The 65,566-nt window shown below is 38.2% G+C and overlaps 1 protein-coding gene across 1 annotated transcript; it reads right to left on the reverse strand.

Moving 5' to 3' along the window:
* Positions 1-5,457: 5,457 nt before the first annotated feature.
* Positions 5,458-60,670, reverse strand: BEND2 (BEN domain containing 2). The gene is made up of 18 exons (XM_044937236.1): positions 60,564-60,670; positions 56,011-56,199; positions 46,414-46,556; positions 42,408-42,479; positions 35,065-35,169; positions 34,160-34,565; positions 32,540-32,662; positions 30,917-31,024; positions 29,549-29,725; positions 28,011-28,196; positions 25,381-25,500; positions 23,702-23,809; positions 17,853-18,023; positions 15,329-15,529; positions 13,959-14,074; positions 11,603-11,819; positions 8,822-9,022; positions 5,458-5,711 (listed from the first exon to the last, which is right to left on the reverse strand). Exons 1-18 carry the CDS (start codon positions 60,577-60,579, stop codon positions 5,515-5,517), a joined length of 2,856 nt encoding a protein of 951 aa, XP_044793171.1. The 5' UTR covers positions 60,580-60,670; the 3' UTR covers positions 5,458-5,514.
* Between the last annotated feature and the right edge of the window lie 4,896 nt (positions 60,671-65,566).

Genomic DNA, 65,566 nt, shown 5'->3' on the forward strand with positions numbered 1-65,566 from the left:
AATCATAAGAACACATCAGACAAACTCAAATTGGGGGACATTCTACAAAATGACTGATCAGTACTCTTCATTCAAAAGTATCAAAGTCAGGAAAAACAGGGAAATACTGAGAACTGCCACAGGTGGGAGGAGGCTAAGGACACATGAAAATTAAATAAAACATAGGATCTTGGATTGACTTCTGGAAGTGAAAAAGAACTTTAGCAGAAAACCTGGTGAAATACACATGAAGTTTGGAGTTAACAGAACTGTACCAATGTTAATTTCTGAGTTTTGATAACTGTATCACATTTACAAAAGCTGGGTGAAGGGTATACGGAAACTCTGTACTACTTTTGCAACTCTTTTGTAAGTCCAAAATTATCCCAAAATAAAATGTTAAAAATTAAAACCGTGATATTCTATTTACAATAGCTAGAACATTGAAGCAACTTAGATGTCCATCAACAGACGAATGGATAAAGAAGCTGTGATATGTATATATATAATAGAATATTACTTGGCCATAAAAGGGAACACATTTGAGTCAGTTCTAATGAGGTGGACAACCTAGAGCCTATTATACAGAGTGAAGTAAGTCAGAAAGAGAAAGACAAATATTGTATACTAATACATATATATGGAATTAGAAAGATGGTACTGATGAATTTATTTGCAGGGCAGCAAAGGAGAAGCAGACATAGAGAACAGACTTATGGATGGGGGGGAGAGGAGGAAGGAGAGGGTGAGATGTATGGATACAGTAACATGGAAACTTACAATACCATATGTAAAATAGATAGCCAAAGGGAATTTTCTGTATTACTCAGGGAACTCAAACAGGGGTTCTGTAACAATCTATAGGGGAGAGATAGGGAGGGAGGTTCAAGAGGGAAGGGACATATGTATACCTATGGCTGATTCATGTTGATACTTGGCAGAAAACAACAAAATTCTGTAAAGCAATTATCTTTCAAATAAAAAAACTTTTTAAATAATAAAAAATTAAAACCATGCTATTTAAACAGTATCAAACCTGAATTCATCATTTTGCATGAAAGAAAAAGTGAAAGTGAAGTCGCTCAGTCGTGTCCAACTCTTTGCCACCCTATAGACTGTAGCCTACTAGGCTTCTCTGTCCATGGGATTTTCCAGGCAAGAGTACTGGAGTGGGTTGCCTTTTCCTTCTCCAGGGGATCTTCCTGACCCAGGGATCGAACCCAGGTCTCCTGCATTGAAGGCAGACGCTCTACCCTCTGAGCCACTTAAGTAGTGGGTCCTGCATGGAAGTGTTAACAAGACTCTTGCCACAGAATCATACCTCTGTCCCCCCACCCCCCATCCAGGCAGAGGAGCAGAAAACCAAAACTAACCATATCCTCTAGCTGTGTTCACAGCAAAGAACAGAATCCATCCACAAGAAAACTAGTGAAAGCTTGTTCAGCTTCCAAAGTGGGTCAAAGGTTGCCCTGCATCTCATTACCAACTCATTGTAATAGTAAGATCTCCACCTGTCCTCGCCAGGATGGTTTGACCTGCTTCTGACCCAAATGCCAAAGGACCATACAAGGGCAGAAAAGAGATGGCACTCCATTTCCAGGAAGAACCCCACCTATTCTCAGAAAATCAAAGTACATGACTCCTCCTTATTAACCTTGCCGGTTAAAAATCTTGTCTTATTCGTGACCACATCCCCCACCCCAACTCCCACCCCCACATAGAGAAGTTGACTGGCAAAGTGAGTTCTAACTTTTCCATCCTCTGGCCATTGAATTAAGCTTGCCCTGCTTTGATGTCAGCTTCAGTTTACTTTTTGGCTGCCAGAACCTGAACATAAAAAGAATCTTCACCTCGAGGCAGTGCGGGCCTTGGCCAGGCTAGGGCCCAAGCGGCAGTCTGTTACCTAATTCGGTAACAGAAGTATATGGAAAACGGGATTCCCTGATGGCTCAGTGGTAAATAATCTGCCTGTCAATGCAGGGGAGAACCGATCTTCCCTGGATCAGTTTGACTCCCGATCCAGGAAGATATCACATGCCTTGGAACAACTGAGCCCCTGCACCACAACTACTGAAGCCCCAGTACCCTAGAGCCCTGTGCTCCTCTGCTAGAGAGGCCACGACAAGGAGAAGCCCTGAGCACCACAACTAGAGAGTAGCCCCCACTTGCCGCAACTATAGAAAAGCCCCTGTAGCAACAAAGACCCAGCACAACCAAACATAAATTTTAAAAATTAAATATAAAAAAGAAGTATATGGAAAACTGGATAAAACCCATTTCCCGTGATGCAAAATAATGAAGCGGCAATCAAACAATTCCTATGAGTTCCAGGGGGACCTAGGAGTAGAGATCGGAGCTGCTTCATCTGCATGGGTCCTGTGGACAGAAATAAGGATCGTTCTGGGCCAACGACTAAAGAGCAGACGGGACAACTAGCTATCTCAGCTGACGGCTAAGAAAAATGGCAAGAAACCGATTTTGAAACTTCTCCCCAGCCATAGCACTGTGTAAGACCCCTACAATTACGCATAAAAACTCCCGCCAGTTGGTATTCTCCCCAACCTACTATCTGCATTCACATCCTAGGGGCTCTTCTCGCAGTTGTGGGAAACTCACATGCCTTGAATAACTAATGCTAAGTTTCCACTCCAGCGCGTGGAGGCTGAAACCCGAGCCTAAGAGTGACGTCATCAAGATGGCGTCACACGTCTCTCCGACTTCGCTCACCCTCACAGGAACCACCAATCATTCGTGAAGAGGACACCACTGAGAGGAGCCTAGAACGCGGAGGTGAGGCTGAAGCACCCTCTGCACCGCAGAGCCCCAGATACCGCGTGGAAAGTTCGGGGAAGAGGCTCCACACACCACCCTGCCCCTCCCCCATGCCCGCGCAGCTCCTCACTGCCGTCTCCCCCGAGTCTCTGAGTCCTCAGGTGGGAAAGGGGCTGGGGGCAGGTGGTGGCAGGAAGCCAGTGACAAAGTGGGTCACTTTGTGGGAGCCCCTATTCCAGTGTCGCCCCACAGGGCTTGCCCACTGGGAGTCAGACTGTGACTCAGAAGGGGCCGAGGGACTGGCAACAAACCAGCACTTGTACCGGGGCTGAGACCGTACTTGCAGCGCCCGAGCAGTAGTCCCAAGCAGCCCCTGCGCTCAGCTGCAGCACTTTGACCAGGCCCCTTGGTGGGGCCCTCAAACGAGGATTTCTGCAGGCCCCAGAGCCTGACTTGCCCACTCAGGCAAGCGCTGAGGAAAGCGTCTCCTGCCCGGTCTCCCCAGAGGAGCAGACACCTGGACGCTGGGAGGCCAGCCGTGCGGGAGCTGAGAATGGGTTGGCGGGGCTGAAAACCTCCCGAGAACAGCCGGAACCTCGTGAAGGGGTCCGGTGCTACCGCCCAGGGTGGAGAGGAATTCAGAGCCGAACCCTGCCTGGAAAGTCTGGCATTACCCGACCCGGTCTGCGCAGCCTAGTGAACTAAAACCTAGCCCTGCCCACTGGGGACTCCCGGGGGCGGGGCGGGGCGGGGGTCTTGGCCCAAAGGGGCTGGTGAGATCACCTGAAAGTTGTGAAATCAAAATAGGAATTGTTACATAGAAAAAGTGTCTCTTGCCCATCTGTGTTGGTGTCCTGAGATTTAAACCTGTCACCTGCCAATCTTTCAAATTAATTTCACTGATCATTTGAGATTCCCAATTATTCCATCTCAGAGTGAATGTGCAGGGGATTTTTTAATCATGGTGAAAAAAATTTCATTGCAAATTTAACGTGAGTTAAAATAAATTGGGGTGAAGGAAGGAGTGACAAGCGCTTTACTTCTACACAGGAGTGAATGTGGTTAGATCGCCACTATTGCCTAATGTTGCAAAGATACCACTTCACTAGATGTGGATATGGGCTATAAAGAAAAGTAAAAGCCAGAGTTAAACATTGAAGCCTTGCTGACCAAAATTAAAATATTGGCATATACTTAAATAAATATTAAAAGTATAAAATAATATTATATGCTTTAGTAACACTTGTTTTACCCAGGAAGGACAAAACATTTCCAAAGTTTTCAAGATCCCTACAGTTATACCCACAATGGTAAATTATTGTTACTGGATTAAACTATTCTGTTTGCTTATCAAGCAAGAAAGCAAACATTCTAACTGTGCCACATTAATGAACCTGGCTGCAAATGTTATCATTAAATTAAAAATGCTATGCAGAAAGTGTTAGTTGCTCAGTAGTGTCCACTTTGCCACCCTAAGGACTTTAGCCTGCCAGGCTCCTCTGTCCATGGGATTCTCCAGGCAAAAGTACTGGAGTGGGTTGCTATTTCCTCCTCCAGGGGATCTTCCCAACCCAGGAATCAAACCCAGGTCTCCCACATTGCAGGCATATTCTTTTACGATCTGAGCCACCAGGGAATAGGTATAGATGATATTAGTAAAAATATTCTATAAAATTACATGAAAAAAAAAGCATCTATTAAGAAAACAAGATGTTTATTTATTGTATTTATTTCGAAAACAATACACTAAAGATATACTTATCAAAAACAAGTCTTATGAACAGGCATTTTAAATGTTTAATATTGGACTAATACAATAACAAAACTGACCTGTGAAATTTTGAACATTGTTGTTGTTCTGAATACAAAAGGTCTAATTTAGTTTAAATAAGATCTGAAACACCTTTATGAAACTTATTTTGCTCAATGGGTATGATATTAAAGTTATGTATATATGGAAGTGAAGTGAAAGCTACTCAGCTGCTCTTTTTGACCCCATGAACTGTAGCCCACCTGGCTCCTCTATCCATGGGGATTTCCCAAGAAAGAATAGACTACTGGAGTGGGTTGCTGTTTCCTTCTCCAGTGTGTATATAACTATGACTCAAACTGTGGGGACAATTTTAAACACTTTTTTAAAAAAATGTGCATTCTAATCTGTGCTATCTAATATAATAGCCACTATCCACATGTGACTATTTAAATTTTAATTTTAATTAGCTAAAATGAGATACAATTTAAAAGGTAATTCCTACATCTAAGTAGCCACATCTCAAATACTCAAAAGCCACAGGTGGCTACTACTCAAGCTCTGTACTGCAGAATCACTTGACATATTGAGTGTCAATACCAGCAAGTTCCCATGCTTGGTATTATGGTTTGCCTAACCAAGTATGGCTCTATGTCACTACTTATATCTGCATCACTAACACTCAGATTACATCTGTCATTAAGAACTAAATGTACTATTTTCACTCTACATTAAAACAGCAATAATAACAATCTTTAGGAGTTTACTACCATTCTCTTATTGAGAGGTTCTTATTGGAATACTGCCTATCACTTTACTCATAAAATGAAACATTGCCTATCTTCCTAATGCAATTCTGCCTCCCTTGTGGGCAAAAAAAGAACGTAGGTTATTTCTTTAAGTGTGAATACTGATCTACAATGCTACTACAACAGGCTAATTTTGGGGTTAATAACTTGAGAAACTTACAGGGTGGTACAATAGCAAAAAAGAAAAGGTTGGATGGCTAACATTTAGTCAGCTAAGTCGGTATCTTTTGGCTTGGACTCTGATGAAGGAGTTGTTGGTGGAAGTGACTGTGTTTCATCTGTGGGCCACTCCAGGTCACATTTAAGACTATAGATACAACTATTGATAGCCATCACACAGAATTTCCAGTCGTATCCATTTTCTGATAGATCACAAGTCGGGTAGATGTCCTGGAGAAACTCTGGTGGTAAAGTCCAAAAATATGACAATTAATTAGAAATCACTTCTCAGAGAAATGAATTTATTCAACCTTAGTACTATTTCTCTTTCTGTGAAAAGGTCATTAAGACTTTAATTAAAACACATGGACTGTAACTTTCATTAAATTAGCTGAACAATCTTTTCATCTGAAAGGATAATAATATGAAATAGCACCATTCTTCAATTACACACACACACACACATAAAAACCAATATCCCATCATCTTGCTATATAACCAGGATGGAAACCCTCTGCTCTCTTCAGTACCCAATATAAACTTTCCTTATTCTTAAATTTATCAAACACACATCTAGCATGTTATTCATTGTATCATAGAGACATGCTATTAATAATAAGGCTCTAATACACCAGAGGCTGCAGTCTTTCATAATTTTAGAGGCAAGAAGCTGTGACTGCTAAATTCTTTGCCACTGCTTGGTTTATCTCAGACAAAAGAAATAAGAGTCTTTAGATCTTGCAGTTAAATGAAAACTTCTGTAACAAAATGTTACAGGGCAACATACCTCAAGGAGCACTCTTAGAGAAAGTGGGAGGACAAAGGGAAAGGTGGGGAAGACAGGTGTTAACCAGAAGAACAGAGCTGCTCTTAGATACTTTCTTAGGTAATTTCCTAAGTACCTTTGAGCTCTTAGAAAAAGATCTGGCAATCACTACAGGCCAGCATTACTTGGCTACATGAATGTCATCTGCTTTTCAATAGGATTAATAGGCTGGAAAAAGGGTAAACTATTAGGAGATCCAACCAGTCCATTCTGAAGGAGATCAGCCCTGGGATTTCTTTGGAAGGAATGATGCTAAAGCTGAAAACCCCAGTACTTTGGCCACCTCATGCGAAGAGTTGACTCATTGGAAAAGACTGATGCTGGGAGGGATTGGGGGCAGGAGGAGAAGGGGACAACAGAGGATGAGATGGCTGGATGGCATCACTGACTTGATGGACGTGAGTCTCAGTGAACTCCGGGAGTTGGTGATGGACAGGGAGGCCTGGAGTGCTGCGATTCATGGGGTTGCAAAGAGTCGGACACGACTGAGCAACTGATCTGATCTGATCTGATCTTGTCAGTAAATTTTATATTGATTACATGTTGAAGTGATGATATTTAATATATTCTGGTTAAATAAAATAGATTTTTAAAATTTAAATAACAGGCTGGGAAATCAGGACAATGCCATAAACACAGTGTATGTCCAAATTTTTTAGCACGTCATGTGACAAAGTAAAAAAGCTTTCATATTCAAAGGGCTAACAGATCAGTGGTAGCCTGGAAGGAGGCTTTAGTGGTATGACACTGGATTCAGTATCAAGTTCTATCCTGCTGCACATTTTTATTAACAAAAAAGAAGTTATGGAAAGCAGGCTTGTCCCATCTCCCAAAGACAGCAAAACTGGGACAGATAATAGACTGGAAGACAAGTACCTGCAAAGCTTTCTATTGAAAGCTTTTATTTTATTTTATTATTGACTGCAATGAGGAACCGAAATTGGTTGGTTGTTTTGCAAAATGTATTATCTGAAACATTAGTCATAAAAGTTTCTTAGTGGGGAAAGATTTTGGTTGTGCACATAAGAAATGCTTAACTCCAGAGTTAGTCTCCACTGAAAAATCCCACAGTAAAGAGATATGGTGAATCAAAGGTGACAGATGCCGGTGGGAATGCCTGCTCTGAAAGATTCGCTGTATTAGAGGACCTAATGTACTTCCTATTGCTATAACAGAAATGGAGGGGAGAGGGGCAGGAGTAAGGGTTGTTTGCTCATTACAAATATACAGCCTATTAACTTTCTCCATATGGACCATTCTCTAAAGAGATCTTAAATTATAACTGAGCTCTCAGAGAGCATCACATACTAGTTTCTTATATGACATCAATATCTTTGGCTTCTGGACATATTTATCAGTGACTCCTAATTTTCAGAAGAGTTCCCTCCAAATTATAAAATCTTAGGATAAAAAGTGAAATGAGAATAGAAGAATAATGAGGTTTACCCATTGCTGATACCAATCAGCAATCAGCAGTTAAAACACATTTTTTTAATTAGAAAGATTATTTCTTCTATAAACACCTTCATTTCCAAACTGGTTACAAACTGTTCTTTTTTTTTTACTGTAAGGTAAGAGGAAATGGTTTTGATTTTTTGCCTGGTGGGTTAGTTCAGTGATGTTTAAACTGCAAGTTGTGACCAATTTCTGGGTCGTGAAATCAGTAATAGCAGCACTTTTTTTAATAAAAGTTAATAGAAAATATTGAAACATAACTGTTATAGAAAGAGTAAGTTTTGTTTGTGAAATTTTTGCTTCAGTTTTTTAAAAAATCACACACACACTGAGTCACAATGTAAAACATATTTCTTACTATGGGTTGCAATAAAAAAAAGTTTGAAAACAACTGGATTAGATGAGACAGCAAATGCTTACAAAAGGTGCTGTAAGTCAGATTTCTTTAGTGTAGTGTGAAACACAAGTGTTCTTCAAATCTGATGGATGTGAAACGTGTGATATGAAGGCAGGAACCAGCCAACTGAGATTAGGCCAGGGCTCAGAACTGTATCTTTGCTGGGTACCAGTGACATAAGTAAGAAATATTCTGTTTACTGCTTGGTCTAAATTTAATATTTCACAGATTTGCTGCTGGAAGCTTTATTATTTCATCTATTTATGTCATAGATAAAGACTATACTATGCTCATGTGCACAAGGGAAAACTAGCAAATTAACCTGCTGTACTATTGTTGACACTTCTGCAAACTGATAAAGCCCAGCAGCTTCAATTTTGATCCCCAGTAAATGAAGGTGTTTGAGTTTCCATTCATCTGGCAGTCCATACCAGAAGTCACAGTCGATAATGCCTTTCCTGTTCTAATAATGCTGCTCAAGACAGAGCAATTAGCCCCGAGAACCCAAAGGCAAAAAGAAACACATTCATGAACCTGCTCCTGTCATACCCTAATGGAATTAGTAAAAGAGCAGCCTCTCTCCTCAAAACTTACACAAACTGAATAAATTTTTCTTTATCCTCTCTAACACACTTTGCTTTCATTTATTCTCACATATTCAACATGTAACAAACCTCGAAGAGCATTAATCTTATTGGCGTTCAGGGAGTACACTCCAAACTCCAGACTGCCACGGACACTATTTATCAGGACTTCCTCTGTGAACAGGCTGAGAATGAGGTATCTGGCTGACAGATCTGGGCGAGACTTCTCTTTTGCTGTCATCAGAAGTGATTTTGGCATCTGTATATTTCTACGTGGATCTCCAAGATATTCTAGAAGCAAAAGAGAAAGAAGATGTCGATTTTCATGGCAAATGTTAGGTTCAAGTTTTTTAAAACGTTGTAATAGAAAAGTTGATTTTGCTGAACTTTCAAGGCTCAAGAATTTGAGAGCTTGCATTTCCCCTTGAGTGTGGATTAGTGGATTTAACATTCATTAGCAGGATACACTCAAGGGGATATGCATTCAGCATGCACAATGCACAAACAGCGATCTTGAAGTCACCTCAGAATTCTGCCTATTACACTGTGCTAATGAATTGGAAGATTCAGTATAGTTAAGATGTCAGTTTTACCTAAGCTGATCTATCAATGGAATGAAGTTCAAATAAAAATTTCTACAATTAAAAAAATGAGAAATTGAGAGGCTAAAAAAATTAAAGCTTTAACTTTTTAGTGTATCATGAGACAGCATTAGAAATGAGACAGGAATCACTCCTGATACAATGGTACATGCTCTGATTGTTAAGAGGACAATTCAGTACTCTGCTACCTTTTAGGATACAATCAGTTTTAACATTACATTTGGTAACAAATTCTAAGTAATTATTTAAAGTTAATTTTTATTGCATCAAAAATTCTAAGTAGTTTTCATGAATTGTTTTCCTACTTATAAAAAAGGCTTTTTCAAAATTAAGGATCATGATTCTTACTAAAATATTTATAATTTTTAAATGTAGGGTTTTTTATTTGGTATTGTTTATCATTCAAATATCAACAAACTTATCTTAGAATATTGTATTTTAGATAAGTTACTTGAACTTAAAAATAAATTTTAAGCCTGTTTTTATTTCTCAACTCTATAGCCTATTCATCACCATCTTTCTTCAGTCCATAGTGATTAAATTAACCATACTTAAAAATATTATATTGTACATATAACAAAGAATTACTTGTTCAAGAAAATATATTAGACAAACATATGATTCTTACAATAAACATATTTTTCATCTTGGAAATCCATCATTTAAGGGGTGAGAGTATAAACTGTTGAATCACCCAGATCCAACAATTGGCAAGAGAGATTAAATTATTTTAAAAATTCACTCAGTGGGTCCAAAGACTTAACATCTGTAAGGTTAATCTAGCAATATTTATTGAGTTCAGAAAAAAAGGTAAATAAACCTGGTAATTCAAATTCTGAGGATGTAATTTAAAAGAATCCAAAATATGTACAATTCTTCTTTTTTGGTGGCATGATTTTCATGATTGATGATTTTCTCTAAAAAGTCCTCAAATGAAAATCAAAAAATAACAACAAAAAGAGGGAGGTAGCTAAATAAATTATGTTATACTTACTCAATGAAATGTTATATGCCTGTTAAAATGAAATGATTATGAAGACTGGATATTCTTAAGGAAAAACATATGTTTAAAAGAAGAGTAATTATATGGAGACCATAAGTCTTTAAAATGTTCATAAGAAAAAAAAGCTGGGAGAAAATTAAAACATCCACAATAGTTTGTTAAGGTATCTTGATTGTGGAAACTTTTCTTTCCTCCGAAATATATTCCAGTTTTCAATAAAATGGCATAATAGACTACACATAAATTGTGATGGCTGCCTGGCTCACCATCTGCTTAGCTGCCCTGTCCTCTGATCCTAGCTGAGTCAGGGTCAGAGACCTGTGACCTAAGCTGCCCAAACTGGATTCCCTCTCCTGGGAATCTGAACAATGACAATAGAAAACTAGAACCTAAAAATCATGGAAGATACAGACACAGAGCCCCAGAGATATCAGTGGACCCCAGATGCCACGGTCTCAGGGCTGCTCAGGCTCCTGCCTGTGGCTGTTTGTTCTCTGCTCCTTTTAATCTAGGAACTATTCACCCAGTGATTTTGTTGTGGTGGTATAATTTGACCAGAGTTTGTTTCCATGGTGTACATACAGCCTTATTATAATGGAAAAAACATACTATAAAGATACATTATTTAAATAATTTTGTCTGATCAGATTCATAGGTAATAGTCTACTTAGGGCTGATATGGAGGGCCAGGGAAAGACAGAAAACAGTTTTCCTACCTCAGGTGCCACTAAATTCCAGCATCCTGGGGAAAGGCAATGCAAGGTGTGAGTGCACAGTCACCTACAGAACCCACTCTACTTGACACTAACAAAGCAGGCTATGCCTCCACCACTTAGCTAGCAGTGAGGGCCAGTGTTCTGATGAACGAGATTCATTAATTCATGCAAAAACACTTTATGAAGCATCTACAATGTGCCTGGCACACAGAGAGCAAGACCCCGAACTGCTCCTGGCCCATCCAGCTGTAGCTCCTCTTTTACCTGCAGAGAAAGGTGACTAACCTGAGAGAGTTCACACCAGTCAAAGGAATCATCTGAGAACCACTTTTCAAAGGAAAAATAATAGACTTAGTTTAATGTTAAAAACTATCAGTCTCAGAACTAGGTCTCTATAGTTCATTAATCACAGATATAAGAGATTTAAGTTGTTTAGCTTTCTCATGAAAATTTTCAAACACACATAAAAGTAGACAGAAAAATATAAGCCCCACAAATGTATCACTGAGATTCAACATTTATCAGCAAGAGAACTTATTTTAACACTCACCTAGTGTTTCAGAAGAGACTGCTGCACCATCAGTGGAAGGTTCTTGAATTCCTTCAGGGAAAGCTCTGCTGTCCTGGGGAGAATTCCCATGTTCTCTTGTTTCTGAGACAGCTTCTTGCTGAGAAACCTGGGCACTACTTGCACTGTCATCACCATCTCTTTCATCATTCGAATCTCTTTTGCGTTTGGTAGGCCCTCCATTCTTTTGAACAGTTTTCTGTTGAAACACAAAATTGCATCTATAAACAAAGTCCCATAGTGGGAAAATACAGACATGCTTCATCATCTACCAGGGCCCTCCAGGGTGATGAGGAAGCAACTGTTTCTAATCAGCTGGGCTGAAGCACACGAATCCTGTGTGGCATGAAATAAAACTATAGGTGGATTCCTCCTCCAGCTGCCATGACTCGCTGCTTCTTGGGGGACTTTGTTGTTTTAGTGATTTTAGTCACTCAATCACTGTCTGACTCTTCCTAATCCCACAGACTCCAGCACACCAGGCCTCCCTGTCCTTCACCATCTCCCAGAGTTTGCTCAAACTCATGTCCATTGAGTTGGTGATGCCATCTAACCATCTCATCCTGCCCTCAATATTTTCTAACATCAGGGTCTTTTCCAATGAGTAGGCTCTTGGGGGATTTAGTAGCAGTCTAATGAACTAAATGGGCTTCCCTGGTGGCTCAGTGTAAAGAATCCGCCTGCCAATGCCAGAAACGATTGTTCAATCCCTGGGTCAGGAAGATCTCCTAGAGAAGGAAATGGTAACACACTCCAATATTCTTGCCTGGAGAGTCCCATGGACAGAGGGCTACAGTCCATGGGGTTGCAAAAAGAGTCAAGACACCACAACTTAGTGACTAAACAACAACAACAAACAACAGTTGTTGGCACAAAATAAGTGCTTAATGAACATATCATAAATAAATGAATACATGAGTTTCTCAAAGATGACAACTTTGAGGTTGTTTTTTCTTTTTTTTCTCTTTCCCCAGTGGTCTTCTAATCTGGCTGTACATTTGAGCATTTGAATTACCCTAGAGATCTTGTGTTTTCTTAAAGCAGTGCTGGGGCCCCACTCACGGCAAATTCAACCAGAATCTCTGGTGGAGGGAGTGGGAGAGCTCCAGCATTACTTTTTTTTTTTTAAGTGACTCACATGTTTTTAACATACACCTAGAGTTGACCACTGCTCTAGGTTAGGGCTTCTAGAACTTCAATGTGCACAAAAATCACCTGGGGGTCTGGCTAAAATTCAAATTCTGCTTCAGTTAGTCTGGTATGAAACTCAAGACTGCATTTCTCATAAGCTTTCCAATGCTGCTGCTGGTCTGCGGACCCACTTTGAGTAGTAAGGACCTATCTTTCTCCTAAACAAGGACACAGCAGGCACTGGCAGATGCTGCTTCTCTTCTGATGCCTAAGCAATATTCAAATTACCATTTCCAGGCAGTATCATAATTTTACATTCAAATGTTTAAGGTGTAATTTTTGTAGGATATAAAAGGGAATGTGAAAAATAAGCAGATTTGGTTTCATACAGATGGTGCTTGAGTTATCACTGAAATCAAGCCATTCACCAAGAAAATATAAGCTCAGCTACAAATATTCTTGGCAAACAGTTTCCATCAACTTACTCTAGAGACACAGGAGTGACTAGATATGGTGAGAATAAAATGGAGGCTTTAGAGAGGTGGGTGGAAGTTAGGAATTGTCATTATGTTAAATGCTTCATCAGAAGGCAATAGACATGACTCTCTTCCCTACTAACCTGTTTGTGTTTAAAAAAAAAAAAAAAAAAACCAAAAACCTCAAATGCACTCTGAAGATATGATCGTGAGAAGTCAGATTCCCACTTACCATGTAGCTATACAGATTATAAAATATCTGTGAAAACTTAACCTCATGATATGCATCATTTTCACCAGTTTCTGCCATCACTGAAGGTGAACAAGTAATGAAGTACCTTCCTTTTCTTCTGTGCCATTCCTAACTACCATTAGAACAGCTAAGTAGCACCACAGTCTGCTCTTTTATGTGTTACTCAGTGGGATCCTGAAAAAGACTTGCCAAATATCTTTGTAGTTGAAATCTTTTTCTGGTGTAACCCTTGGCTTGAAATATACTAATTATAACACTGTATTTATTTTATCTTTAGGATATTTTTATGGGGCATAAAATGTCAAAGAGTTAAATAAACAGGCAGGATGCAAGAGAACACACCTTGCCTCTAAATTAAATAAACAAGAATTGGAGCACATGGACTGAAGATCTTGTATGTCATACAATCAGTTCTGGAGTTGTATGCAGTATGTACTTATACAGCAGTGACCATATTTAGATTAAAAAAATCACTTACTAGTGTTCTTCTTGAACATAAATTGCGGATCAGAGAATTGATATTGGAAATACAGGCTTGCCACTCTTCTCCATGTTCACTCAAATCATAGTTGGGAAAAACTGCTGCCAGATGTTCTGCAAATAGCACCAAGAATTCACGAAAATTAACAGGGAAATAACAAAGAAACTGACAAAAAATTTTATTTAAAATACTGAAATTTTCTCTTTTTCATTGTCATTCTTTTCTCTAACTAAGAGTTTAGGAATTCTACTCAAAGAGGATGCTTAGCTGAATATCTCATTTCTTCTAATGTGCAATTCCCTAAAACACTGACCTAAGGAGCCCATGATGAGGTTTTGGTGCTTTAGAGAAAAAAATGTGTTACAAAAAGTCAATTATTTCAGGTGTTAATACCCTTTAATAACCTTATGGATAAATTAGATCTAAACACAGAAGGACACCTGTAAGGAGAAAACAGTATTATTACAAACATTATCACATCATGATCCAGTTACTTGTGCATATTACATGTCTATCTTCCCCACAAGCTACTCCCTCTGCCTAGAATACTCTTCCTGTTTTCTTTATGTAGCTAAGGAATCTTTCTAAATGTCTTGTCCTTAGGAAGTCCTCCCTAATACCCTCAAAGTAGGCGCTCTGCTCTCTGAGTTTCCACATTACCACACTGGAATGGAATTGATCTGTTTCCCCAATGTGCCCCTTTCTAGACTGTGAACTCCTGTGGTCAGAACTACTTATTCATTGTTGTATTCTTAGTGCCTATGAGTTCCAGGACCTCCATACACATTACTGGAAGACAAGAAGGCAGGAGGCCAGAGTGGATTAATTATGAGATGCTATTTCTGTGTTGTCAGTTCCTAGCAATGAAACGTGCTTTATTTTCCCACTTTTTCTTATTTTGGCTTTTTCTTTATTTTTTAGTGCCAAGTTTCAGCACTGAAGAATTGACCTAGTATTAACCATAAGCAACTATAACCAATAAAGTTTAAGAATTGACCTAGTATTAACCATAAGCAACTATAACCAATAAAGTTTACCTTATTTGATCAGTCTATGAACACGTTTTATTCTTTAGAAATTGCTACCCATTATACACTACTAAATTGTAAAAATCTAGGTTAGACAAGGTGAAAAAGTGAACAGTTCTAAGATTTACACACACTTCATTATTTCTTCAACTATCAATAACACCCATCAGATAACTAAATGAGCAAAGATCCTATAATGATTTTACATACATCTTTTTTTTTCCCCCATGCCATGTGACATGTGGGATCTTAGTTCCCTGACCAGGGATCAAGCCCACACCCTCTGCAGTGGAAGCACAGAGTCTTAAGCACTGGACCACCAAGGAAGTCCCTACATACCTCTTATTGCAGCAATTTTGTTTGGATCCAGGGATTGGCAACCTTGGGAACTGATACGTACTGAGCTGGAAGTCAGGATTTCCTTGGAGAACAAAATACGAACCAAGTAGCAGGCTGCATGCCTAGGTATGGCCTTCTTTTGTACAGCCATCAAATGAATAGCAAGCATTATCACATTTCTTCTTGGATCACCAACATATCCTTTAAAAATATAGGGGAAAATTAAAATCCTTGTTTTTTTCATGCAAGGTTACCAATAAAGTATCTAAGAATATTAAACTAATTGATTTTTAATTCACAAATTTTCTACTTGGGCGAATTTTTTTCTATACTTATTTCATCTTTTTCTTAAATGAGTCTATTTGATGCCATCTGCATAACTGTTAGCATGTTTCACCTTTGTTAGTCTTGAATTTGCTGTACTTGAACTAATCAGTTCCTTGTCTTGAATAAATTTAATTCTTAGGCCACAGGTGCATATATAATCATGTTGCTCTGAGATCCCATTGCTCCCTTCTAAATTCTAAAAGTACACTCAGAGGTATATTACTGAGTGAGTATATGGTCCCTGAAGACAATTTAGAAAGTGTGAGTGGATATAATTTGAAAAATTTTTAAATAGCATTTATAAAGTATCTACTATATATCAAGCACTATGCTAAATATTTTACATCTATAAGCTCAGTTTCATCATCCTAACAACCTATTCTCACTTAACAGATGAAGAAACTGAAGCCCAACTGAGTGAGGTAAGTTATTTGAACAAGATCACGCTGCTGGTTATAGAGCTAGTTTTATAAGCTAAGTCTGTCTGGTGTTATGCCAAGTGCCTCAAACCTAATGTTTTCTATTGTTTTTTCTCAACACAAAACTGAAACTATACCTTATATGTAGCTTGGATCCTGCTTTTTTCCAGTTATCATTATACTTTGCATATTTCTCCATTTTCTTTTTTTTCCAAGTCTGTATTCCTATCATCATGATTTTCCTGACAAGTGACATTTATGTTGCACTTATGTTCTGTGCATTGTGTTAAGAGCTTTAAATGAATTATCCCATTTGATCCTCACAATTCTATAAAGTAGGCACTATAATTTTTGTCACTTCACAGATAAAGAAACTAATATTTAGGTCAGAGAATATTAGGTCATATAGTTAGTAAGACACAAAGCCAGGATTTGAACACAGGCAGTCTGACTCAGTAGTCCATGCTTTTAACCGTTATGCTTACTGCCTCATATATCGTGGTATACCAGGAGTCACGTAACTAATTCTCTATGATTGCTTATTGAATTGTTTCCAATTTCTCATGAGTCTATAAAAATTAATTCTTGTACCAAAATTTTAATGCAAATCTTTTTTATTATACCTTTGGATAGAAGTGGGATTACTGAGTCAAGTAAAATAAATACTTTTACGGATTTTTAAACAAATTACCCTTCAGAAAGTTTTCACCAATTTATACTTCTAACAACAGCATATCACAGTGCCTACTTTATACAAAGAACACAATTTTTTAAGTTTCTTCTAGTTTGGGTAATAAAATAATTTAAAGAAAAAGGGTCTCCTCTGGGATGACAGTCACCAAACCACAGTCCACAGGCCAATCCCACCACCAGTTTTGGTAAATACGGTTGGATTGGCACACAGCCACATTGATTCACTTACCTACACCTGTGGCTGCTTTCATACTACAGCAGCAGAGCTGAGTAGGTATGACAGACATTAGACGGCCCACAAAGCCTAAAATAGTTATTATCTAGCCCTTTACCAGAGAAGGCAATGGCACCCCACTCCAGTACTCTTGCCTGGAAAATCCCATGGGCGGAGGAGCCTGGTAGGCTGCAGTCCATGGGGTCAGGAAGAGTCAGACACGACTGAGCGACTTCACTTTCACTTTTCACTTTCATGCATTGGAGAAGGCAATGGCAACCCATTCCAGTGTTCTTGCCTGGAGAATCCCAGGGACGGGGGAGCCTGGTGGGCTGCTGTCTATGGGGTCGCACAGAGTCGGACACAACTGAAGCGACTTAGCAGCAGCAGCAGCAGCCCTTTACAGAAAAAGTCTGTCGAGCCCTACCCATGGATATTAATAATAGATTACCTACTTAGAAGTAGGTACATGTAACTATTAAGTATTAGGAAGACTTGACCTTAGAGGCCACGGAACCTGGAGTGTTCTCATCTCTGCCACTGTGGCTTGATAGGCAACACAAGAGATGTTAAGAAACATGAACTTTAAAGTCAGAGAGAACTGGGTTAGAGTTCCAGAACTGCTACTCACCAGCTCTGTGATTTTGGGAATGTGGGTAATACAAGTAGCTACATCATGAAGTCATTATGAATATTAATAGAGATGAGGCATGTCAGTTGATCAGGACAGTGTCTTGCACATAGTACATACTCAATAAATATTATTCCTTATTACTAATATCATCTAAAACCTGTCCTCAGAATAGGAAAAAAAAAGGTTGTATCAAGTAAGCTGAAGAATATAGGTTAAATAGTGTCATTGCACAGTCACCAAAATTGGAAGGCATGAGGACAGATGATAAGGCAGAAGCTTGGCTATTGTTACCTTCCAATACAATTGGGTGACTCATTGTTTCAGGTCTGTTTTCCATGCTGTTTTCTTCTGTCACCAATATTTTTACAGGTACAAGTGCAAAAAGAAAAGAAGTCTTAATTGCAAATTCTGTATAGAGGAAACTACCCTTCAGGTATGAAAGGGAAATAAACATTCTCAGACAAAAGAAAATTTTAAATGTTTGTCACTAGCAGACCTACTCTTAAATAATGGCAAAAGGAAGATCTTGAAACAGAAAGGTTATGATGACAGAAGGAATCTTGGAGCATCAGGAAGGAAGAAAGAACAACAAAAAGAGCAGGAAAGTGCATGCAGAGAAATTCAATCATTCATACTTTGCTGGGAGAGATGTAAAATGGAACAAACTGGAAAACAATTTGAAAGTTTCTTATAAAACTAAACCTGTAATTACTACATGACACAGCAATTTCTGGGGCATTTAGAAATCATGAGAAATAGAAGCTCATGATGACAAAAATCTGCATGTGAGTGTTCTTAACATCTTTATTCATAATAGCCAAAAACTAAATAACCCAGATGTCTTTCAACAGGTGAATGGTTAAACAAACTCTGGTAAATTCAATATCAGAATATTATTCAATTATAAAAAGGAATAAAGAACAGAAAGAGCAGAAATATGGGCAAATACAATACTATTATGAGTTTTGTAATTCATATGTAATGACTGAAATGAGAATACCATTTGACACTAAGACAATGATAGTTAAAATTGAGAAGGGCAAAGGAAACTAGAGTTAAAGTTTCAACACATCATTCTAAGGAGTAAAGTGTTGATACCAGTAGACTGTGACAAGCCACATACATATATAACAACACCCAGAGTGACCAGAAGGAAAACTATACGAAGCAATATACTCAAAAACAAATAAATCAAGATGAAATACTAGAAAATGTTCAGGTAACCCACAGAAATGCAAAAAATAAAATCAGGAACCAAAGAAAAAATAATAAAACTGCAGACTTAAAACCCTGATATCAATAATTACTTTAAATGTAAATGACTTAACCATATCAATTAAATGGCAGCAATTGATAAAGTGAATAAAAACAAGACCCAACTATATGCCATCTACAAGAAAATCTATAAGTTCAATTACACCAATAAATTGAAAGTAAAATGATAGAAAAATATATACCATGCAAATATTAACAATAAAAAAGAGTAGTTATGTGGATATCAGATAAAATAGACTTCACAGGCTTCCCTGGTGATCTACAGGTTAAGAATCCACCTGCCAATCCAGGGGACACAGTTCAACTACTGAAGCCAGCCCGCCTAGAGCCCCTGCTCCACAACAAGAGAAGCCACTGCAATGAAAAGCCCACACACGGAAACTAGAGAAAACCCAGGCACAGCAATGAAGACCCAGTAGAGCCAAAAATAAAGAAATCTTTCTAAAAAGTAGACTTCAGAGCAAACAAAGTTACTAGAGACAAAAAGGATAAAAGGCTCAATCCCCCAGGAAGACATACCAATCCTTAATATACCAAGCAACAGAGTCTCAAAATACGTGAAGCAAAAAGTGAAAGATTTGAAAGGAGAAATAATCAGATCTACAGTTATATTTGAGGACCTCAACACCCTCCTGTCAGCAACTGGTGGAACAACCAGAAAAAGCAGCAAAGATACAGAAGACCCAAACAATACAATCAACCAACAGGATTCTCATTAGAGAAGGAAATGGCAACCCCCTCCAGTATTCTTGCCTGGAGAATTCCATGGACAAAGGAGCCTGGCAGGCTACAGTCCCTGGGGTCGCCAAGAGTCAGACACGATTGAGTGACTATCACTCACTCCATCCAATAAAAGGAGAATACATATTTTTGTCAAATGCCTGTGCATCATTCACCAAGACAGACCACATTCTGAGCCAGAGAAAAATCTCAACAAATTTAAAAGAAATGAATAATATATGGTATATTGTCTGACCATAATGGAATCAAATTAGACATCAATAATAGAAAGAAGAAGATCTTTAAACACTTAGAAAATAAACAGCATATTTCTAATTAATACATAGAGAGGACATTTTCATGGACATGATAAAATGTATAGGACTTAATAAAAATACAACACATCAAAATATATGGGATGCAACTAAAGTGATACTGAAAGTGAAATTTACAGCACTAAATTCTTACATTAGAAGAGAGGAAAAAGTCCCAAATCTATAATCAAAGTTCCTGCACCAAAAGTGAAGAGAAAAGAAACCCAAAATATACAAAATATAATGAAATAATAAAAAGCAGAAATCAATAAAAATGAAAATAGGAAAAATAGGAAAAGAAGCAAACAGCTGGTACCTCAAAAAAGATTAATAAAGCTAATAAACCTCTAGAAAGACTCACAAAAATAAAAAAGGTGATACAAATCATCAATATCAGGAATGCAATGGGATATTTAGCAGCCATTAAAAAGATAATAGGGAATACTACAATTCAGTTTACGCTCACAGATTTGATAACTTAGAAGAACTGTACCAATTCTCCCAAAATTACAAATACTAAAACTTATCCAAGATTACAGAGACAATCTGCTGCTGCTGCTGCTGCTGCTGCTGCTAAGTCACTTCAGTCGTGTCCGACTCTGTGTGACCCCATAGACAGCACAGCCCACCAGGCTCTCCCGTCCCTGGGATTCTCCAGGCAAGAACACTGGAGTGGGTTGCCACTGCCTTCTCCAATGCATGAAAGTGAAAAGTGAAAGTGAAGTCGCTCAGTCGTGTCCGACCCTCAGCGACCCCATGGACTACAGCCTTCCAGGCTCCTCCGTCCATGGGATTTTCCAGGCAAGAGTACTGGAGTGGGGTGCCATTGCCCTCTCTGACAGAGACTATCTAAATAGTCTTATAACCATCAAGGAAATTAGATTTGCAATTAAAAAGCTCCCCCCAAAAAGGAATCTACAAGCCCAAGTTGATCTGTGGGTTTAACATAATTCCCATCAAAATCCCAGCAATTTTGGGGGGAAACATAAACAAGCTTACTCTAAAATGAGGATGGAAAGGCACAGGACGTAGAATATTTAAAATGATTGTTGAAAAAGAAGAATAAAGTAGGAGGAATCATTCTACCTGATGACGACGTTTACTGTATAACAACAACAATCACAAGGTTGTGGTTTGGCAGAGGGGTAGAAACATAGATCAGTGGAAAACAATAGAGAACCCAGAAATAGATCTAATGGTTTTTTATTACTGAATAAAAGCAATTCAATGGAGGAAAGATTGTGTTGCAGCAACTGGATAGGCATAGGGAAAAAAAAAAAGAAGAACCTCAACCTACATCTTACACCTTATACAAAATTAACTCAAATGTGAACTGTAAAAGATAAAACCTTTAGAAAAAACATAGGAGAAAAAATTGGGGATCAAAGACTAGACAAAGAGTTCATAGACTCTATACTAAAAGTATAAAATCCATAAAAATAAAGTATAAATTGAACCTCAAAAAATTAAAAATTTTCTCTCTGCAAAACAAAACAAAAACACCTGTAGAAAGGATGACAAGGAAAGCTGCAGATAGGAAGAAAATATTTGCAAACCACATAAACAACAAAAGATTAGTATCCCAAATATCTAAACAACTCCCAAAACACAGCAGTAAAAAAAAGAAAAAAATTATAGAACAGACATTTCAGAGAAAGAACATACAGATGGAAAATTAGCACATGTGAAGATGCTGCACACCATTATCCAAGGCAAATGCATATCAAACCCACAACAAAGTATTAATGTATACCTATCAGAATGGATAAAATTTTTCAAAATAGTGAAAATACCAAATGCCAGTGAGGATGCAGAGAGAATGAATTACTTATACATTGCTGGTGGGACTATAAAATCAGTCATTCTGAAAATAGTTTGCCTGTTTCTTATAAAACTTAATATGCAATTATCATACTACCCAGCAACTGTGCTCTTGAGCATTTATCATAGGGAAATGAAAACTATGTTCAGACAAAAACCTGCACAAGAATGTTTACAGCAACTTTACTTTTAATACTTAAAAACTGGAAACAACCCAGATATCCTTCATTAGGTAAACAGATAAACAAATCATGGTACACCAATTCCATGGAATAGAGCTCAGCAACAAAAAAGGAAGAAACCACTAATACATGCAGCAACTTGGATGGATCTAAAGGGAGTCTTTGACTGTATGGATCACAATAAACTGTGGAAAATTCTGAAAGAGATGGGAATACCAGACCACCTGACCTGCCTCCTGAGAAACCCATATGCAGGTCAGGAAGCAAGAGTTAGAACTGGACATGGAACAACAGACTGGTTCCAAATAGGAAAAGGAGTACATCAAGGCTGTATACTGTCACCCTGCTTATTTAATTTATATGCAGAGCACATCATGAGAAATGCTGGGTTGCAAGAAGCACAAGCTGGAATCAAGCTTGCCGGGAGAACTATCAATCACCTCAGATATGCAGATGACACTACCCAGATGGCAGAAAGTGAAGAAGAACTAAAAAGCCTCTTGATGAAAGTGAAAGAGGAGAGTGAAAAAGTTGGCTTAAAGCTCAACATTCAGAAAACTAAGATCATGGTATCCAATCCCATCACTTCATGGCAAATAGATGGGGTCAGTGGAAACAGTGGCTGACTTTCTTTTTCTGGGCTCCCAAATCACTGCAGATGGTGATTGCAGCCATGAAATTAAAAGACGCTTACTCCTTGGAAGGAAAGTTATGACCAACCTAGACAGCATATTAAAAAGCAGAGACATTACTTTGCCAACAAAGGTCCATCTAGTCAAGGCTATGGTTTTTCCAGTAGTCATGTGTGGATCTGAGAGTTGGACTATAAAGAAAGCTGAGTGCAGAAGAATTGATGCTTTTGAACTGTGGTGTTGGAGAAGACTCTTGAGAGTTCCTTGGACTGCAAGATCCAACCAGTCCATCCTTAAGGAAATCAGTCCCGGGTGTTCATTGGAAGGACTAATGTTGAAGCTGAAACTCCAATACTTTGGCCACCTGATGCGAAGAGCTGACTCATTTGAAAAGACCCTGATGTTGAGAAAGATTGAAGGCAGGAGGAGAAGGGAAGGACACAGGATGAGATGGTTGGATGGCATCACCGACTCAATGGACATGAGTTTACATAGGCTCTGGGAGTTGGTGATGGACAGGGAGGCCTGGGGTGCTGCAGTTCATGGGGTCGCAAAGAGTCGGACACGACTGAGGGACTGAACTCCAGTGAACTGAAATATTAAATAATATGAGTCGATTAATAGAACATTGTCTTGCAATGACAAAATTATATAGAGAGAAAACACATATATATTTGGATGGATTGCAGATGAAGCCAGGTAAGGAATGATAAGAAAGATGTGGGTATGTTTATAAAAAGGCAAAAGATGGTTCTTGAGAGTGACAGAACAATTCTGTATCATGACTGGTAGTGGTTAATATCCAAACCTTAACACTTTACAAAAGTGCAGAGGACTAAACACATACACACACACGAATACAAGTAAAACTGAGTACATCTGAAAAGATCTGTGGATCATATCAATCTCAAAATCTTAGTTGTCATATTTTACTATATTATTGCAAAATACTACTATTGGGAGATATTGGGTAAAGGGTACATAAGATCTCTCTGTATTACTTCTTGCAACTACATTTGATTCTGAAATATCTCAAAATGAAAAGTCTAATGTTGGAAAAGCAATCACTAAGAATTAATATTAAGAATGCTGATGAGTCTAAATTAGAGTGCTACTCATAATAGGCGTCACTTCAAACTCACCAAATCCAGGAGTTAGGAAGCAAGGTTCTGAATCAGTTTGTTGGTCACTGTCCATTTCTATTACACTTCCATGATTCTCTGCTTCAGAATTCATTTCTGTGCTGGAGTCTGTTTGAACAACATTTTGATAAGGAAAACATTTTCAAGTACTGAAAGACAAGAAATCTCAACAGTAATTTTTATTTCAGACAAAACTATCATTCAGAAATGAAGGAAAAATAAAGACATCCCTAGACAAAAGAAAACTAAGAAGATGTCATGACTGACTTACCCTTAAAAATGGCTGAAAGAAAATCATCTGACCAAAAGGATATGAAGAAGAAAGGAACTTTGGAGCATGAGGAAGGAAGAAAGAACAATAGAAAGAACAAAGGGACTTCCCTGGTGGTACAGTGGTTAAGACTCAGTGCTTACACTGCAGAAGCCATGAGTTTGATCCCTGGTCGGGGAACTAACATCCCACATGCCATGTGGTGCAGCACCCCCCAAAATTTTTTTTAATAAAAAACTTTTAAAAAATATTAATAATAAAGAAGAAAGTGTAGAAATACACATGCAAAGAAACTGGATCATTCATACATTGCTAGTGGGACCATAAAATGGTACAGCTACACTGGAAAACAGTTTGGCAATATTTTACAAAACTCAGCTTACAATTATCATAGGACCCTGCAACTGTGCTCTTGGGTGTTAGCCCAGAGAAGTGAAAACTGATGTTCATACAGAAACCTAAACACGAGCATTCATAGTACCTCTACTGCAAATAGCCAAAAACTGGTAACAACTTAGACATCCTTCAACTGGTGAACAGATAAACGATGGTACATGCATACCATGGAGTACTCAACAATAAAAATGTATTGATCTACACAGCAACTTAGATAAATCTCCAGGGAATTATGGTGAATGAAAAAGGCAATCCCCAAAGGTTACATATTATGTAAGTCTATATAAAACTCTTGAAATGACAAAATTATAAAGAATGAAAACAGATTAGTAGTTGCTGAGGGCAGGTACAGGGAATGGTAGGGGTAGGAGCATGAGAGAAGAAAGGTAGGGGTGGTTTTAAAGGGCAAAAATGAGAATCCTTGTGGTAATGGAAATGTTCTGAATCTTGACTGTGATGGAGGATATGGAAATGTATTCAGGTTGCAAAATGATATAATACTAAATCACATACACAAACATAAACACACACAAATACACATAAAACTAAAGACAGCTCAATAAAATCCATGGATTTTATCAATGTATATACCCTGGTTCTGATACTGTATTATAATTTTGCAAGGTGTTATCTTTCTGGGAAACTTGGTAAAGTATACACAAAATCTCTCTATTTTTTTTAATTTTATTTTATTTTTAAACTTTAAAATATTGTATTGGTTCTGCCATATATGGAAATGAATCCACCACAGGCATACATGTGTTCCCCATCCTGAACCCTCCTCCCTCCTCCCTCCCCATACCATCCCTCTGGGTCATCCCAGTGCACCAGCCCCAAGCATCCAGTATCGTGCATAGAATCTGGACTGGTGACTCGTTTCATATAATGGCATGTGCAGCTAAAATTTTCTTTTAAAAAAACTTAATTTTTAATTAGGAAAAGCTCATATTAAGGGTGTTAAAAAACCTAAATTAAATAGTGCTACTTATAATATGTATCATTACAAACTCACCAGAATCGGAAGGGATGAAGACATATGAAGCATCTTCATCACTGTCATATTCCAAGAAAGGTGGCTGATTCATCACTGGAGTGTCCTTTTCCTGGCTGGTTCCTGCTTTGACCAACATTTCTGTTAGTAAAATGTTCTTCAAATGCTGTGAGAAAAGACTCTACCCTCATACCTATATCTGATGAAACTATCTTCCAGTAATGAAGAAAAAATAGATATTCACAAAGGAAAACCAAACACATTTGTCACTAACTGATTTATGCTTAAAATGGCTATAGGAAAATCTTCTAACAAAAAGTATAATAGAATTCTGGAGCACTAAGAAGGAGAAAGAACAATGGAAAGAACAGAAATACGGATGCAGAGAAATAAAATCACTCATACATGGCTGGAAGGAATGGAAAATGGTACAGCTACCCTGGAAAGCAGTTTGACAATTTCTTATAAACTAAGGATACAGTTATTGATATTTCTCCCAGCAATCTTGATTCCAGCTTGTGCTTCTTCCAGCCCAGCGTTTCTCATGATGTACTCTGCATAGAAGTTAAATAAGTAGGGTGACAATATACAGCCTTGACATACTCCTTTTCCTATTTGGAACCAGTCTGTTGTTCCATGTCCAGTTCTAACTGTGGCTTCCTGACCTGCATATAGGTTTCTCAGGAGGCAGGTCAGGTGGTCTGGTATTCCCATCTCTTTCAGAATTTGCCACAATTTATTGTGATCCACACAGTCAAAGGCTTTGGCATAGTCAATAAAGCAGAAATAGATGTTTTTATAGAACTCTCTTGCTTTTTCCATGATCCAGTGGATGTTGGCAATTTGATCCTCTGCCTTTTCTAAAACCAGCTTGAACATCAGGAAGTTCACGGTTCATGTATTGCTGAAGCCTGGCTTGGAGAATTTTGAGCATTACTTTACTAGTGTGTGAGATGAGTGCAATTGTGCGGTAGTTTGAGCATTCTTTGGCATTGCCTTTCTTTGGGAATGAAATGAAAACTGACCTTTTCCAGTCCTGTGGCCACTGCTGAGTTTTCCAAATTTATGGGAGAAATATCAATAACCTCAGATATGCAGAGGACACCACCCTTACGGCAGAAAGTGAAGAGGAACTAAAAAGCCTCTTGATGAAAGTGAAAGAGGAGAGTGAAAAAGTTGGCTTAAAGCTCAACATTCAGAAAACGAAGATCATGGCATCTGGTCCCATCACTTCATGGCAAATAGATGGGGAAACAGTGGAAACAGTGTCAGACTTAATTTTTGGGGGCTCCAAAATCACTGCAGATGGTGACTGCAGCCATGAAATTAAAAGACGCTTACTCCTTGGAAGGAAAATTATGACCAACCTTAGACAGCGTATTGAGAAGCAGAGACATTACTTTGCCAACAAAGGTCCATCTAGTCAAGGCTATGGTTTTTCCAGTGGTCACGTACGGATGTGAGAGTTGGACTGTGAAGAAAGCTGAGCGCCAAAGAATTGATGCTTTTGAACTGTGGTGTTGGAGAAGACTCTTGAGAGTACCTTGGGCTGCAAGGAGATCCAACCAGTCCATCCTAAAGGAGATCAGTCCTGGGTGTTCATTGGAAGGAATGATGCTGAAGCTGAAACTCCAATACTTTGGCCACCTGACACAAAGAGTTGACTCACTGGAAAAGACCCTGATGCTGGGAGGGATTGGGGGCAGGAGGAGAAGGGGAAGACAGAGGATGAGATGGCTGGATGGCATCACCGACACAATGGACATGGGTTTGGGTGGACTCCGGGTGTTGTTGATGGACAGGGAGGCCTGGCATGCTGTGGTTCATGAGGTCACAAAGAGCTGGACACAACTGAGCAACTGAAGTGAACCGAACTGATGAATAAATACTCATATCAAGTTTACCCTTAACAGTCAAAAACCGGAAACAGAGGTTTTCAACAGATGAACAGAAAAATAAACCCTGGTACATTCACACCATGAAATAATACTCAGCAAATAAAAAGAAGGAAACATTGCTACACACAACAGTATGAATGAATCTCCAGGGAATTACACTGAAGGAAGAAACCAATCTCAAACACCACACAATTCCATTTATATAACTATGCTGAAGGGACAAATAATAGATCTGGAGAACAGATTCACAGTTACCATGAAACAGGGCAGAGGGTAGGAGTAGAGGGCAAATATCAGTTGGAGTGAGATGGGTGTGGTTATAAAAGAGAAATATGAGAGAACATGATAGTGATGCAGCTGTTCCAAGGCTTACCTGTCATAGAAGAGACGTGATCTGTACATATGAAAAAACTGTATATAACTCAATACACACATATTAATGCAAGTGAAACTGGAGGCATCTCAATAATATCTGTGGATGGTATCATGTTGATATGTTTGGCTGTGGTAATTTTCTATCATTCTGTAAGATGATACCATTTTACCATTTTGCAATGGTAGATACCATTTTACCATTGGGGAACACTGGGTAATCAGAACACAGGATTGCTCTGTACTATTTATTATAACTGCATGTGCAGCTAAATTTTTCTGAAAATAAAAACTTTCATTAGAAAGAGCTACCTCTATCTTACACTATGGAGAGTGAGGAATCTAGACTAAATATATGTCAAAGTATCATTTCAAACTCACCAACACTGGGTAGAATGGAGAGATGTGAAGAGCCCATATCTGGGTCACTATCATTTCCCACTACAGTTTCTTTTCCCACAATAGTTTCATTTCCCACAACAGTTTCATTTCCCACTGTCTGATAGCTGTTATCCATGGTGGTTTCTGCTTGTCCTGGCATTTCTATAAGTATAACTTTTTCAATTGCTGAAAGATAAGAACTCTCAAGTGTGAATTCTATACTGGGTGAGACTGTCCTTCAGGAAAGAATGGTAAATAAAGACATTATGACACAAAGGAAAAAAGATCTTTTCATTTTCCCTAGCAGATTTTCCCTTAAAAATGGCTAACGGAAAATCTTCAAAAAACAAAACATATTATTAAAGAAGGAATCTTGGAGCATCATGAAGGAAGAAATAACAGTGGACAGATCAGAGATGTGGATGGAGAGAAAATGAATCAACCACTCTTTGCTGCTGTAAATGTAAACTGGTACAGCCTCTCTGGAAAATTGTTTGGCAGTTTCTAATAAAACTAAACATGCTATTACTTATAAGACCCAGCAACTGCACTTTTGGCATTCATGACAGAGAAATAGAAATTTATATTTACACAAAAATCAATACATCAATGTTCACAGCACTTTACTTGAAATATCCAAAAACTCAGAAATAAAAAAAATCAAATTTTCTGCAATGTATGAATTTAAAAAAAACACCATCTCAGAAAGAAAAAAAATAAATTTCCTTCAATGTATGAATTAAAAAAAAAACACACTGTGTGTGTATACATACACACACACCATGGAAAACTCTTCATCAATAGGAAGGAACTATTAGGAAATAAAAATTTATATTTACACAAAAGTATGTGCATGAATATGTATAGCTGCTTTACTCCTAATAGCCAAAAACTGAAAAAAAAAAAAAAATCCAGATGCCCTTCAACAGGGGAAGAGTTAAAATGTTGTATATCCATAGAATGGAATATTCTGCAGCAGTACTAGTAATAAACTATTGACACACGCCACAAACTGGATGACTCTTCAGGGAATTAGGCTGAGTGAAAGAAGCCAATCCCAAAGTTATATGGTATGTTATTCCACTTATATAACAATCTGAGACAAAATTATAGAAACAGAGAAGAGATCAACGGTAGCCAGGTGTTAGCGATGGGTCTTGGAGAAAGCAAAGCCTAGTTGTGTTTGTATAAAAGCAGTAGCAAGGGATCCTTGGGTGATGGTAATGATCTCTACCTTGACTGTGGTGTACTCTCTCACTGCATGGTGCTAAATACACACATGAAAGTGTACACACACATACACGTAAAACTGGAGGCACCTCAATAACGTCTGTGGGTTGTATCAATGTCAGTATATGGGTTGTGACACTGTATCAGTGTTTTGCAAGGTGTAGTCGTTGGGGAAAATAAAGCATAAATAGGATCTCTGTGCATTATTTTTACAGCTGCATGTGAATCTTAAATTATACCAAAAAGTTTTAAGAGCTACAACTGGCTTGTATTAAGGATGTGGATGGATCTAGACTAAACAGTGCTACTCACAATATCTATCATTTCAAACTCACCAAAATTAGGTGGGGTGGAATGAGATGAAAAGTCAGTACCTAGACCAGTGATACTTCCCAATAAAGCTGGATAATACACTGTCTGAGAGCTGTTTTCCACATCAGTTTCTTCCTTTATTGGCATTTGTGTAAGGATAAATTTTTCAACCCCTGAAAGAAAAGAACTCTCAATGGTGAATTCTACATGAAATGAAACTATCCTTCAAGTAAAAGGTGAAACAGAAACATTTTGAAACAAAGGAAGACTAAAAGAATCTGTCCCTAGCAGACTTACCCATATGGAGAGGTTAAAGGAATATATTCAAACAGAAAAGAGAGGATGAAAGAAGAAAATTGGGAGCATCAGAAAGAAAGAAAAAGCTATGATAAGAACAGAAATATGAATGTAAAGAAACTGGATCATTGCTGGTAAGAATGAAAAATGGTACAACCTCTCCAGAAAACTGGCATTTTCTTACAAAATTAAACATGCTATTACCATAAGACTCAAAAATTGCACTCTTGGAATTCAAGACAGAAAAATTAGAACTTACATTTATACAAAAACCAGTACAGGGATGTTCATAACATCATTACACTTAATACTAAAAACCATAGGGAAAAAAACTAATGTCCTTCCATGGCTGAGTGGTTAAAAACAATTACTGCATATTGAAATCCTGTAAAACTATTCAGCAAAAAAAAAGAAGTTTTGTACATGCAACAACATGGATGAATCCTCAAGGAATTATGCAGAGTGAAAAAAATCCTCAAAGTTTATGTACCATAAGATTCCTTTTGTATAATATTCTTGAAGTGACAAAATTATAGAAACCAGTGTTTGCCAGGGGCTAGGGAATGAACAATGGGGAAGGAGAGGGTCATCTAAGGGAGGTGGGAGTGGCTATAAAGGGGCAAGAAGAGGCATCCTTATGGTAATGGAAATGTTTCTACGTCTTGACGTGGTAGTGGATATTACATCTACTCATATGATGAAATCAGACAGAAATAAATATAAACACATACAAATTACCACAAGTAAAACTAGGGACATCTCAGTAACATCTGTGTATTATATCAATGTCAATAACCTGAGTTGTGATATTTTACTAGTTTTTCAAGATGTTATCATTGAGAGAAAAGGGTCAAGTGTAAAAGGGGTCTTTTAATTATTTCTTTTTTTTTTTGGTGAGTTCATTAAATTTAGTTTATTTTTTTTTCTTATAAATGTATGTGAATCTAAAATTATTCCAAAATAAAATGTTTAATTTTAAAAAACAGACTACTGCTAACTTGCATTAAGGATGCTGATGCGACTAGATTACATAGTGCTACTTATACTATGTATTATTTGAAACTCACCAAAATTGGGTGGGAGGTTGACTGATGAACTCGGGCCACTGTCATTTCCTGATAAAGTTGAGTAACTCATTGTCTCAGGCTTGTTCTCTAGGCTGGTTTCTGCTACCTCTGGCATAGTTACAGTAAAAACATTTTTTGAGTGCTTAAGAAAATAACTGTGAATCATTAATTCTATATGCAGTAAAACTATGCCTCATTAAGAAATGAGAAATAAATATATTCTTACATGAAGGAAAACTAAAAGAACTTGTCTCTTTGAGCATCAAGAAGAAAGAACAATGGAAAGAGAATAAATATACATGAAGAAAAATTATATCACACATATATTATGGGTAGAAGGAAAAATTACACAGCTCCTCTGAAAAATAATTTTAGCAGTTTCTTATAAAACTAAACATGGAATTACATGTGACCCAGAATTGCCCTCGTGAGCATTCATCTCAAAGAAATGTAGATTTATATTTATGTGAAAGCTGGCAAAGGACTGTTCATAGAGCTAAACTTGTAACAATGAAAAATAGGAAATATCCCAAATGTCCTTCAATGGGTGAACAAATAAACAGTTACACACCCATACCATAGAATACAGCTCAACAATAAAAAGGAAGAAACTCTTGATACAAGCAATGTGTGTGTGCATGTGCTCAGTCGTGTCCAACTCTTTGTGACCCCATGTCCTGTAGCCCACCAGGCTCCTCTGTCCATGGGATCTCCCAGGCAAGAATACTGAAGTGGGTTGCCATTTCCTCCTCCAGGAGATCTTTCCACCCCAGAGATCAAACCCATGTCTCCTGTGTCTCCTGCATTGGCAGGTGGATTCTTTACCACTTGAGCCATCTATGTTCAGTTAAAAAAAAAAAAAAAAGCCATGCCCAAAAGGTTCTATAGTACTTATTCCATTTAAATAACAATATTCAAATGACAAAATCATAGAAAGTCAATTTGGGGCCGGCCTGGGGTGTTAGGATGGGGCAGGATGGGAGGAAAGGGTGACCAGAAGGAAGTAGTTATGGTTAAGAAAAGGGCAATATGAAGGGTGCTTGTGGTAATGATGGACATGTTCTGTATCATGACTCTGTGTGTGTGTGTGTGTGTGTGTGCATGTGTGTGTGTGTGTTAGCCGCTTAGTCATGTCTGACTCTTTGTGACCCATGGACTGTAGCCAACCAGGCTTATCTGTCCATGGAATTCTCCAAGCAAGAATACTGGACTGGGTAGCCATTCCCTTCTTCAGGAAATCTTTCCAACCCAGGGATCGAACCCTGGTCTCCCACATTGCAGGCAGATTCTTTACCCTCTGAGCCACCAGGGAAGCCCAGAACAAACACACTGATGCATGAAATAAAATTGCATAGAACTAAATGCACACACACACACACGTGGATTTAATCAATGTCAGTATACTGTTGTTTTTTTTTTTTTTACTATAGTTTTGCAAGATGTTTTTATTAAGGAAGATAGATGATGCAAAAATAGGATCTCCGTATAATTTCTTACAACTACACATGAATCTAAAATTACCTCAAAATTAAAAGCATAATATATAAAAGAGCTACCATGGAGTTGCATTAAGGAATCTAGATGAAACAGTGCTACTTGCAATGTATATCATTTCAAACTCACCAAAATTGGGAGGAATTAAGTCAGATGAGACAATATCCTGGCCACTGCCATTTTCCAGTAAAGTTGGGTAATGCATTATCTCAGTGCTGCTTGAAAGGCTGGTTTCTGCTTCTCCTGGCGTTTCTACAAATAAAAAGTTTTCAAGGGCTATAATGTAAAAATTCTCATCCAGGAATTCCATACTGAGTGAAACTGTCCTTCAGAAAAGAAGGGGAAACAAAGACATTATCGCACAAAGGAAAACTAAAAGGTTTTGTCCTTGGCAGACTTATTCTTAAAGTAAATTTAAAAGAAAATCTTCTACCAGATAGGATATGATGAAAGAAGGAATCATGAATCATCAACAGGAAGAAAGAACAAGAAAGAGAGCAGAAATATGGCTCCAGAGAAACTCATACCTTTCTGGCAGGAATGGAAAATGGTACACCTACACTGGAAAACAGATGAAAGTACAAAGTGACAGTCGCTCAGTCATGTCTGACTCTTTGCAACCCATGGACTATAGCCTGCCAGGCCCTCTGCATGGGATTCTCCAGGCAAGAATACTGGAGTGGGTTACCATTCCCTTCTCCAGGGAATCTTCTCAACCCAGGGATCAAACCCTGATCTCCTGCATTGCAGGTAGATTCTTTACCATCTGAGCCACCAGGGAAGCCCAGTAGTTTTTCATAAAATTAAACATGATGTTAACATATAGCGAGCAATTGCACTCTTGGGTATTCATGTCAGAGAAATGAAAACTTCTATTTACACAAAAACATGTACATGAAGATTCACGGCAGCCTTAGTCCTAACATAAAAACCTGGATTACAAAACTCTAAATTTTCTTAAACAGATGAATGGTTAAACTATGACACATCCATACCAAGTAGCAGTACTGAGCAATAAAAAGGAAGGAACTACTGAACAACTTGGTTTAATCTCCAGGGCATTATACTAAGTGAAAAAAGCCAGTATCAAAATGTTATATACTATATGCCTCCAAATATATAACAATTTTGAAGTGACAAAGTTCTAGAGATGAAGAATAGATAAGTGGTTTCTAAGAATTAGGGATAAGGGAATGAAGAGGGCCAGGTCATCAGAGGGTGATAGGCATGGTTATAAAAAGGCAACACAAGTGATCCATGTGATGGAACTGTTGTCCCTTGACTATGGTGGTGGACATACAAACCTTATCACATGATCAATCAGAATAAAACTAAAAGTACAGACACACAGATGAATACAAGTCAAACTGGGAACAGTTGAATATGATCCATGGATTATATCAACATCAATATCCTGGTTGTGATATTTTACCATAGTTTCACAAGATGTTATCACTTTGGGAAATTGGGTAAAGGCTATGACTCTGTATTATTTCTTACAACTACATGTGAAGCTACAATTATCTCAGTATTTTTGTTGTTGTTCAGTCACCCAGTCGTGTCTGACTCTTGGACTGTGAACCTATGGACTGCAGCATGCCATGCCTCCCTGTCCTTCACCATCTCTCAGAGTTTGCTCAAGTTCATGTCCATTGAATCGGAAAACCACTAGCACTAGTTTGCATTGAGGAAGCTTTTTAATCTAGATTACCAAGATGCTATTTAAAATGTGTGCCATTTCAAACTCACCAAAATTGGGAGGGATGCAGAGAGATGGCAAGGCAGTGTCTGGATTCATGTTGTTATTTATAGCTGAATCTCTCACTGTCTCAAAGTTGTCGTGCAGACTGGATTCTGCTTGTGGAAGATGTGCTGTAGGTTGTGCTAGAGAATCCTGGGCACATGAGAGATCACTGTTGGCATTTTCATCATCTTCACTGAAAATGGACAGAAGAAAACGCCTAGTTGCTGGGCTGCCTGACTCATGATTCGCCTGTAATGAGCAGGCACAGACAATCCTGGGAAGTGATGGACTCTCGCTGCGCTCCAGTTGCTGCCATTCAGGGGATGCTGCTGACTGAAGAGATGTTCCTCCTGGATTGGTCTCAGCATCATTTTCCTGCCTCTCTGCTGGTAAAGATGGGTTATCATCTCCCTGTCCAGGATAAAAGAACAGGATGGGTTAAGCTCCTTTCTTTGGATTCTAGACATTAATTTTTCTATGAGGTATACAGTCAAAACCTTTATGTGTAAATCCAGATGACCTCTAAAATGATACATAGCCAGTATAAATCATCTGTGAGTAAAAATAAACATTGAAAAGTAGGTAAAATCATTAATACCTTATTTTCCCTGCAACATCATTTTCCACAGTCAAGTATAAATGCTGAATTTTGATTATATGATTTTTATTCCTCTTCATACCTACATTTTGATTGCACTTTATACCTTATGGTTACAAACAAAAATATTCAGCATCATGTCTCAAATCTAAACTTTAGCATTCCTCCAACAGAAGTTTAGTTTCCAACCTACTGCTAAAGTATAAATCAGTCTTGTTAATCTCAGAGTTATTAGCTCTCTCTCACTTCTAACTGAGTGGTTATTTAGGAAATATAGGTTTATGGAAGTAGTAAAAATGTTCTAACACTTACACAGGGTGGCATCTGTGGTGTCTCCAAAGAACGCCGTATTTCTGAAACTAGTTCACGAAGGTGGTTAATCTGACTATTGATGATTTCAGTAAGTTCTTGCAAATTCTGTTACAATAAAAAAATTTAGTGTTCCTATTTTGAAAAAAACAGTAACATATAAGAAAATACCAATAAACCAAACTTTGACTGCCAGAATCAAAGAAAGTTCTCAAGCCATCAGAAATTTCTTGTTTCCCACTTGCTGCCTGGTTGTTGGTGATCCAGAGCCAAGCTGGCTGAGATAAAGCACCCCAACCTCCCACTCAACTACTCCATATCATACAGGCATTTGAAGAAGCTTGAATACTGGAAAGTAAATGTACCACAATTCCTATAAGCCATCACATTTATGATGGAGTCATTTTACATCAAGGAAGGTGCTTTTTTAGGAAAGAAATGTTCAAATCTGTTAAAAGGCAAAAGAGCCTCTTTCCATACAATATCAGTATAAACTAACAGGCAGAGAGCAGCCCATTCCAGAAAGAATAGTGAGCCAAATACAATAGATGTTTGGCTTCAAAGTATTTTACAGTCATGCAATTAACAACCTTACAAAACCTTTGAGTACACAGCCCCTCTATGCCAATCAGTATGTGACTGATAAAACCTGAAAAATCCTGAAATACACAGAAATTTCATTCAGGCAAAAATACACTTATACAAAGAGGTCAGAACCACTACCTCATTCATTCATTAATTCAAGTAAATGTTCATTGGGGGCTTACTACCTGTCAGAACAACTTTGCTAGATGCTGGGAATGTGGACACTAAAAAAAAAAAAAATACTCCTGCCCTAAGGAACTTCTATTTTAGCTGAAGAGAGAGAAAAATAGACAATATCAATAAATAAATTGATTAGAAGCCTAGAACAGTGTCCATGCACTGGCAGCATCAGTATCACCCACAGCTTGTCAGAAATGCAAAAAAAATCCCCCACCTCAGACCTGCTGATACAGGAACTCATCGCTAGGAGAGAGCCCTCCAAGTAATTCTAATGCATGATCAAGTGTGAGACTCACTGGCTTATTACACTGGGATAAATAGCACAGGGTCTAGGGGGACAAGGTTGGGTTCAAATACTAGAGTTCTACCACTTATTAGCTCTATGAACTTGGGCACTTAACTTCTCTGTGCTTCAATCTTCTCATATGTAGAATTGGGGATAAAAATCTCAAAAGTTATCCTGAGGACAAAATGAGGTAATGGAGTCTTATACTGATATTAACATAGTAATTATAGTACATAATAACCAGTCCAATAATGCTCATCTATTATTATTATTACTACCAGTGTCATGACACAAGTAATAAGTGTGCACAGAAAAAATGGGACCCAATCCAGGCTGGCAATCATGGTAGGCTTTTCAGAGAAGGAAATGACTATGTTGAGAATTAAAAGGTGAGAAACTATTCGCTTGGTGAGGATGCATGGAAGGGCATATAGAACAGAAAGAACAGAAAATTCTAAAAGACCAGAACATGAATTAGCATAATATATTTAGGGAACTATCTATGGCTTAATACAAAATGTGAAACTTAAGAGGAAAAAACATTGGGGAAGAAAGCTGGGGGAGGCAAGTAGTGCCATTTTGAGATTTTCACCCAATAGAAACTCAATCATGGGAAAGACATGAGGCAAACTCATCTTTAGAAAAGATTAAAATGCAAAATGGTGAGGATCTGAATCAAAGATGTGGTGGTTAGGATGTACAAGAAACTGTTTTGAGTGATATTAAAGAAAGAGAATCCTTAGGACTTGGTTAATGGGGGAGAGGGGAGGGAACTAGTCAAAGATAATGTCTGGATTTCCAGCTTAATTAAAGACATGATGGTAGTTAACCTGAGAGAGGGAATATGGAGAAAATTATTTTGTACACATTATACTGAGTTCTTCAGCAGGCATTGGCTAGATACATTCATGATTCTGGGGCCGTGAAAAGTGGCAGAGGCTAAAGACATAGATTTGGGAATCAGAATTGTATCAAAGCAAAACCTTTGATAAAGAGAATCATTCAGATAGATTTAGACTGAGCAGAGGGGGACCAGTGGACAGCACAATGAACTTACAGGAGAAAGATGTAATTTCAAAAACAGAACAACACTTTTAATAATCCAAATGCTCATAGACACTCAGGATGATATCACACAATAAAATAAAAATATCAATGCTATAAAACAGTGGCAATCAGAAAATAACAAATTACTGACAATTACAAATATAATTGATTGTGCCCAAAAAATACAAACACAACATCAGGAAGACAAAGACAAGGATATCTCTCAGAATGCCGTACACAGGTCAGAGACAGAAAATGAGATGAACATTAAGCATCATGGATGATGTAAGAGTTGTCACATCCAATTACAAGTCACTCCAGGGACTTTGCTAGTGGTCCAGTGGTTAAGAATCCACCTTCTGATGCAGGGGACGTGGATTCAACCCCTGGTCAGGAAACTAAGATCCCACACACCATGTGACAACTAGGCCCACATGCTACAATTAAGATTGATGCAGTCAAATTAATTAATTTTTAACAAAATAAAAATTACTCCAGAGGGAATAGAGTATATGGAAAGGAAGAAATGAAGAAAAATTCTATCAGAGCTAAAGAATGTTCTATCAGAGCTAAAGAATGGCACAAATATTCAAACTGAAAGGGCCCATGGATACATGGGAAAAAAATAAAGATTCTAAAAGTTTCCAAAGCCAGAGAAAAAATTTCACCTATAAAAAAAAATCATAATACTAACAGACTTCTCAAGAGCACTTGATGCTAGAATAGAATTTCTATGGGAAAGTAATTTTGAATCTAGAATTGCATACTCAGCATGTGGGACAATTATGGGGCATAAGAGACATAAAGGGACACAAAGAAAATTTCAGATATACAAGGACTGAAAATTCAACTCCTATGCAACTTTCTGTAGGAAAAAAATGTTTAAAAAGTAGTTACTCAGAGAAAATTATAAAGAAAGCAAGAGGGGAATCCAAGATGAAGAAGCCATGGGATCCAAGAAACAGCAGGCAGTCAAAAGAAGTACTGAGATGACAGTTGTGCCTCTAAAGTAATTGGTGCAAATTATAACAGGAAAGATTTGTGGGCAAAAAATTACGTAAAGAAGAAAGCAGACTCTATTCAACATGGAAATGACTCTGAAGCTCAAAAATCCTAGCAAAGAAATAAAAAGGCATATTCCTTCTTTCAACAAAAGTAGTCAGCAGAAAATCCAAAAGAAATAATCTTCTATAGAAGAAAATATTTAGACAAATAAAAAGTCACTGTTCAAATAAATCCAACTAGAATATGACATGATTTTGAGCGCTGTTGGAAGACAGGAGAGAATCCGTTGACCTTGATGCTTACGACCTTGACTAGTAGAAAATTAGCAACTTATAAGATTATATTTCTTAATTAATTCAAAATAGATTAAAGACTTGAATGTAAGACCAGAAACAATAAAACTCCTATAAGAAAACATAAGCAGAAAGTACCTTGACATCAGTCTTAGCAAAGTTTTTTTGGCTCTGATTCCAAAGGCAACAGCAACAAAAGAAAAAATAAACAAATGGAACTATATCAAACTAAAAGAAAATAAATTTCTGCACAGTGAAGGAAACCATCAACAAAATAAAAAGGCAACCTATTGAAGGGGAGAAGATATTTGCAAATTATGTATCTGATAAGAGGTTAATAACTAAAACATATAAAGAACTCATACAACTCAACAAAAAACAAACAAACTGATTAAAAAATGGGCAGAGGACTTGAACAGATTTTCCAAAGAAGACATACAGATGCCAATAGGCACATGAAAATGATGCTCAACATTTCTAATCAGGAAAACACAAATCAAAACCACAACATGATATCATCTCACAGCTGTCAGAATGGCTATTATCAAAAGGACAAGAAATAACAAGTGTTGGCAAGGATGTGGAGAAAAGACAACCCTCCGTGCTTTTGGTGGGAATGTAAATTGGCACAGCCACTATGGAAAATAATATGGATGTTCCTCAGAAAACTTAAAATAAAAATACCATATGATCCAGCAATTCCACTTCTAGGTATTTGTCCAAAAAAATGAAAAACTAATTTGAAAACATACATGCACCTCTACGTTCACTGAAGCACTATTTACAATAGTCAAGATATAGAAACACCCTAACTGCCCATCAATGAATAAAGAAGATGTGGTATATATACAGACAGTGGAAAAGTACTCAGGCATAAAAAAGAATGAAACCTTGTCATTTGTGACAACATGGATTGCTAAGTGAAATAAGTCAAAAGAAGACAAACACCATGATTTCACTTACATGCAGAACCTAATAAACAAAACAAAACTCATAGATACAGAAAACAGTTGGAAAAAAAAAATATCATGTATGAAATGAGTTGCCAGTCCAGGTTCGATGCACGATACTGGATGCTTGGGGCTGGTGCACTGGGACGACACAGAGGGATGGTATGGGGAGGGAGGGGGGAGGAGGGTTCAAGATGGGGAACACATGTATACCTGTGGTGGATTCATTTTGATGTGTGGCAAAACTAATACAATTATGTAAAGTTTAAAAATAAAATAAAATTTAAAAAACAAAATAAAATAAAATAAAATAAATTTAAAAAATAAATAAAGAAAAAAAGAAAACAGTTGGTAGCTGCCAGAAGGGAGTGCTGTTGCAGGGTGGGCGAAATGGGTAGAGTGGATCAAGGGATACAAACTTCCAGTTATAAAATAAGTCATGGAGATGTAATGTACAGCATGGCAACTCCAGCCAATAACGCTGTACTGCAAATTTGAAAGTAACATAAGAAAAGTTGTCATCATAAGAAAAAAAATGTGTAACTCTGTATGGTGACAGATGATAACTAGACTTATTGTGGTAATCATTTTGCAATGTATAAAAATGTTTAATCATTACACTGTACACCTGAAATTAATATCATTTTGTATGTCAATTATGCTTCAGTTAAAAATAAAGATATATGTTTCCCTATGAGGCCAAAGATACCATTTGGTTGTATAGAAAATAATGTTTATAAAATCCTAGCACTGTATGTACTGATTAATTTTTATTTCTGTAAATAATTTGTACCTAAAACATGGAAGGCTTAATAATAGTTTACAGAGCAGAATTTATATATTTGTCAGTGTTAGGAATGTGAGAAATGAGCATTAGAAAGAAGATAAATGGAGGACAGTGTATGGAATGGAAATGTCTAACTCTTATACAATGGGGTGTGATTACAGTTAAAAGACTGCTGTCTAAAGCTGACAGAACAGGTAATATAAGTTTAATAGCAAAAACTAACAGAGAGCAATAAACTATAAATATCAGTATAACTAATTTCAGAGTGGGGAAGATGAAAGAGCTAAATTCCTATTTTTTCAAAGTGATAAGTTAACAGTTAACACCAAAAGTTAACACAAAAAGAAATAGGGTGTATTATTTGTATAATGGTAGAAACTACAAGAAGAATTTAAAATAGACTATTAAAAGTGGTTACCTCCAAGGTATAGGGCCAAAGGTGGAGAAGAAAAGACTTTCATGTTTCATTTAAGCCATTCTCTATTCTTTAATTTTTCATTTAAGCCATTGTTTATTCTTTAACTTTTCTTTGAACTGTGTGTCTATGTTTTACTTTTATGATTAAGAGAGCTAAAAAACAGGAAGTCAGGCGCTTAGATAACATAAATGACATTTAAAGAACTGGGTTATAAAGGTAATCAGAGAGAGAAGATGACAGCTAGAGAGGGATAGGAGGCCAAAAGAAGTGATTTTAAAAAATAACAGTGGGAGAATGAATATGCTGAGAGTGACAGAGACAGAGGCTGAAGATCCAGCAAAGAGGAGGGTGATGGATTAAAGGAGGTGTCTGAACACAGGGAAAGAGGATCAGATGCAGAAACCAGAGGAAGTGTTAGTGTTAGCCTTACAGGGGGAACCCTTTTCCCCCTCCAGCGGTCAGGAAGGAGGTTGGCAGAGATGGAACTAGGCAGGTTTGAGGGCTGTGAGAAGAATTGGGACTTGGAGGGGATTTCTGCTCCACACTTCACCATTTTCTCCATGAAATAAGCGAGAAGGATTGGGGTTGTCTGAGGGTCACCAGTCCCCAGCAGAGGTTCTCCCCTCTGCTTCCCAGCCTGGCTGGACAGGGCTGGGGTTTTACTAAAGGGGACGCTGGGAAGGATATAAAACAACAGGTGGAAGTGCTGCCCCGTGTGGCCTAGACTGGGAAGGGAAGGCGCTGAAGACAGGAGGGAGCCTGCACAGGAGGAGAAATGGAGAGGATCCCCCAGGGCCCACTGCAGGGCTGTGACTCTGAAACCTGGCTGTGTCTGATGGGAGATGCTCCATCCCACCACATCTTGCACAATCGTTCAGAAGGTCCTGGCAGAGCCCTGTCAACCTCATTCATCAACCTCGTGGATCCTGATGTAAAGCAGGCTGGGCTAGCACTGCTCAAAATCAGAACTCCCTACTTAGCCCCTACGTTCCTGCTGTCTGTACATCCTTCCCCAGAAGACACCACAAGTCCCCTTTACGTGTTCCACTTCTGTTCTCAATAGTGATAATGATAAAGACTCTCATAAACACTTCTTACTTTTCAAAGTATGTTAGTTCATTGTATCAAAGAAATGTTATATGTTAAGAAACATTTATTTGTTATAAATGTTCATTATTGCTAGGGTATGCAGCTCACAAAATCCTTGATAGTTACACACTTCTATCAGTCTCCACCAATATGTCAATTTTTACAAAATCCCCTCAAAATTATATAAGATATACTCATTAAAAAACCAGTGGTGGGCTGCCATTTTGCTTCAACTGAGATATTTTAACACGCATTTAGGCATAATAAATTTCATCCAAATCAGCCAACTTCCTTAAAAGAGAATATTGGAGAAATTCAGTATTGAACAGTCTAGATAAAAGACACTTAACTACATTTGACCAGTTATGGGCTCTATTTTAAAAAAAACAAAAACCATATTTTTATTTCAAGTTTTTCACTTAGGAATGTTGTTCTAAGTAGATATTTTTTAAAGTATCACAATGGAATGAATAATCATAGAGAACTTGGCATAGCAAAATTTCTATTAATAGTACAATGACACTCATGCTGCAACTAAAAGATCTTGCAGGCTACAATGAAGATGGAAGAACCCGCAAGCTGCAACTAAGACCCAGAGCAGCCAAATAAACAAATATTATTAAAATGAGTACAATGACATTAAATGATGTAAAGAAAATTATAATCAATATTTTGGAAAACTACATTTAAGACACAACTTTGATACCTGACAATAGCGTTGGAGTCGAGTAATTTGGTTATGACGATATCCATTAAATGAATCTTCAGCTGTATGGTTCTATTAATATCAGAAAAATAAGTAAGTCAATACTTAATATCTCTAGGAACCAAATAAAGCACTAAAAATATATACTTTGCTCTATATTAATTGTTTTCTTTTTTACCTCAAAAGTATTTCAGAAATCTACAATATAAAGCATAGATGAAGTAAAACCAAACCCCACAATCATGAGGATGAAAAAGATAAAAGCCAATTAAAAAGAAGACTAAAAGAATGAAGTTATTATATAAGCTAAGATTAAGAAAAGCTCCTGAATATTCATATGAACAGTTTATAATATACATGTAAACAGACATAGTCATAAATGTATGTGTATGCTAAATTAGTAGACACACTTATTTCCTAGCTCTGTCTACTAAGTGGGACTAAGATCTATGAAGTAGGACTAAGATCTTGCTACACAAGAGTAGCAATGAACACACCTAGCATCCAGAGCTTGGTTTCTAAATACCACTCTCCAATAAAAGGAACCAGAGGTGAATTGAAAGACAGGTGAATTCCAGAGCTGGAACAGGGAAAGTATATATGAGGCTAGAACACCTTGTTAATGTCAGAAAATATGGAATTGCTCAAAAAGAAGGAGAATGTCAAAAGGTCACAGGAGCCAGAAGGAGCTCTCAATATATCATCAAAGCTGTAAAATTTGGTTGATAAAATAGTGGCAATATTGGATTATAATGTATATAATACAATAAATGCCCACCAGTCCATATTGATATAAAATATATAACTGAATAAATAGGGAAGAAAAGATAGTTATTCCTTACAAATTAATTCCACAATAAATACAAAGAAATAAGGGAAACAGAAAGTCACCAATAGGCAAACACCACAGTAGTAAATGTTGCAGATAAAATCCATGGTAAAATCCATGAGCTAACTCAACACCAGAGAAGGCAATGGCACCCCACTCCAGTACTCTTGCCTGGCAAATCCCATGGACGGAGGAGCCTGGTAGACTGCAGTCCATGGGGTTGCTAGGAGTCAGACGTGATTGAGCAACTTCACTTTCACTTTTCACTTTCATGCACTGGAGAAGGAAATGGCAACCCACTCCAGTGTTCTTGCCTGGAGAATCCCAGGGATGGGGAAGCCTGGTGGGCTCCCGTCTATGGGGTCGCACAGAGTCGGACACGACTGAAGCGACTTAGCAGCAGCAGCAGCAGCAGCAGCAACTCAACACAGAGCAAATAGTTGAGGACAGGATATGAGCACAAAGTATACTCCTTCCCAAAATATTTATTAATTACAAAGGGGAAATAGTAATTTTACAATGAAAAAATCCAGACCACCACCAGATGATTGGTGTTAACATCACCAGTAAAAAGACATATGGACATCTCAAACTTCTGATATGATTCATGAGGAGACAACATGGTGTATGTGGTGTTCTTGCCAAATTGCATAATTTCAATCTATTCAAAAGAAAATATCAGACACACAAAAATCAAGAGACACATTTTACAAAATAAATGATTAGTACATTCATCAAAATGGTCAAGGTCACAAAAGACAAGGAAAGACTAAGGAGTTGTCACGAACTGGAAGACGCAACTAAAATCAATGAGGAATACTGGATTAGAACAGGAAAAAAGACTGGAGGAGAGGGGATGGTGAAAATCAAACAAGGATGCAGTTTAGCTAATTGTAGGGTACCAGTGTTAATATCCTGGTTTTGAAAACCATACTGTAGTTAAACAATTACCATAACTTTAAGTTACGCAGGTCAGTTAACATTAAGGAAAATTTTGTGAAAAACAAGAACTCTCTGTGATGTATTCGTAACTCTTCCATAAATCTAAGTGAAAGAAAGTGAAGTCACTCAGTCATGTCCGACTCTTTGCAACCCCATGGACTGTAGCCCACCAGGCTCCTCCGTCCATGGAATTTTCCAGGCAAGAGTACTGGAGTGGATTGCCATTTCCTTTTCCAGGGGATCTTCCTGACCCAGGGATTGAACCCAGGTCTCCTGCATTGCAGGCAGACGCTTTACCGTCTGAGCCACCAGGGAATCCCCCATAAATTTAAAACCATTTCAAAAATTAGAAAAGCTACTGAAGCAGGGTACAAAACCGCTATGAATTTCTATTAGATAAGGAAAAGAGGAAAATAAAATGGTAAAGTACTCATGTAAGAGAAATATTTCCTTGGGCTCACAAGTTCAGAGTAACTCCACAGTAAATGAAAGCTGAAAAGAATTTTAATCACTTTCTTTATGACAGTAAATGTGAATATATTTGGCAATTATCAATTAATACTACAAAAATATTCAGTCTGATGTACATTCATTAATGACACTTCCACCTTCTCCACAATCAGGTGTTCATGTTCTTACATAGGGAGGGTTTATTAATAAACCAAAAGGAAATATAAAAGAAAGAACTGAAAGAAAAGCTTTAAGGCTTCAATTTCGCTTACAACAAGCATCAAAGGCCTAAAGGACCTCTGCCCATTGCAAGCATTACAATAACATGGAAAGATATTTGCAGAACTGTTTTCTCATTAAGTCAACTATACTTAAGACAACATTTTCCATTAAGCTTAACCCCTTATGTACTTCAGGATGGAAAGACTAGTCTTCTAGTAATATGGTACCAGAACTGCTTTAAAAACAAATATTTCTAACCACGAAGAACTAATGTTATATGACTTTTAACTTTCAAATAATCCAACAGTGACACTCTGTGGACAAAGCAGGAAGCACTTAAGCACCGGTTTTTCTTAATAAAATTACTCTAAGACACCTTAAATCCCTTTTTGGAATAAAACACAGTATAAATAAGTAAACAGACAGCAAATAGCCATTTGATTTAATTATAATAACTCTTTATTCTAAGGATAAATTATGGACTATAAGGATAATTTTAATAGAACTATACCAAGTAATTATCAGTGTCTTTGTTTTTAAAATTATCTGAATTAGCCCCGCATTACAAATTTATTAGGCAGTAAAAATTTTATGGAATTATAGTAGATTAGTATAAAAACAATATTGTCATCTTACCCTTCTACAATGCTTTATGCTTTTCAAAGTACTTCCACATAAATATGTCAAAAACCATGGCTCTTGGAAGGCAAATAACACTATCCCCCAAAGATTAAAACATCAGGGCTGACAGAAGTTAAAAGAACTGCCTACACTAATTAGGTGGTATTACTATCCTCATCCTCATGTAAGTAAATTACTGTATTTTCTGTTAAACTTAATTATAAACAGTTTAATAATCTATTTTATTCAACTTCAGAGATCTAGAAGCATAGCACAATATGATGAAATGTAAAATAGCACAACCACTTCAAAAAACTGTTTGTCAGTTTCTTATAAACTTTAATCTACCCTGTGATCCAGTATCTCCACTCCTGAGGATTTACCCAAATTAAATGTAAACATATGTTGACAAAGAGACTCCCATAATAATGTTCATAGCCACTTTACTCGTAATAACCAAAAACTGGAAACAACCCTAAAGTCCTTCAAAAGGAGAATGAATAAACAAATCATAGATATTCATACAATGGAAAATTACTCAGTAATAAATGGAAATGAAATATTGCTACAACCAGATGAATTTCAAAACATCACTCTAAGGAAAAGAGACCATGGCATGAAAGAATGCACACTGTGTGAGTCTAGATATTGTAAAGTTCTAGAACAGGCAAAACTAATCTATGATGGAAAAAAACATCAGAATGGTATTTCAAGGTTCAAGGGGATGGAAACTTACTGGGAACAGTTATGAGGGAACTTTCTGGGATGATGTAAATATTCTTTACCTTGATAGAGGGGGACATACATATTTGTTGAAACTCGCTGAACTTAAGATCTCAAGTTATACTTAAGATCTGTGCATTTCACTATATGAAATTAAACTCAATCTATTAAAATAAAGCTGAATGAAAAAAAGAAAAATTTTCACTTTACTGTACAAACCATGTGATCATCTTCTGGAACAGATAGTCGCTCTTTTTTGCACAACGGCACAGACTCCACTTCCTCTGAGTCAGGGTTACCTCCTTTTAAAATTGCCAGACATGAAACTATTTGGCTATTTAATGCTTCAAAATCTTCCATTTCTGAAAAGCAAATGCATAAGTTACTTAACACACTTACTGCTTTAATACATTTAATATGGATGGATATGTTTTCAGAATGCCAACTCAGGTTGAATTGGAGTTCTAGCTGAATTTTAGAGAGCAACAAAATGAGAATTCTTCTATTAGTGATTTAGGATAAACTTTTAAAAACTGAAGGACTTTATTGCCCACAAGTAGGAATAAGAACACAGAACAAACACGGTTCCAAATTGTGAAGCAAATGCTTTACAATCTAAATGCTACAGCATAAGTGCTGAAAACAAATGAACAGAGCATGAGTCCTAACTGCTCTGGTCAAGGAGTTCAGAGGCTTTTCACTCAGGGAGGCTGCAGGCCTCCAAATTTAAGTCAGGAGTCTTTTCGAGCTTGGGCCTCCACCATGGTGTGGCCTGGGCAGACCACTAAGACATCAGCTTCTTCCCTGACAGGTGAAAACTGAGCGAAATTACATCTAAGGTCATCTCAGTGCTAAAATTATGACTGCTTCCATAGTTAAATTTTATATTAAACCTAAATAACTGCATGTGAAAAATAAGCCAAAATCTCTTCTAGAATTATGAAGGCTCATTTATGGTTGAGTCATTCATCTCTGCAACCAGAAAAAGACATTGAGTGCAATGCTATTATAGCATATCTTGCTGGGAGGGTCGTTCATGAGAGAGTTAATACCCTTTATCCATCCTGAGCCAGAGTAGTAATAAGAGGCAGAATGATAAGATTTGAGCTTCATCTCTTTTCCTATTTCCTTTTCATTCTACAGTAGAGATACTAGTCATGAACAAAGGTTCAGAAGCAAGAAATCAAAAGAGATAAAGACTCTCAAGTTAGATAAATGCTGACTAATATTGTGGGGAAAATTCAATTATTAAATACCTCCAATTTGAGCTATAACCTCACTTTTAAAAAAAACTCACTTTTTATTTTTAAACTAGTTGCTTTTTTCTGACTAATACAAGCTATGGATAATTAAACTGTAGTGTTCTCATACAAAGAAAGAACTACACAGCAAAGGGAATAAACCAACTACTGCTATACACTGTGAGAATGAACCTCACAACCATAGCATTGAGTAAAAGCTAGACACAAAAGAGAATATAGTTGTGATATCATGAATTTATAATAAGAAATATATATTTGGTCTCTATCCTGGTTTCTACCACTGAGTTCCTAAAATCCTTAAAATGTTTTAAGTGATGAGTGATCAGATATCTTTTGTTATGTTATTGAGGTTAGTTTTGGAATGTCTCTGGATCACCTAAGGATAGAGGCTGGTCACCAGAGGAACCAACCACGTGACTAGTAGATGGGCACTTCCAGTCCCATTCCCCTAACCTCCAGGAGGGGAGAGGGGCTGGAGGTTGAATCAATCACCAATGGCCAATGATTTAATCATGAATATGTAATGAAGCCTCCATAAAAACTCAAAGAGAGTTCAGAGAGCTTCCAGGTTAGTGAACACATGGATATTGAGGAGAGTGGAGCTAGGAGAGGGCTTAAAAGCTCTGTGCCCTTTCCTCATACCTTGCTCTGTGCATCTCTTTCATTGCACAGAGTTATATCCTTTTATAATAAACCATTATTCCAGTAAGTAAAATCTTTCTCTGAATTCTGTGAGTCTCACTAGCAAATTAATCGAACCCAAGCAGGTTGTGGGAACCTCTGATTTGTAGCAAGTAGATCAGAAGCACTGGTAACAGCCTGGGCTTGCAACTGGGATATGGGCAGGGGGAGGCAGTCTTGTAAGACTGATATCTTAACCTGTGGAATCTGACACTATCTACATTAGGCAGTGTTAGAATTGAGTTGAATTCTCAGACACCCTGCTGGTGTCCAAGAATTGCTTGATGTTGTGTGGGAAGCCCCAACACACTCAGTAGAAAGATAATGTATGATATGACTGACCTAAAGCTCAATCTAAAGACAGACAAAAATAATCGATGGTGAGAGATATCAGGACAGCACTACCTTGCAAGAGAGTACTGACTAAAAGGGAGGTGAGAGCTGATTCTGGGGAGCTCATAACCTTCTATCTTTTGGTGTGGGTGTTGGTTATATGTGTGAATTAATTTGAAATTTTATGCTGTGTATTTATGATTTGTGCATATTTTTGCATGTGATAAATTTCTATAAAAAGTCAACCTAAAATTAAGTTCTTTATAAAAAATTCAGAATCTAAATTAAGTAATCCATCACTAATAAATATCATAACCCTGAAATACAATTTCTTTTCTTTTTTTTTTACTCCCTATTTTATATAGTAGTTTGACCATACTGTACACTGAGCAATTTTGTATGCCATTTATAATTTTTAAAATATTTTAAATGCCTGCATAATATTCCATTTTGTGTATGTCCACAGGTTATGTTATCTGTTTTCTGTTGCAGGACATTAATACGGCTTCCAGTTGCCCACTATTTTGTTATAATGATGTGTACACATTCAAATGTAAATAGTTATGTATATCTCTGAGTAGTTCCTTATAATGGATATATAGAAGAATCCCTAGGTCAAAGGCTATGAATCTTTCAGGGGCTCTTGACAGGTGCTGCCAAAATGTCCAAAAAGGTTACACTAATTTACATTCATAAAAACTGTAGTGCAATTGTTTTTCTCCATTAACACTAAAACAAATCATGTAAAAATTGCTAATCTGATAAATGAAAGTTTATTTCATTTTTGTATCCCATTTTAATTTGCATTTCTCTTGTTACTAATGCAGTTGAATATTTTTCAGATGTTTTCTATCTATTAAGAGTTCTTGTCCTGTAACTTGTTATTTTTCATGTCCATGTCCTCTGCTCATTGCCCTATTAGAGTTTCAGTGTTTCCTGTTTGATTTGCATGATGTCTTGCTATCTTAAGGATAGTAACTCTGGAAAATGCATATTTTCAGGAAATACTTTTCCCAGGTATTGATGTGCTTTTTGAGGTCTGAGTTTGTGAGCTAGGGAGGGGTTATTTGTCCTTAACTTTATCAAATTAATTAATATTTTTGTGCTTTCTTGAACTGCTTCTATACTCAATCTTCCACTAGGATTAGAAAAAAACATTCAACTATGCTTTCATCTCGTCTTCCATACTTCCATTTACTGCATATTCAGCTCTTTAATTCATCTTGAAATTATTTAAGAGTGATGTGAGGCAAAATCAAGTGGGCTTCCCCATTTCTAATAGTTAACCATTCATACCAGCATGATTTGCTACGTAATATGATATTCATATTAATATACCGTAGTATATTAACTCTAAATTCTTTATTCTGTTTATGATCTTCCTATTGCATTAAATCTGGCTCCCTACTTCAAAACTAGTACCATAATATTTCAATAATTGTACTTTTAAATGTTTTGTGTGTTTGATATGTTTTAAATTACCACCTGTCCATTAAATAGGTTTTCCCAAGGCTTTTTAAAGGTACACTAGGGTATTTTTTTCTCAACCAGGAAAAATTTGTGTCTCTCCACTTACTCAAGCCTTTTTCATGACCCTCAGTAAAGTATGTGCTTTCCTTTCATATAGGTTCTTCTATTTTTTTATTCCTTACAATTTTAAATATTTATTTGTAGCCATTATCTGTTGGGGTTTTTTCCCTATATATCTTCTAAATTGATGCTGGTATGTGAGAAAATAATCTGTCCTTATAATTTAAAAAATTATCTAAACTGCCCCAAGGAAAAAAAATCTCAACAGATCTATAACAAGTAAAAATATTAAATCAATCACCACAAACCTCCCAGTAAAGAAAAGGTCTGGACCAGCGGACCTCAATGCTGGATTCTACCAAATATTTAAGGAGAAATTAACACACCGATCCTTCTCAAACTCTTTCAAAAAATTTAAGAATTACCCTGATACCAAAGTCAGATAAAGACATAAGAAAAGAAAAACAGGCCAATATCCCTTATGAATACAGATGTAAAAATCCTCATCAAAATATTAGCAAGTCTAATCCAACAGCATATTAAAAGAATTATTCACCATGACCAAGAGGGATTTATCCTAGGAATGCAAGATTGGTTTAACATAAGAAAACCAATCAATAGAACACATCACATTAATAGAATAAAGAGGGGAAAAAAACACGATCATATCAATTAATGCCAAAAAGACATCAGACAAAATCCAACACCATTTCTTACAAAAATTCTCAGAAAACCAGGAACAGAGGGGAAATTCCACAACTAGATAAATGGTATTTATGAAAACCCACAGCTAACATCACATTCAGTGGTGAGTGACTTGAAAGCTTTTCCCCTACGATCAGGAGCAAGACAAGGATGCCCACTTTCACCACAATCAACATTATACTAAAAATCTTAACCAGAGCTATTAGGCTGTCTGGAGGCAGAAATGCCAAACCACTCCAGTACACTAGCTGTGAGAACCCCATGAACTGTATAAAAAGGCAAAAAGATATGACACTGAAAGAGGAGCCCCCCAGGTCGGAAGGTGTCCAGTATGCTACTGGGAAAGAGTGGAGGACAACTACTACTATCACCAAAAAGAATGAAGTGGCTGGGCCAAAGGGGAATTGACACTAAGCTGTGGATGTGATACGTGAGGAAAGTAAAAGCCGATGCTGTAAAGAACAGTATTGCTTAGGAGCCTGGAACGTTAGGTCCATGAATCAAGGTAAATTAGAAGCAGTCAAACAGGAGATGGCAAGAGTGAAAATCAATATTTTAGGAATCAGTGAACTAAAATGGACAGGAATGGGCGAATTTAATTCAGATGACCATTATATCTACTACTGTGGGTGAGAATCCCTTAGAAGAAATGGAGTAGCCCTCATAAATCAACAAAAGAATCCAAAATGCAGTACTTGGGTGCAACCTTAAAAATGACAGAATGACCTCAGTTCTTTTCCAAGGCAAACCATTCAACATCACAGTAATCCAAGACTATGCCTCCACCACTGATGGTGAAGAAGCTGAAGTTGATCAGTTCTATGTAAAGCTAGATGACTTCCTAGAACTAAAACCAAAAAAAAAAAAAAAATGTCCTATTCATCACAGGGGATTGGAAGTAGGAAGTCAAGAGATACCTGGAGTAACAGGCAAGTTTGGCCTTGGCATACAAAATGAAGCAGAGCAAAGGCTAACAGAATTCTGCCAAGAGAAAGCACAGGTCCTAGCAAACACTCTTTTTCAATAGCACAAGAGACGACTTTACACATGGACATCATAAGATGGTCAAAACTGAAATCAGATCGATTACATTCTTTGTAGCCAAAGATGTAGAAGCTCTATACAGTCAGCAAAAATAAGACATGGAGCTGACTGCGGCTTAGATCATTAGCTCCTCACAGCAAAATTCAGGCTTAAACTAAAGAAAGCAGGGAAAACCAGTAGGTCAGTCAGGTACGACTTAAATCAAATTCCCTATGAATACACAGTGCAGGTGAGGAAGATTCAAGGGATTAGATCTAGTAAACAGAGTGCCTGAAGAACTATGGACAGAGGTCTGTAATACTGTACAGGAGGCAGTCAACAAAACCATCCCAAAGAAAAAGAAATGCATGAAGGCAAAACGATTGTCTGAAGAGGCTTTACAAATAGTTGAGGAGAGAAGAGAAGCAAAAAGCAAAGGAGAAAGGGAAAGGTACACCTAACTAAATGCAGAGTTCCGGAGGATAGCAAGGAGAGACAAAAAGCCTTCTTCAGTGAACAATGCAAGAAATAGAGGAAAACAACAAAGAGTAAGACTAGAGAACTCTTCAAGAAAACTGGAAACATCAAATAAACATTTTATCCAAAGATGGGCACAATAAAGAACAGAAACGGTGGAAACGTAAAGATCTAATAAAAGCAGAAGAGATCAAGAAGAGATGGAAAGAATACACAGAGGAAGTGTACAAAAAAGATCTTAATGACTCAGATAACCACGACGGTATAGTCTCTCACTCAAAGCCCAACTTTCTTGAGTGTGAAGTCAAGTAGGCCTTAGGAAGCACTGCTTCTAATAAAGCTAGTACAGATGATGGAATTCCAGGTGATCTATTTAAAATCCTAAAAGAGGATGCTATTAAAGTGGTGCACTCAATATGTCAGCAAATTTGGAAAACCCAGAGCAGTGGCCACAGGACTGGAAAAGGTCAATCCTCATTCCAATTCCCAAGAAGGGCAGTACTAAAGAATGTTGAAATCACTGGACAATTGTACTCATTTCCCATGCAAGTAAGGGTATGCTCAAAATCCTTCAAGCTAGGCTTCAGCATTATATGAACTGAGAACTTCCAGATGTTCAAGCTGGGTTGAGAAAAGGCAAAGGAACCAGAGACCAAATTGCCAATATTTACTGGATCATAGAGAAAGCAAGGGAATTCCAGAAAAACACCTACTTCTGCTTCACTAACTACACTAAAGCCTTTGACTGTGTGGATCATAACAAACTGTGGAAAACTCTTAAAGAGATGGGAATACCAGACCATCTTACCTGTCTCCTGAGAAACTTGTATGCGTGTCAAGAAGCAACAGCTAGTACCCTACATGGAACAACTGACTAGTTCAGGATTAATAAAGGACTACAACAAGGCTGTTAACTGTCACCCTGCTTATTTAACTTATATGCAGAGCACATCATGTGATATGTCGGGCTGGATGAGTTACAAGTTGGAATCAAGATTGCTGGGAAAAATATCAACAACCTCAGTAATGTGGATGATACCACTCAAATGGCAGAATGCAAAGAGGAACTAAAGATCCTCTTGATGAGGGTGAAGGAGGACAGTGAAAAAGCCACCTTAAAACTACATATTAAAAAAACTAAGATCATGGCATCTGGTCCTATCACTTCATGGCAAAGGGAAAAGTTGGAAGCACTGACAGAGTTCCTCTGTCAAGCCTATGGTCTGTACAGATGTGAGAGCTGAACAATAAAGAAGGCAGAGCACCATAAGAATCGATGCTTTCGAACTACGGTACTGGAGGAGACTCTTGAGACTCCCTTGGAAAGCAAGCAGATCAAACCAGTCAATTTTTAAGGAAATCAACCCTGAATACTCTTTGGAGGGACTGATGCTGAAGCTGAAGTTCCAATTCTTTGGCCACCTGATTCGAACAGCTGACTCACTGGAAAAGACTCTGATGCTGGGAAAGATTGAGGGCAGAAGAAGAAAGAGACAAAGGATGAGATGGTTGAATGGCATCACCAATTCAATGGGCCTGAACTTGGACAAACTCCAGGAGATGGTGAGGGACAGGGAGGTCTAGCGTGCTGTAGTCCATGGGGTCATGGAGAGTTGGACACAACTTGGCGACTGAACAACAACAGTTAGGCAGTCTTATGCTACCCTGAACACTTACAGATGATTAAAATTATATATATATATATATATATATATATATTTTTTTTTTACCACAATAAGAAAACTACTTAGCCACCTTCTATGAAATCTCCTAAATTTTTCTTTCAGTTAGATAAGATAAAAGGGATCTAACTAAAAGTACTGCTTTGCAACCTCGTTTTTCTACTAAACATGTATTGGTCTTTCCAAACACAAACCTCTAGGTATACTGCAATCACTTTAACAGCTTCTCAGTTTCCTATCATGCAAATAGGCCATGCATAATCTATTTAACCAGTCCCTAACTCATGTATATTCAAGTTACTTCTAAAGTTTTCCCTCTGGCAAAGAACACGGCTGAACAGTCTTGCACTTCTGCAAGTAGTCCTGTGGGATAAATTCTTAGAAGCAGAAATGATAGTTAAAAGGGTATCCACAACTGAAAATTCTCCTCTATTCCTTTCCACACTAAGGAGGGCTGTTGTTGATGTTTATAATACACTAAGAAAGCATCCTGTTGGTCTTGTATATAGTTTTAAAACCAGAACCAATATAAAGTGATGACTTCTGGCATCATTTAGACCAGGGTTGGCAAACTACAGCCTGCAGACCAAACCCACCCTACTCCCTGTTTTTATGTAGCCCAGGAGCTACAAATGGTTTTAGTTGAGGGTTTCCCCCCCCCCATTTTTAAGTTTTAAATTTAAAAAAACACACACAAAATAAGAATATTTCATGAAATGGAAAAATTATAGGAAATTCAGCATCTATAAAGTTTTACTGAAACACAGCCATATACTCATCTACTAATATAATATTCTTTTCATGTTTCAACAGCAGAGCTGAGTAGTTGCAACAAGAGGCCTTACAACTGTAAATCTTAAAATATTTACTATCTGGCCCTTTACAGAAAAATTTTGCTGACCTCCAACCAAAGCAGCAATATTTCAATGTTTTAAAGAGTAGTAAACTCACTGTTTCAAAAGCTACAGGTGCACTTGGCTACCCCAGCCAATTTTCAACATGCCAGCATTTTGGAAACAAAGATCTCTAAACCAACCTATAGATAGTTTTGCACTAATGTAGATCCAAAAAAATTCTTAAGCAGTATTCCTTAAGTCTCATGCAAACAATTACACACTACAAGATATAAAATAGATAGCTAGCAAGGATGTACCATACAGTATAGGGAACTCTACTCAATAATCTGTAATGACCTATATGGGAACAGAATCTTAAAAAGAGTGGATATATGTATATCACTATGTATAACTGATTCACTTTGCTGTACAGCAGAAACTAACACAATATTGTAAATCAACTATACTCCAATAAAAATCTTAAAAATAAAAAAAAGAGTAGTAAACCCAATTCTCTATGCAAACAGCGAAGAGCATACTGTCATAGTTAATGAAGGGATGTTCCCAAGGGGTTAATGTCTCCTGGCTCTGTGTATAAGTGAGGAGGCAATGGGTCTCCCATTTCCTTGTGATTGTGGCTGAGAAGCAACAACTAGAAGGACAAGTAGCTAGAGTTCTGGCTGCAGGATTATACTTTCCATGGACTTTTTTTTGGGTGCTAATGTAAATAAAATGCTGTGTTTGAATTTCAAGTTTCAAATGTTTATTGCTTGTATACAGGGAAGGTACTGATATTAACCTTGTATCCTTAGAATCTTGCTATAACTGCTATTTATTAATTTATTTATCATATAATTGCTTGCTATAATTGCTTAGGAGTTTTTTTTGGTGATTCTTTGAGATTTTCAACATAGAAAATCATGTCATCTATTCCATGGACTCTTGACCCAAGCTGTTTCTCCCAAAAGTTCAGTTTTAGCTTTGCCACCAAATAGTTATAATTTTAGTTGCCAGGTATAAATAATTTTTCAGAGACAAAATATACTCTCCCCAGTGCTTTCCAAGGCTACCTCCCCACTCCCCATAGAACAAAAACAGAAAAGGAGACATGACAGAGCTTAAATAAATTGAAAATGCAAGCACAAGTAAACACTGTGCTATTAGCACAAAGCTTGGCCTTCTGATAATAAAGACTTAAGGTAAGAGTTAGAAGAATGTTTAAGCAATTTACTGGAAATGGGGACTGGGGATCAAAATTACACACAGGAGGAAATGTAACAAAATTACCATGTAAAAATGCAGGCAGTTCCTCAGGGCTATCACTGTCATCTTCAGAATCTGTTAGTAGAACCAACACTTCTTCATCAGAAGAGTCGTCAGTAAAATCTGTATCAAAGTCTTGTATTACCACAGCTCCAACATCATCATTATCATCATCATCATTACTGTCTTCTCCAATAGAAAAAACTATACAATCTAAGAAGAAGCAAAGAGAATGTATAGATTAGATGCCACATTAAATAAAAAGTTTCTAGCAAAAACCACCTTATAAAGTTATGGAGTGTTTAAAAAACATTTTAGATGAAAAAAATTAATTTTCATATCTCCAATCATCGCCAAGTTAGCTAAGAAATCAACTGCTTAGTATAAAGCTTAGAGAGATATATGTATACATAAACACAAATAGTATTATTTCTAGGACCTTCAGTTCTATAGAGCAATAAATTTCTTCTCCTTTAAGAAATTAGACCACCTGGCCCATGCACTGTGTTCAGTGATATGCTTTTAACTTTTAAATGATACAACTGAGATTATACAACCACACTCTGGGGTGACCATGAATTTCCAAACTTGTTCTCTAAAAATTAGTATTAATCTTTAAGATACTAAATAATGGAGAAATAACATATAAAAGTAATGTTATTATCAAAAATTAAATATAAATTGACTCTCACAAAATGTGAAATAGATGACTACAAGTAAACTACATGTGAAATATAAACTTGGAAAACTTCATATTTTAATGAATACAAAAGATAGCACAATATGCAAAATGTAAAATATATAAATGAGCTTTCTTGTTTCCTAAAGTTGGTCTGAAAAAAGAACATGTTTAAGCTTGAAGTATTAACTTGTAGGTCACATTGACCTTGCATATTTTGGATTCAGTACATTTATTTCAAATAGACCAAAGTACTAGAATAAAGTAATGAGCCAGTATAAGGTGGTTCTGTGAAAATGGTACTAAATTAGGAGTCACGTGGTGTAGGTTACAATTCAGGCTCTCTAGCTATCCAGAGGTATGAACTCTGGGCCAGATACATCTACTCTTTTGCTTCTGTTTTGTCATACATAAAACTTTGGGGTTGGCTTTGGAGAGTTGCAGTGAACTCTATCTACTTAATAGTCCGCATAGAAATAAAGCAAAACTTTAGAAACTACCTGGTATCCAAACAAAAGAAAATTGGTTAAATAAATTATGGTAGTTCCATATGACAGAATTGTATATTGCCAATGAGAAGAACATTCTCAACATTTATTAATATTAGAAATGCTTGTGAAATAATCTTAAAGGAGCAAAAAGATTCAAAGCAGAAAAATACAGCATAATCACAACTTTGAGAGCAGAAGGAAACATACCAATGGTTATCTCTATGTCACTATCTCTGGGTGGCAAAATTATCTTCATTAGATTTCTTTGTTAAGATTCTCTACAATAAAGTTTAGACTTCAAAATCAAAAGAAAATAACAAAAGCAAAGGCAATTGAAATTTTATTTTTAAGATAAGCTTTTGTACATCAACAGATCTTTCAAACTAGTATGAGTAAAGCAATTGACAATTCCATTTATGGTTTCTCAGTTAATTTGCAAAATTCCAATTAATTTCTTTAGGCATATGCATAGCTTTCACAGGCGATTTTTAAGACACTATAACATTTAGAAGTTGTTTGCAGATTATGCTCCCAAGGTGCAAGGAACTAAGTTGCCATGAATTTATCAAGTAACACATAGTTCACAATGATGAGAGCTGAAACCTGCCTTTCACATGACAACTACTGCAAAAAATGAAAAGTGAAAGTGTTAGTCACTCAGTCATGCCCAATTCTTTGTGATCCCATGGACTGTGGCTTGCCAGATTCCTCAGTCCATGGAATTCTCCAGACAAGAATACTGGAAGGGGTTGCCATTCCCTTTTCCAGGGGATCTTCCCAACCCAGGGGTTGAACCCACGTCTCCTGCACTGCAGGCAGATTCTTTACTGTCTTAGCCACCAGGGAAAGTGAAAGTGAAATCACTCAGTCGTGTCCAACTCTTTGTGACCCATGGACTGTAGCCTACCAAGCTCCTCCGTCCATGGGATTCTTCAGGCAAGAATACTGGAGTGGGTTGCCATTTCCTTCTCCAGGGGATGCTCCCAACCCAGGGATCAAACCTGGGTTTCCCGCATTGGAGGCAGATGCTTTAACCTCTGAGCCACCAGGGAAGCCCATAGCCACCAGGGAAGCCTACTGCAAAGAATATACACAGAATGTACACAACTAAACAGGACAGATAAAAATGACCAGATCATTCCTTTCTTTTTTTTTTTAAGCAAAAATGTGCATCAAAACAATCACTTTCTAAATCTTCTGTCAGGACTCTACAAAGCAGTCCTTCTACTCTCTCAATCAAACTTTAGAGACTACAAACTCTGCCTGATCCCAAAGGATGATAATACTGTGTCCCGTCGCCCTGCATTTGCTACAGGCAGGCTTGAAACTGAACTGACTCCATGCCCTGCTTTATAAAACAATGCATACAAAAAATGCTTGTAAAAGCTCTACTTGTAAACATTAAACCAGTTGACCACCTCCTGTTATAAAACCTGGGAGCAGTCCTAATTCGGAGAAAACTGAGTAGAGAAGGGAGGGAAGCTATCCTCAACTTACTAGTCTTTTCTACCGAACCATGCTCAACCCATACAGCTGGCTCACACAGAAGGGTTGGTCCTGGAGCTCACACAGAAGGGTTCCCCTGACTTACAGGGTCCTCAGATTTTGCATTGTTCTCTGACTCCTGCATCTGCCCTCTTGAAGCAAAGAATGCACTCTGCGCTGGGATTTCTCCATACACGTATCTTTATTTTCTTTCTCCTAATTTGCATATTTACCATAAAACACAGAGGCTGCCCAATCTGTCTTTGATCAAACACAGCCTCAAAATCAATGCCCCAACCTCAAAAGATGTTATAATGAATCAACTCGCTAGCTTATCAATTCTATAAACTCAAAATTCCACATAAAATTTTGGTACTGAGTATGCTGTAGGGTATACAGAAGTAGAAATATAAGGCACACATGAAACATATATTACGAACCAATGTTACCTCAGTGAAATGCAAATATAAAAGGAAATACAACAAAGTTGCAATATTTTTTAAAAGTCTACATAATGGCTGAAAGTCTTGGTCCTTCTTGGACCCCAACCCTCTCTGACAGAGAAAAGAAAGAATAAAAGATCAACTTGTTCCAAAAAGTCAGCACGAAGTACTTAAAAAATAAGTGGCTAAATCTCAAAAGCCCATAATGTTCTGGCATACCTAGAGAGGGGGGGGGGGGGGGGGGGGGGGGTGTGTGGGGGGGGGGGTGCGGGGAAGACGGACACCCCACCACCCAAAGCGCTGCTACAATTTGACGTTCGAACTCGCTGTGCCAGCAAAGCAAATCCTCTCCTCCCAGGAGTGCCCCAGCCATTAAGCCAAATCACTTTTCTGTGCAACGCACAACATGCCACACTCTGCGGCTGCTGGTGGCGCGAGCACCAGAAGCCTTGCAATGAAGTTCAAATACCTGTGGCGGATTCATTTTGATATTTGGCAAAACTAATACAATTATGTAAAGTTTAAAATAAAATAAAATTAAAAAAAAAACAAAGATCAAATTAGAAGAATAAAAATTTTAAAGCAACAAAAAATAAAAATAAAAACTGCGACTGCACAGAACTGCTTGCGTGCCAGTGTAGCACACTGCCCTCTGGAGGGCGTGGGAAACAACCGAGGTGGCCCACCCTCTGGCACGGTGAAGACTGAGACTGTTTTAGCGCCACTAGAGGTCCTGGAAATAACTGCCACCCTCATGCCGGAAACGAGGCTGGCTCTCACCACATGCTGACGCCATGAGACTCAGCATCCTCTGGTATCACCTCAAGTCCCAAGGACTCCATAAACGCCAGAGACCTGAAAACCTCAGGATCCCCTCCACCGCCCCCCACCCCAGAACGCCATGAACTCTACAACTGCCTTGAGCCCCAGAATCCCCTTAAGCCCCTAGGACACCAGAAAACCTGCCCCCCCCCCCGCCCCTTCATGCCCCAGGACGCCATGAACCTAGGACTCCGTTATGTCCAGATAGCCTCAAGCCTCAGGGATGCCATGAACCCCAGAACCCCCCAAAGCCCCAGAACCCCCCCAAAGCCACAGAACCCCCAAAGCCACAGAACCCCCAAAGCCCCAGAACCCCCAAAGGCCCCAGAACCCCCAAAGGCCCCAGAACCCCTCAACCCTGGGAACCCACAAGCTTTGGATCACCTCTAACCCCTGGGGCACCATGAACCCTGGGGACCCCAAAAGCCCCAGGACCAGCTAGAGTCTCTCGAACACCCTAGCCCCAGGCGTGCCTGACCAATATGGGACTGAAGCCGAGAGGCCATAACCAGTCATGCCCTGACCAATACCCAGTCAGTCCCATGGTCGCCCACGCAACCCTCTAAACGGACTGGGTTCAAACTGTATCAGAACCTTTCCCTGAACCAGGTAAGGAGAAGGAAAAGCTAGTGGGGGTCAGCTTTGGGGGCATCTTACCATCCTCGTCAGACATTGTGAGGCGGGATGCCCAGCTCTGAGTACCTCAGGCTGGGCGTTTGCGCTGCTGCCGGAACACGACCTGCCTCGCTGAATAACTGCCACAGACTGAGGTGCGGAAGCCAACGTGCGCAAACCACCCAAGCTTCTGCGGCTGCGCAGTAGCCCAGCTCCCCCTTAGGGGAGGGGGAGACCACGCAGGACGCAAAGTGTGGCGGTTTGCCTCCCTCCCTTTCTACCTAACTGTACTTTTTCGACACATTAAAAAAAAAAAAAGTGAACTAGTAGCCATCAGGGTAATTCCACCATAGGAAGCTTGTAGAATGTAAGAGATTCGAGTTCAGATTTTATCTAAGGTTTTCTGAGTTTTGTACTCATATTCAACACCAGCTTTGGGTACAAATCTGGGAATAATCCAACTTTCAAAATGTGCCTTTAATAAGGCCCACTAAACCTGTGCCAGGGGCTTTCCAGGTGGCGCTAGGGGTAAAGAACCCGCCTGCTGATTTAGGGGACATAAGAGACAGGGGTTCGATCCCTGGGTCGGGAAGATCCCCTGGAGGAGAGCATGGCTATCCATTCCAGGATACTTGCCTGGAGAATCTCCATGGACAGAGGAGTCTGACAGGCTATAGTCCATAGGGTCGCAAAGAATCGGACATGACTAATGTGACTTAGCACACAGCACACATCTGTGCCACCCTGCCCTTTAGCTGGACCGCTCCTTACTTGCTATTTTCCAACAGCCATGTGCGTGCACCATTCCTTCACTAAGTAATAACAGCTACGATTTACCGAGTGCTGAATGGCAACCCACTCCAGTATTCTTGCCTGGAAAAATCTCATGGACAGGGGAGCCTGGTAGGCTACAGTCCATGGGGTCGCAAAGAGTCGGACATGACTGAGTGACTTCTCTTTCTTTCTCTCTTTCTCTCTCTCCACATGCCAGTCACTAAGAAGTTGGTATTACTGTTGCATAGTAAAAATGAGAAAACTGAGGCTTAAAGAGTTTCATTAACTTGCTCAAAACCCCAAAGCTGGTGGCAGAGTTATGATTTGAACAAAGGTATTGCCCCCCAACCCCACACCCAGGCCCACACCTCCCTGCCCCATAGCAGATGCTCCCATCCCCTGTTATTCTATCCTGCTCAATTGCTTCTGGATCTTTCTCATATCCCTTTAAGCCTGTTCCAGAAGGACATTTGTCCTAATAATACCTGCACCAAGACCCTTTTCTACAGCCCCTTGGTAAGGAACTAGTACCTTCTTCTCTAGGATTCCACAGTGGGTTCCTGTCACCTCTTTTTAGCACTTGTCACTTTGCTTGATAACAGAAATCTCTGTGGACATTCTTCTCTCCTTCTAAGTTCCAGAAGAAAAGCACCACATCTTCTTTATATTTAAATGGCGCTTCCCTCCCAAGGTTCTAAGAATTAAATGTTATAAAATATACAGCACCCAGCACAGTGCCTGGAACTTTGGTTTCATTTCATCAGGGCAGTTATACAGTGACTCTTGGCACTGTACATCTTGTCATTTGGGGGGAAGGGTAAGAGCTTCTTCACTTGTAAGAAAGAAGGATCTATCTCCTTGGGTAGAAATGTAGAGTTGCTTCCCGGGAGTACAAGAGTGTAAATATGTGTAAGAGGGTGCACAGGGAAGCTGAGTGATAGAAAGGATGCAGTACGCTGCTGTTAAATTCAAACACAAACAGAGACCAGACTTGAAAATTCCCTGAGCATACAAAACCAGTTTAGTCACACAAGCAAAGCTTAATTTAGTTTATTTTGCAAGGCAAGTGAGGCTAACTTCACCTGGCTCACTTCTTGTTTATGCTTCTGAAAATCATAGGTGAAACAAATTATTCCCCAAAATTGATATGAGGTGACCACTAACCAATCCTCTCATTTAAGAAAATGCTAATATTATAATGAATCTCTGTGAAGAAAATCACTGCCTCCACACTATATAAGCTGCTTTATAACAATATAACTCTGCATCTCATTCCATGTTTTAGTTTCAGTGCTTCTGGTCTGCAAAAGGTCCTTTTGCTGTGTGCAAAATAAACTTTCACTAATTACTGCCTCAGTGATTCATTGGTTTTACTTATTTTTATTTTTTCTGAAATTTTGACACTGGTGCTCCCTTTCAACTTCACATTCACCCTTTTGTCTTCTCTGTGAAAATGGATATGGACCCTTAATTTTTCCCTTTGCCAATAGCACAGTTTAAGCTTCTTTCAGTAGGAGGTATTGAAGACAGATTGCAGAAGGAACAAGTTTTACCCTACAGGATATATTTCTGGCAAGTTCCAGAGGGTCGATTTATAACAAGTTCCACCAGTGCAGGCACAATGATTTGTATCATTCAGTCATAGTTGTGCCCTCTTGGGCCCACTGTCAGCCCTAGAGGTAGTCACTGTTCCTTATAGCTGTTATTTCTATATTCGTTAGAGTTTTCTGTATTTCTTACTAGCCAGTCCCTCATTACTACAATACACCATTATACTTAATACATCCTTGTATTAAACTTTCTCTGTTCCAATTATGTGATTTTTTTCCTCTTTAGTGTATATCCAGACTGATCCACTCACCCAATGGACCCAATCAATGTCTGTTCTTAGAATGTTACTGAACATCCAACAGATGCTCAACAATCCCTTCACTTTTATTTCTATTCAGAACTCTCCATTCTTTCGATTGACCCCTCTTCTCCATGCGGGGACACAGAATGGTAGGTGGAAATGCCTTATTACCATGGTTCTCTACTAAGGCTAGCTTTCCTCCTCCTAGTTGGCCTAAGCTGCATCAACCTGACCAAGTAGGGCAGAATGTAGTGCCCAGGAGACCTTGCAGACATGGGAGAAGTTGGAAGAGATGCTGGTAGTACCATCAACCTAGGCTGAGGTGAGAACTGAGCCACCATCCTACAGAAGAGGAGGTATTTTAATCAATACCCAGTGCAGTCATGGAGTTCTGCTTCCTGTCATAATGGACAGGGGAACTGCAGAGCAGCCATTCTGGAAGACAACTAAAAATGCTGGATGAAATGTTCTAAAAATAGTATCTGAGAACATACTGTATAGCACAGGGAAATCTACCTAATGCACTGTGGGTGACCTGAATGGGAAGGAAGTCCAAAGGGAGAGGATATATGTATATGTTTGGCTTATTCATTTTGCCATACAGTAGAAACTAACACAACATTGTAAATCAACTATACTCCAATATAAATTAATTTTTAAAATATATTTTTAAAATCTAAAAATATAAATAAAATAAAAATAGTCTCAAAAACATCAAAAAGTTAACATTATGAGCAATTACTGAGCTAAGAGCTGGGAAAGACCAGAAAACTAGAGAAGTGTGAGCAGCTGAGAGGATGGCTTCTGCTCTAGGGTATTTACTGCTCTTCCATAAAAGGATGAGAGGCCTTGCTATAGTACTGTTGGCTTTGTTGAACTGAGGGACAAAGTCAGACTCTGGGAGCCACCAAACAAATAGGGCTGGTAAACCACTTCCTCCCTTGGATGGGGACCATAAAGAGTCATACCTTCAGAGTAAAAGTGATCCAACATTAAACAATATTGAGCAAGTTTGAGCAAGCTCCAGGAAATGGTGAAGGAGAGGGAAGCCTGGTACACTGCAGTCCATGGGGTCACAAAGACTGGACATGACAGAGTGACTGAACAACAACAACAATATTAACCAATAATTAACCACACCAGCTGTCTTGCATAAGCAAATAAAAATTTTTTCCTAGGAAGAGAATATCAACTTATTTCCCAAAACAATATTTAAATAGAATATCTAGCATGAAGTGAAATATGATCAGATATAGAAAACATAAGTGAGCTGAAGAAAGAAGCAATTAAAAAATCTATGCTGAGGGGACAGAGGCCTCTGCTGCACCCTCTAACCTCCATGAAAACACAGGGCCTCCATACATAGTGACCCTGACACAGGTACCTTGCTAGTGACCCAGGTCCTCTGGAGGAAGCTGGTCTGGGGGCATCTCAGGACATCCATAGGAAGGATCCAGACTGAAAATCCTTGAGGCCCCAGGTTTTCAGGAAGGAGGCTCCTCACCCTTTCAGTTAAGTTCAGTTCAGTGGCTCAGTCACGTCCGACTCTTTGTGACTCCATGAATCGCAGCATGCCAGGCCTCCCTGTCCATCAACTCCCGGAGTTTACCCAAACTCATGTCCATCGAGTTGGAGATGCCATCCAGCTATCTCATCCTCTGTCATCCCCTTCTCCTCCTGCCCCCAATCCCTTCCAGCATCAGGGTCTTTTCCAACAAGTCAACTCTTCACATGAGGTGGCCAAAGTATTGGAGTTTCAGCATCAGTCCTCCCAATGAACACCCAGGACTGATCTTCTTTAGGATGGACTGGTTGGATCTCCTTGCAGTCCAAGGGACCCTCGAGAGTCTTCTCCAGCACCACAGTTCAAAAGCATCAGTTCTTCAGCGCTCAGCTTTCTTCACAGTCCAATTCTCACATCCATACATGACCACTGGAAAAACCATAGCCTTGACTAGATGGACCCTTGTTGGCAAAGTAATGTCTCAGCTTTTTAGTATGCTATCTAGGTTGGTCATAACTTTCCTTCCAAGGAGTAAGCGTCTTTTAATTTCATGGCTGCAGTCACCATCTGCAGTGATTTTGGAGCCCAAAAAAGTAAAGTCTGACACTGTTTCCACTGTTTCCCCATCTATTTCCCATGAAGTGATGGGACCACATGCCATGATCTTTGTTTTCTGGAATGTTGAGCTTTAAGACAACTTTTTCACTCTCCTCCTTCACTTTCATCAAGAGGCTTTTTAGTTCCTCTTCACTTTCTGCCATAAGGGTGGTGTCCTCTGCATATCTGAGGTTATTGATATTTCTCCCGGCAATCTTGATTCCAGCTTGTGCTTCTTCCAGCCCAGCGTTTCTCATGATGTACTCTGCATAGAAGTTCAATTAGCAGGTTAACAATATACAGCCTTGACGTACTTCT

This window comes from Bubalus bubalis, chromosome X (genome assembly GCF_019923935.1).
Source record: "Bubalus bubalis isolate 160015118507 breed Murrah chromosome X, NDDB_SH_1, whole genome shotgun sequence".
Lineage (NCBI taxonomy): Eukaryota > Metazoa > Chordata > Mammalia > Artiodactyla > Bovidae > Bubalus > Bubalus bubalis.

Bases quoted from the DNA above. Each gene is read 5' to 3' on its own strand.
- BEND2 (XM_044937236.1), bottom strand. The intron at 42,480-46,413 runs GTTTGTACAGTA...TGATATTAATAG, and splicing joins TTCCAGAAGATGATCACATG to AACCATACAGCTGAAGATTC. The intron at 31,025-32,539 runs GTGAGTTTGAAA...TAACTATGCCAG, and splicing joins CTTAATTCCTCCCAATTTTG to AGGTAGCAGAAACCAGCCTA.